Source organism: Rhinopithecus roxellana, chromosome 9 (genome assembly GCF_007565055.1).
Source record: "Rhinopithecus roxellana isolate Shanxi Qingling chromosome 9, ASM756505v1, whole genome shotgun sequence".
NCBI classification, from domain to species: domain Eukaryota; kingdom Metazoa; phylum Chordata; class Mammalia; order Primates; family Cercopithecidae; genus Rhinopithecus; species Rhinopithecus roxellana.
The window spans coordinates 72775595-72847683 of NC_044557.1; the positions used below are offsets into that span (position 1 = coordinate 72775595).

General features: G+C 37.8%; 1 pseudogene; it reads left to right on the forward strand.

The window, feature by feature from the left end:
- The first annotated feature begins 11939 nt into the window (after positions 1–11939).
- LOC104668172 lies at positions 11940–54773 on the forward strand (annotated as a pseudogene).
- Positions 54774–72089: the final 17316 nt, after the last annotated feature.

The window sequence follows — 72089 nt, forward strand, 5'->3', positions numbered from 1 at the left end:
TTCCCTCTTTGATCACTGGAGACAAAGAGTTATACAGATAAATACTTCTGAGAATGCACATAAGCGAGGCTGAAGTTTCTCAATAGATTTCAAAGGATTGAATGAGGTAAGATGTATTGGTAAGATTTATTTGATTGCTGAATATAACTGGAAATTTCATCTAAAATAAGTTCTTTTAGGAGAGAAGCAGCTGAACCTGTGTCCAACTGTTTAACTTGTTTAAGTTTAACATGTTTAAGTTAAACTTTTCTTAAAATATTCAGGGCCAGGTGTGGTGGCTCACACCTGTAATCCCAGCAATTTGGAGGCCCAGGGGGGTGGGATCACTTGAGGTCAGGAGTTGGAGACCAGCCTGGGCAACATGGTGAAACCCCATGTCTACTAAAAATACAAAAATTAGCTGGGCTTGGTGGCGGGTGACTGTAATCTCAGCTATTGGGGAGGCTGAGGCATGAGAATAGCTTGAACCCAGGAGGAGGAGGTTGGAGCAAGCCGAGATCACGCCACTGCACTCCAGCCTGGGTGACAGAGCAAGACAGAAAAAATTCAGAAGTTGGACATGATAGATGTTTATGAAAAGCAGGAAAAATGCCTTTATCATTGCAACAACAAACAGACTTGAAAGTAATTTAGTTCCCAAACCCTATTTAGTAAAAAGGAAGAATGTGAGGGTCAAAATAAACCTTATTGCAATGATTATTGTCATTCTGCTCATCCCTTCCATTAAAACCCCTCAAACAATTGCTTAAGCCTGTATGTCCTTGTACTCAGCATAATTTAAGAAGAACCATGTGGATGTGGTCCCTACTACATAGACTGACATTGGCTAGGGTATACCCTAACACAGAGCTCAGAACAGAAGAAGAAAGATGGTAAGAAAATAAATGGACCAAAAAATATTTCTGTCAGTGGCTGTCTCACTTTAGTGTGCATTAAATATCACCTGAAAAGATCATTAAAAATATAGGTTACAGATGTCCCATCCCCTGCCCAAAGATTTTGACCTGAACTAGGACCTAGGAATCTACATTTTCAACAAAGATTCAAGTTGATTCTGATGAAGATTATCCAAGGAGCACAAATGTGGATTTAGAAGGTAAAAGAGAAAACACTGAAATTGATATTGAGAAGGACTGAGTTAATCCTTCCCTGAGATGGGGGGAGACAAGGGTGCTGACTCTACCTATTTATTGCCAGTTTGTGTAGATGCTCTTTTTAAATTATAATTATGGACCTCCAGAAATGCATCTGCTCATTCAATAAATATTTATTAAGTGCTAAACATGTTGTGAAAAAATAGAAACATGAATCTATGCCCTCATGAATCTTACATTCTAGTTGCAGGATACAGTCAGTAGAAAGAAATAAATAAAATAGCTTGTACAATAGATCAAGTGGTGATTAAGTATCAAAAAGAGAATGTGGGAAAATGGATAAAATTCTTGAAAAACTGGAGAGAAAAGGCCTAGTTGAGAATGTGACGTTTGGGTAGAACTTAAAGGAGTCAAGGAAACAGAACAGCCACAGGAATGCCTTAGGGAAAAAGGCTGGGGAACCAGCAGTTGGAGAGGACTTGAAGTAGAAGCGTGTCTGAGATAGCAGTGGAGTGGGCCATGAAAGAGCAGAGGACCGCAGGTAGGGGAGAAAGGCTAAACAGGAGGGGACTTAAAGGATCACAGGCTTTGGCTTCTCCTGTGAGTAAGTGGTATGAGAGGCCACTAGAGGGTTTTGAGCAATGACAAAACTCACATAAACGTTTCCACCAGATATGAAGTGGAAATTAAAATACCAATTCTATTATTCACTCTGCCTCATTTACGGAGTTCAAGGTATGCAATATTTGTGTTGGGGAAATTTTGGATGAATGGTGTTCAGAGAGTGGAAAGGACTCGATAAAATGTGAAAAACCTGATCTTATCCTCAAAATATACTATAAACTATGTGAGATTATATGAATCATTTAGTCTCTGAACAATTATTATCCAGAGCAGTCAATATTTGCCTCAATTTCTGGAGTTTTAAAGCATGTAAATATGGAGTATTTTCATTTAAGCATGAAGTAAATGAGAATTTGGTCATGTTAGAAAGGTGTCTGAGATCCATGGATTAAAGTATAGGATATATATCTGTAGTAGGTGAAATTTCTTATTTCCATTTCCAAAGATTTAGGAGCTTAAGTAAACTTAGATAAAGACTTTATAGGAGACATTAAGAACAATAAATCTGAATCAGTAACTTTACTAAGCTAGGGTACAAGAAGATACAAACAAGTCATGTAATATATCTGGGAATAAAGTGTTTCCAATCTCTCCAACATACTAATTATTCATCACAAGTAAATTACAGTTAGTATTTCATATTATAGAAACTTGGGGTATTTTTTAGTTTTCTAGGATACAGTTGTGTTCATAGAAAACATAATGGTGTTTCAAATTAATAGATAGTGCTCTTGCTGGAATGAGATTCAATACACAAATATGAGCTGGTGACAGGGTTTGGCTAAGTGAGGACTTTTATATGTGTTGTTGCCTGATTTTTAATTCTTCCTCAGCAACATCTTTGATTTCATCTCCTTTCCAATTAATTAACAATGCCAGGTAAACTGTGTGACTAAATTCTTCTGTCAATTAACTGATATGTCATCTATCACCAGAAGGTATATCTTCAAATACTTGTTAATGACTTACATGTATTTTTAAAGGCACTGTATTAGTCTGTTCTTACACTGCTATGAAGAAATACCCAAGATTGGGTAATTTATAAAGAAAAGAGGTTGAATTGACTCACAGATCTGCATGGCTTGGAAAACCTCAGGAAACATACAATCACAGCTGAAGGGGAAGCAAATACATCCTTCTTCACATGGCAATAGAAGAGAAAAGTGCTGAGCCAAAGGAAGAGAACCCCTTATAAAACCATCAGGTCTCCTGAGAACTCATTCACTAACACGAGAACAGCATGGGGGTAACCACCCCCATGATTCAATCACCTCACACTGGGTCCCTTCCATGACATTTGGGGATTATGAGAGCTACAATTCAAGATGAGATTTAGGTGGGGACACAGCCAAACTATGTAAGGCACTGATTCTTGGATTCCTTAATCTCACATTATTTCTGTGTTAAAGAAAATGGTATTAAGGATGCTGCCTATATTTCATAGGTTCCTTGATGTTAAAGATATTAAAACCTACTTAACATTATTCTACCTCAAGAAATATTAAAATAATTAAAACAATATTTAACGTAATTTTATGAAGGGTCATAAGAATAACAAATGGTGATTATTTGATAACCAAATATTAGAAGTGAAAGGATTAGTTTCATTTTCCAGATTAAGAAATGAAACTAGTTGCTTGCCAATTGCATGTAGCTAACCAATGTCAGATCTGGGTCAAGTCTAGTTTATCTCACTTTCAGCGTTGGGGTCTGGAACGTTCTACAAGATCAGAGCTTTAACAGGAGTCATCTAAGAACTGGTGGACTCTATGATGCATTATCAAAAGCCTTTAGACTAAAGATAAAGTGACCTATCCAGCTCCACACACACATTAGTATAAAATAGGGTCATGGAATGTTAGAATGGGAAAGAGCCTTGGAGAAGGTGGTTCAGCTCTCTCATTTTTAAGATAAGAAATGTGTTTTGTGAGGTTTTTATGTTCCAGCTGCATCCTGGCTCTAGTTTCTTCTTCAAGTTGAAGAAGAACTATTTTCTAACTCAGTGTTCTGTAAGTCATTAAAGCCTAAATTTGCTTGACATGATTATTTGAATTATGCCTCATTGGCATTAAAATAATAAAAAATTCAGTCTCCTGCTTTCTAAGTCAGGTTTTCTAGTAGCAATCTCAAAATCTTGCCACTTCTGCCACTTTGCTACCCAGCCATTGAAAACATAAACTTCTGAATTATAAAAATAAAGAATTGAAAGAAAAAAAGCAATATTTGATTGAGTTGGCTGGGCTTTCTTTACTTTTTTCATATTCAAGTGGACAATTTGTACAATTTCCTTTACTTTGATCCTAGCTGCACACACTACCAAGTTGCAAGCACAAATTACTTGCCCATTTCTTCATCCATAGACTTTGAAAGACTGGGGGAAAAAAAATCACCCATTGTGAAATTTCCAGACTGAAAGTGCCTACTTTCAGTTGGTGCTGCTGACTTGGACCATATGAGAGGAGGCAGCTCCAGCCAGGGCTGCTCCCAAGCCACTCACCCTGCCAAACCTCTGGGTCCCGCCAACATCATTTCCTGAATGATGAAGCTCCCCATGTGTGCCCACTGGCATGCCTTTGGAAGATCAGGAATACCCAGTCGGGAATCAATTAATGGGAGAGAAGAATACAACACAGAGCTTTCTATTTAACTTGGAACTATGACAATCACGAAATGGCTCTGGGTATTTTGTGAATCAGATTGCTGTCAAATCCATGTATTTTTTTATTTGGATACACTTCAGTGATTGTACTGTTCTTTGGTAAAAACTGTTTGATGTTCAAAAACCTTGAAGCCATTTAGACCATGTTCTTTCCCTTTTTTCAAATAGAAGTTTGCATTTTGTCCACCACAAAGAGAATGCAAATGCCAAGAGGTCTGAATTCTCTTTCAAATTCCAAACCCACAAACTCTGATTGGCTTTTCATCTTGGCTAGACACATTCCCCAGGGCTCTAGACCTTCCATCAGATGGGACAGTATCATGTCCTAATGAGGAGGGTTTTAAACTGCAAGGTAGACTACCTGAATTCAAATCCCTTGACTGAAACTTTGAGCAAATTTCCTAATTTTTCTTAGTCTCAGTTTACTTCATCTTCCAGTTGGCTAATAAAAGTAAAAATTTCCTGTTTTATTGTATGTGGAACATTTAGGAACCTGACACATAATATTCAATTTTTGAGAATATTGGGAGAAGTACCATTTTCATAAGTTTTTTTTTTTTTTTGCAAGGGGTATTTTTAAAAATATAAATGAACTGAAATAATCTTTAATAAGACAATTTTTAATAAAAAAGATTAAATAAGCTATTATGCAATGTTACACACTGTCAGTTTAAAAATCATTAAAAATTGTGAATGAATAATATTTATGCAACAATTTCAGTTCAACATATTGCAATACTGCTACCCTTTCTTTCCCTTTTCTTCTTTTTTGTGCTTTAGCCCAAACTAAAGTCATTCCCATTGTTTTTCATCTTAAATCAGTATTTTCTCCTTATTTCCCTTGGTACGCATACCCCTGAGTGCATATCAAAGGGATCTGATATTTTTTAGCTTAATTTTAAGAATAATTTTCTCAAGGAAATGTTCTAATAGTGGCAAGAGACTGAAAGGGAATAGAAACAAACAAAACACAATAATCAAACAGGTGTTAGTAGTATAATGTAATTCAATTTATATTTTTATTTCAAGTATAGAATTGTATGAATAGAATGTTCTGACACCTGCACCATACTAATAAAAACTGCATTATTAAAATAACATGAGACCAAAGCATACAATATTGAAAGGTCAATATTCTGGACTCTCTTGAATGAGAGGTGAAATAAACTAAAAGTGTCATTCTTTTCCATTCTCAGTTTGTTAGAGGGGATACGTAGAAAAGTAAACTGGCTTAATAAATCATCAATTCCTACCCTTTCTATCCCAGGAGATGCTGAACAGCCCAGAGGGACAGAAGCTACAGAGAGGGCAAAGAACAGTTCCAAGGATGGCTTGGAGGGGACAACCGTAGGCTCAAAGGCCTAGAGGTCACATATCTCCTGGTAGCAAAGCCTTCACCTAGGGAGTGGTTAGCACTCAGATCATTATTAAACAAGACACATTTGTATACTAGAAAGTGGTCTCCTAGGAAATTTCCCTCATAGAAATTCACTCACCTCAACCTTCCAACCACACAAACCAAAGCCCTTGGACAGGAAGAAGCAGCTGAGGTTCCAGTTAACAGGCCCTTAATTTTCAGCCACTTCTCTATTGACAGCTACTCAACTGTAACTGTTGAGGGCTTTCACTTCCAGGCTGTTGTAGGTGGCATTCCCCAGTAGGAGATTTTAAGATGGAGATTAATGTGCAAGACATTTATTAGGAAGCACCCTGGGGATCAATACCAGTGGAAGGGAGAAGAAGAAAACAGAATTCTGTAGAGAAAGAAGTTGAAATGTGATTTTCATACCAACATAGGAAGATTTATCATGCTGAAGACCTCAGCATGTCCCGTGGGGAGCTCTGGATCTGGGATGACACTTTAGAGTTGGGGTAAGTTGTCTAGGCTTTTATATCCCTGCAATGATTGGGATTGCATAGGACCTTATTTATTTATTTATTTATTTATTTATTTATTTATTTATTTTTTTGGCGTGATCTCACTGCTCACTGCAACCTCTGCCTCCTAGGTTCAAGTGATTCCCCTACCTCAGCCTCCTGAATAGCTGGGACTACAGGAATGTGCCACCACACCCAGCTAATTTTTGTATTTTTAGTAGAGATGGGGTTTCACCATGTTGGCCAGGATGGTCTCAATCTCTTGACCTCGTGATCTGTGTGCCTTGGCCTCCCAAAGTGCTGAGATTACAGGCCTGAGCCACTGCACCTGGCCTGGATAGGAGCTTCTTTTGAAAGTAGACATGATCTTAGGCAAAGCGTGTTTCTTTCAGCTGAGACAATCTTCCAAGAGTGCTCACGGCAGAGGGTCATGCTCTGGCAGTACTGCTAGAAGCTGGGGAAATAAATTCCTCATTTCTGAAGGGCAATCTGAGCAGCACACCATACCATTCCACACAGGTACTTCCTACGTATTTGTTGCAATTTTCTTTTGATGTCAAAGTAAACAAAGAACAGTAAAAGTAACTTTATTCCGTAAGATGACATTAAATCAGGCAGAATACAATGCTTAGCTAAAATCCGCATTGTAGAATCCCAGTTGAACATTTCACTGACATCATGTACTTATTTTATTTTATTAGATGATTTTTGTCCAAAATTTTTATAAGTATTTAGTGGAAAGGTTGGGAGAGCTTTTTTAAATAGGCAATTCTGATATATAAAATAGGGCAAGAATTATTTTATTATTTGATCTGGCATTGTGGCAGATATATGTTCTTGGAAAACACTTCCATTTCTGTTTCCACTTAACAAGATCTTTACAGTACAATGATTTTCATACCAACGTAAGAAGACATGCCAACATATACTGCCTTAGAAGTGAACTAGCTTCCAAGTTTGTTGCTAAGCTGATGCTTGGAACTTTGAGTTGTTATGTAGATTTGTGCTTCAAATGATTTAAGTTTCACATAGTTGTTGCTCTATGATGTAGCACTATTGTTGCCAACAGATGGTATTGTTCTTGTAAAATTCTGAGTGAATGATCCCCCTTAGATGATTATTATAAGTAAAGATACGTGGAGTTGGTTAATGTCATCTGACTATATATATATTTATATATAGTGGTAGAGCAAAGCAATTTAGAGTGGGAAGAGAAGATGATCTATTCTCAGCATCTTGGAACTCTTCCATGACGCCACATGTCACCTGAACACTGAAAGATAAGTAGGCATTAGTGAGGCAAAAGTAGGAACTGAGGAGTATCCTTGGGAAAAGAATTAATACAAGCAGGTGCAAAGGCCCTGAATTAGAAGGAGCCGATGAGGGTGAGGTTTACTCTTTTCCTTAGTTTAGTTATTTGGTCTCATGAACCTTAATTAATTTGGAGCATAAGTAGTACTATGGCCTATGGGTTGTTCTTCAGGATCTCCTCTAGTTTTGATGAAGTCAGTGCTAATGCTACTGATGGACTTTTTGTTTTAAAGTAAATCCTACAAATTTGGAACCCAACAAAGAAGCAGCTGCTATTGCAGATGCTGTTGGTTCTGGGGTGCAGGAAATCCCACTGCCCCACACTGTCTAAAGGGGACCTCCTATCCATTTATCAGCCTGTCTAAGATTCCTCCATTCAAACCTCATTTGGTTGGCTTTTGAAGGCTTCTTGGTTTTATAGGGAGTCATCATTTACAAAGAAGATATAGCTGAGGGGTATTATAATTTGGCAGAAATTTAATCTTCCTACGGCTGATCTAACAGAAAGAACCCTGACCCCATAAAAATGGAATGAATGGAATATAAGGAGCCCTAGGGGGAGGTGGGGGAGAGAAAGTGGAGGAACGAAGTCCTCAGAGAAGGTCTTGGAAAGAGGAGAAAAAGATATAAAATAAAATTTTTACCTACTTGAGAATTCAGCCTTGGGACTCCCCTAATTGCAAGAAAAGTTTACCAGTGTTGAACCCCATATGTCTCAAGCAGTTTTCCTGAGACATTTCTTTTCCCCATCCTCGTTCTCCCAGTTTGTGTTCTGGGAGCACTATCATGGGTCATGATGCTAAGATTTATAGTGCAGGTAAAGGAATGAATGATTCATCCCTATCTTTACTGTCGTGAAGAAGGATATAGAGGAAACTGCATCCCACAACAAACTTTTGTCCTCTGTATTTTAGAATTGACAGAAGTAGCTGATTCAGGCACCTCATTCTCCCTCACTGCCTCTCTCACAGCAACTTAAAGCTTTGATATACTCCATGATTCTTCTATCAGCTCCAGAGGCTATATTTTGAAAGTAAGCCCTACATTTTAAATGATAAATGGAATGAATTCTAGTGCTGAAATATTTTGGAGCAGTACCAATGGGTAAAAAAGGTTTTTGTTGGTGGGGATCCTGACCAGTTCCTAGGTTGTATATATTTTGATGAGTATAATTTCCTTTTTAGGTCTTTGCTTGAGGCTGGTTTTGGAACTCAAACTTCACTGTAAATGGAAAATCAGTTTTGCTACTATCTTGTTTCTCTGGTCCTCAGTTTCATCATCTGTGACCTAAGGAACCACATGATAGACAATCCCAAAGGTTCTTCTGTTCCAGCTTGAATATATTGGTTTGTGAACTATACGAAGGTAGCTCTGTGGCTGGTTATCAGTACTTATTGGAGTACTTCCATAAAGGTCTGATTCTGTGCTGTTTGATGTTGCTTGGTAAATCTTTCCCACCACTGTCCAGTCTGTAGGGACTGATGCACTGAAAATGCTACATATTAGTTGGAGAAGATGACACAGAAAATGAATTGAAATGTAATTTACTTTCTCAGTTCTGAGAGGAGTTACTTATGTTTAGTATTTTTTTATTAAACTGGAGAAGGGTCAGTGACCTTGTGTATTGCTTTGATTTTTAAATGGCTTAATGGGACAAAACAGACACAGCGTTTCACCTAGTTAGCAAAATGTGACCCACAAGAATGAACCATCATTGTCAGCATCATTGCCCAGTTCTTGTCAGGGTGATAATGCATGAGAAACCCCAGGCCCCATCCAAGAACCTGGTAAACTGTAGTCTTCTTTCTAAAAGTGTTGATCTCTAAGAAGGAACATTATTATTCTATATTTGTATGAGACATAGCAGTTTATAGCACAGTTTTATACCTTTATTTAATCTTGAGAACAATTTTATTGTATAAATGTCATCAAGCCGATGGGTGAGGAATTTGAGATACAGAGAGCTTATATAGTTATTAAGTGGTAGGGTAAGTATTCAAATTCAGATATTTATGTTTTTATATCCAAATGGCAAAATAAATATTAGAAAATAAAATACTGCTTTCCAGGAATAGAAACTAGAAACGGCAACTAGGAGTTTTGAGTAATAATTTCTAAAAGTCCAAGAATAAGCAGAGTAAGAAGTTCAGTTACTGAAAGTTGGAAGGCATGAAAATGTCCTGCAGAAGGTTCTAAATCTTCTGTGAATCCCACATGCAAATGCAGGTGTTGCTTCTGTTGTGTGACTCCGTGAGAGGGTTGAGGCCTGTCCACTCTCCACAATTTCAAGTCACCAAAGACGTACATGGGCCACTGTGACATATGTGATAGGCTGTGCAGCAAGCCAGGTGCTGGGAGACCCCTGGCCACAGCTCCTTGTGCTTTATTCTGTCTGTATGGGATGGATATAACTGTGGGTGAGCAGTGGTGGAACAAATAGTACATTTTTCATCCTATCTCCAGCTTTCCAGGAGGATCTTAAGCATAGCTCCTACTCTGAACGAGTTGAAGCCCAGAGTAAAGAGGCCTCAGAGTCTAGCCCTCATGTCCCAGGAAAGCAGTTATTTACATATGTGGATGCTTCTGTAATTTGAAGCTACACTACTTTGCTAAGTTGTTCAAAACGTTAAAAAGTCTTTTATGTATAAGATCTTCAGCTCAATCTTTAAAATGTCTGTGTATTTAGAAGATTCATATAATATATGAACCACATAACTCTTTGTGGGAGAAATGCAAAAGGAGGAGAGTCTATGTTGGAATCAGAGACAAAAGATGGCCTATGCTTTTTGCTGCTGCCTCCTCTTTCTTTTCCTCCTTTCCACCTCCTCTTCCTCTTCTTCCTCCTCCTTCTCTTGCATTAGTTTGCTGAAAAATAGTCTATTTGTCATAGAGGTAGGGATAATTATTTATTTACCTTACTATTATCATTGGTACAGCTATCACTGTTTATCTTAAATTGACTTTCCACATATCTGGCTATGTTAATGCATGTAAGTTACACAATAGTTTCAAAATCCGATGTTTATTTTCATCTACATTTTCTGAGTTCTTTAGTTTACCTTTGTTAACTGGAAGAATCTGGCAGATAATGGGCAAAAAAGAAATAATCATTGAGTAAAATTTTTTGACCATAAATGTGTAGAATTTCCAGGAGGTTAATACAACAGATCAGCAGATATCCCTGCATGTGTCAGACTGAGTAGAGTTAGGAAAATTGCCCATGGCTATTTCTCTGTGGGGTGGTGGTTTGTAATGGGATATGGGTAGGGATAGAAAGATATTTATTAAACACCTGTCAGCAACTTTCAGATGCATGATCTCATTTAAGCCTTTAACAATTTTGGAAGGTGGATATTCCCACATCATTATACATGTATGAAAAATCAGGCCCCAAGAAGTTAATTTGCTCCAGGTCATATTCTTTGTGGGGAAGCTGGCATTTAAACTCAGGTCTGTATGTTTCCATGTTTATGTATATTCTTTCTAGTAAATCGCAAGTCTCAGAAAGATATCACTTAGTAAGGACATTTGGCTTCCTAATGACAGCGCATTCATGATATGATTATTAACCCTTTTTCAATTTTTGGAATTCTTGTCTGAGGGGACAGTGTTTATTTCTCTTCCTGTCCCTTCCACACTTCTACTTTGCCTCCTTCATAGGTCCTTAGTGAGAGTAAAGAGAAAGAACCTTTCATCATGACACATCGAATTGGTATTATGAGAATGGTCAATGTCAATAAGAGGAAATGTTTATCTTTCAGTTTGAGGAATCCAGAGGATTTAAAGTCTCCTGAAGCTCTTTTCGTGACACTCCTGCTGCTCTCATGATGCCTTGTCCTTGGTAATCAGATGTAGGTAGAGCTGGGGTCAAGGAAGCTATGAGATTTGAGAGAGCAGGAAATTTCCAGATGCCCAGCTGAATTTGTTTTGATTTGAGTTGCCTCAAAGTAGACCCCAAGACTAAGCCTTGGATACAGGTAGTCTATTTAAGAGGTGATCGCAGAAAACACAGGGAGGAACTTGGGAAGTGAGACAGGGAAGTGTGAAGAGCCAATATAAGCTGCTTAAATGAACAAGTTTTGCTGTGGGCTCACTAGACTCAATTCCACCGAGCACTGTTTGAGAAAGTGAATGGGATGAGGAGGCTGAGTATTTCTTTATCAATTCCTGTGTTGTATAAATTAAAGTTTGCCCTGAGAGCCTTTAAGTCTCCTGCAGTTCTAGGTTGTGCGGGTCTTTGGTAGGTCCTGCTTCCAGGTTCCCCTCCCTGAAAATTTCCTCAGGCAAGGTCTAGAGAGGCCCAGGTGGGAAGTTGTCCATTTTTTGTGTGTGAATTTTATTGTAGCTGTAAGTGAACTGGACAGCCAGGGAGTATGGAGCAGGGTATCAGCTGTGTCTGTTACACAGGGTTCTGTGATGGGAGACTTGATGGGAAAAGTACAGAAGTGCTTTGCCGTATCCATGTTTATGTGTGGGTGATTAGCAACATGACATCTCTGGTGAGAGGTGTAGCTTGTACCGTAGTTACAAGCATGGATTCTGGAGGTAGCTCTGCGTTCAAATCATCTGCGTTACTAGCTGGGTGAACTTGGTCAAGTTATTTAATTTCTTAGTGCTTATCACCCCATCTGTGTAAAATGAGGATGGCAATAATAGAGAACCTACCTCAAGTGTGTTGGTGTCAGTTTTGAAAGAGAATATGCACAAAGCATTTACAACAGAGCCAGGCACAAAATAAGCACTCAAGCACTCCTTATTTCTGGTCATGAAGGAGATGCATATTGCCTTTTAAAATTTACATATGTAGAAAAATCTTCCTAGTGAATTTTTTCAGTAGAATGCTTTCTCTTACATTCCACAATCAAATTCTACTCTCCCAAACCCAGGACTTCACATATATCTTAACATGTAATCTACTCAAATTTTGAATTCAAATTTTAAGGGGTGAGAGTTTATAAAAGGGCAAAACAAGAAGAGGTTTCCAAAACCCAGAAGTGCTAGTGTTGCCATAAACAGTCTAGGTACCCTCAGAACTCCATATCACAGCACCCATAGATTCCATCACACTGACAATGGTGCATGACAATGACCACCACTGATGGTACATGGGTGAAATTCCATTTATATTATCTTATCAAGGCTATAGGGTAGATGTTGTCAGCTCAGTTCCTCAGATGAAGAGACAGATTCAAAGAGTTGAAATAACTTGCTGAAGATCCCGCAACTGGTAATTTGTGGAGATGGGAGGCTGACACCAATGCATGTTTTCTTAACCACTATGTGCAATTAAAACACTGCAACAAACTAAATGTTATCCTCCACTGACATCACTTGAGATACTGTATACTCAGGGTGGTTTTAGAATTGAAGCTTGTGTTGAGTTCCTGCTCCACTATTTGTGGCTTTGGGCATCACTTAACCTTTCTGAACTCATTATGTTATATGCTTTCTGTAAAAGGAATAATGGCCTCTACCCCACAGACTTATTTTGGGAATTCTGTGACATTACCTTAGTATTTTATAGTTTGGTATAAATTAAATTTGATCATCTTAAAAGATAAAATTTTGAAATGAGAGGATGGGAATCTATTTGAATAAAAACAGTAGTAAGAGACTTCAATTTCTTTCATAATCAACTTTATGCTACATATTTCTGAGTGTCAAATTAAACATTTTCCCTTTCCTTTCCTCATTGATTCACTTCACAAACAGGTATTAAATATTTACTGTACACCAGGCATGTTTTATGTGCTAAGAATACAAAGATTAAAGTAACATGGTATGTATATTGAAATTGCTTAAAAGTTTAGAATCAGAAATCAGAAATTTTCTCAAAATAGTGGCAGAAAAACTCTGGTGGTGTGGTTTTATTTTGCCAACCTCTCCTTTTACAAATGTTCTGCTTTCTACCTTCACAGAGAGAAAAAAACTAACCAACTCATAATTGTATTGGTCCTCTACTCCTTGTTTAGAAATAGTTAAATGTAAATGCTTTTAAATTAGTTTTGACTATATGTCAAGACCCTGTGAGAATATGTGCTCATTTATAGATAGACACTTCTGTCTACAAACTAGGTCCTTCCTAAATGCTGTGAAACATTCAGATCTTCAAAACTATTAAGATTGTTGTCTTTGGCTCCAGATAAGCAGAATAAACAAACCCCTTTCCAAGTGGGCACTAGTTCTGCTGGCTTTTGTTGGCTTTTGAAGTTCAAGGAAGCTAGTAGTCCTAAAACGGTTTCTCCTAGAAACTGAGAACTTTCTAACAGGCTTCATTGCTTGGTTTCCAGTATTTCTCCTAGGTACAGATAACAATGTTTCTATGTTGGCTGTGAATAGCCTTTAATGGTTTCCTGATTTGTGTTAATCTTTACACTTGTATATAATTAGTTATTTATCTACTCATCTTAGCCCAACACTAGCCTTAATATATTAATATATATTTTAAGTATTATCTTTCACTCCTAAGTAATCAATCAGTTGCAAGTGCAAATAGAGTTTGAAAATGTATTTCTAATTTTCAGGGGAAAGTTGATGGACTTTCCTATTAATTTACTAATTTTGATGCTTTCCTCTAACCCAGTGGTTCTCAAAGAGCCAGAATGTCCCCTGGATTTTTCTCTCAGGGGACTTTTGGCCATGTCTGGAGACATTTTTAGTTGTTACAACTGCTATTGCTGTCCAGTAGGTAAAGGCCAGGGATACTGCTCAATACCCTACACAGGGCAACCCCCTAAAACAAAGAATTATCAAATTCAAAATACCTATAGTGGTGACTTTGAGAAATTGTGTCTAATCTTTCTTATCTGAAAACTTTGGGAGACATAATAAGATTCTTCAAAGTTAATTCTTCCAGCCATAGTCAGATTTCCCAATGTCAGGATATGCATAGTCTTGACAATTTACTTTAGTTCATCAGCAAAGTAGGAGAACCAACAGCACCCCACCCAATGAATTTTATTATTCCAAAATAAAACAAATCAGAATTTTGACTTCCTTTTATAGATTCTCTTGCCTTTATTTTAAATATTGTCTGTGTATGGATGGGAAAAATATCATAATCTATTCATTAAGATCTTTAAAGGCTTAACTTGGCCTTAGCCAGTCAGATAGAAAGCTAGCAGAATAATGAATGCAATAACTTACTGTTAAAGAATTTGGGTGACCCTTGTGAACTATTCACACTTCTTCCAGAAGCTTTTAAATGTTTTCTCACATTAATACCTTTGCTTATACTATTCCTCTCTTCCTTAAGTATAAAAATTATATCCGTAACTGAAGGCCTAGTTGTCTGTAGATCACCTCAAGAAAAAGTGATCACTTCTTCCTTAAAGAAAATTTATGGATTCCAGAACTCTGTCTTCTGACATGTCAAAATAGATATGCAAATATATTCCTAACTATACATATCTTATTTAAAGTATACATAGTCTCTTCAGCTAAATTTTAAACATTTCAACGGTAGGACACTCTATTTTATATCTTTCATTTTTCTCATAACACCTATCTACTGAACATGTAATTAATAGGCATTGAGTATATTTGGATTGGTCAGCCATATCTACATGTTTCTATGTCATACTATCTCCCACATCACTATAGATCATAGATCATTCCATGGATGGCACAATATTTATACATTTTGAATTATTTTTATACACTCAAAGGAAAAATGATTATTAACAAAAGAGAACAAGAGAATTTGCATATTAAAGATTTTTTTAAGTCTCCACAAAATGACTTCTAGCCAATCCAAAATCACCTAATCTTGTTTAGTAATGACCATTAAGAAATCATTTATGGATTTCTTGTGAGTGTTCAGAGATACTAATGGGCTTTAGAATGACTTGGGAATCTTCCTGAGGTCAAAGGAAGAAAATGAAGTATGAAGTGTTGATAAAATGTATGAGGTGACTAATGGGCAGGTTGTATATATAGATAGATAGATAGGCTCTAGCAAAAAAACATTGAATTTTTATAGCATACATTTCAACAAATGGAAATCTCACTGCCATAGTCTCTTATCTTCACTTAAGAGCCAGGAAGAATGATAACGTTGTGTGTAACCATCTTCCATATCAGATTGTCAATGATTTTCCAGTCCTCAGGTCACTGGCCCAGCCCACCTCCACAGCCATCACACCCTCAGCTGCTGAAATCTTATGAAAAGCAGTGGGAAAATAATGCACACTTGATGAGGCACCAATAAATGACTTGCTCTTACACAGCACAAACAGCTAATTTAAACATGATTGTTACATGGCAAACATTAATACTACAACCAGCCCATCTAGGAATCAGGTATCTCTCTAGGCTTTTGCTACATATGTAAGCCAATAAAATGATATTTAATCTAATGAAATTAAGAGGTTCATAATATCATAAAATTCTGAATTGTAAGAGGGACATTCATAGCAGATTTCTATGATTTTATTTTGAATCACACAATAGCATTCTGGAGTTTTTCCAATATAGGGACAAACAGAATCATGTTTTATAGAAAATAAAAGTATTAGAAATAATGCAATAATGTAAATAATGTAGAAAATAGTTGTAATACAAACAACAGGATAGTGGACAAGTTATCATTTTAAAAGAAATTTGTCTTGAGTCATCAGTGAATCTAATTAAGAAGCCTGAATGAGATGCTGAATTGTTGTTTAATAGAAATAATCCCAATTCTGGCTCAGTAAACCAGGACGTAAGGTCAAGTCAATTATCTACATTACTGAGTGATTCAGTTATACACTGATTATGTATTTGGAGTATACATAAAGTTTATATGAAGTATGCTTGACTTACGATGTACCCCTTACATACTGTTCCTGTATTTAAGAAATGTATTTGTTTGAGAAAAGACATAATTGGTATTTTCTAAATATAATTTTTTTAGGCATATCCGATTCCATCCCTATAGTAACATTAAGCTTGCTCGTAGGTTAATATTGGGTAGAGAGTCTTGAAAATAGATTTTCTCAAGAGCAAGACAACAACAAGAATTATTTTGCATAGTAGGCAACAGGGTAGGCACATTGGGGATATTAAATGATATATATTTGATAAAGTATACTCTGCAAACATTTTGACTGCTATACCTTATCTTTAAACCTTAAACTATGATCCTATGTTTAATCTAAAGAATTCACATCTGCAATACATAATTTTGTGTTTTGTTTGGAAAAGAAAATCTAGAATGGTCCAAGATAATTTTTAGTACCAAGAAGGGAAGAGCAAAGCTACTTGTGAACTGGAAAGCAATAGATGCAAACACTTTCAAGGGAATACTGGAAAGAAATATGTTAGTATTTAACTGTGATCTCATCGGATGACTATATAGAATGTTTACCTCATCACATTTTCATTTGTTCTTTATGGTATGAACACAGGAAAAGTTTTAAAAAAAGCAAATGCAGAATTGAAAAACTTGGAGCCTTGCTTTCATGTTCCATTCCTACCCTTTCACGTGTATGGTTTGTATTGTGGTTAACAGTTTAAAATCTGTATGTTCCCTCTTCCACATGATTAACAAATACGCAAGATAAGCTTTAGGGGTCTAGGTCAAAGTCTCCCACCACTGGCTGCCCTGTGAGAAAAACACATCCAAATTCTTATCTTTCCTCACCTCTCACCCTCCACCTCTCTCCCCCAGAGTTTTCATTAACAAGACAGAACGTTCTGTGGGAAAACTATGTAGAAAATCTAAATGTTTTAAAATATACTAGATAGGTTAATTTAAGTAAGTATGGCTCTCTCTCTGTCTTCCTACATTTAGCTAATACATTATCTCTATCTTTTTCTAGTACTTTAAAATATAATAAAATAATCTAAAACATGGCATTTGAGGGATAATGAAATAAGAAGGAACAATGAATAATTTCATTCAGCACATTATAGACACACAGTTCCTATACAGTTAAGGAATAATAAAGGTTTACATACCTTTATCTTTACTATGGTCTTTAATTCCATAGAAAAGGAAAACATGTAGATATGGCTGACCAATCCAAATATACTCAATGCCTATTAATTACATGTTCAGTAGATAGGTGTTATGAGAAAAATGAAAGATATAAAATAGAGTGTCCTACCGTTGAAATGTTTAAAATTTAGCTGAAGAGACTATGTATACTTTAAATAAGATATGTATAGTTAGGAATATATTTGCATATCTATTTTGACATGTCAGAAGACAGAGTTCTGGAATCCATAAATTTTCTTTAAGGAAGAAGTGATCACTTTTTCTTGAGGTGATCTACAGACAACTAGGCCTTCAGTTACGGATATAATTTTTATACTTAAGGAAGAGAGGAATAGTATAAGCAAAGGTATTAATGTGAGAAAACATTTAAAAGCTTCTGGAAGAAGTGTGAATAGTTCACAAGGGTCACCCAAATTCTTTAACAGTAAGTTATTGCATTCATTATTCTGCTAGCTTTCTATCTGACTGGCTAAGGCCAAGTTAAGCCTTTAAAGATCTTAATGAATAGATTAAGTTGTGTGCTTTAAGTAAGTCACATGTAAAGTAGGGATAATGCTAATCATGATCTCCTATGGTTGTTGTAAAGAAAAAAATGAGTATATACAATGTGCAAATTCCATTTTCATTCTCCATTATTACTTGGGTTTTTAGAGAGGAGGAGGTTGCAAAACTGCTATAGTTTACAACCAGAGTGAGGAATCTTTCAGATTGACCTCCCTCCTCCCACACTTCCAGATGGTCCCTTGAATAAAGCAAGCTGTAGACAAAGGACTCCGTCATATGGTATCTAGCTCCTGTGGGCACCTGTGCCATCTGGGGAATGATCTATAGCGATGTGCGAGATAGTATGACATAGAAACATAGGATTTAGAACAATACAGAAGGAATCCAAATTCTTGCTTCACCATATTTGAGTTGTACCCTTTAAGTAAGTCAGTCACCTGTAGGGATAATGCTAATCATTATCTCCTATGGTTGTTGTAAAGAAAAAAAATGAGATAACAAATTAAAATTTCTAGCACAGTACCTGTTACACAGTAAGCACTCAATAAAATTTAACCATTACTCTTATGTCTGCTTCTGTACTCAAGAAAGCATATTGAGAAGACTTCTCACACTCAAAGGGGAGGAACCTTTTGCAATGTGGTCACTAAAGGAATACAGAAAGAGGGTTAAGAAAAAATACCCTAAATGAGAGATCAGAATTTTCACTGAGACCCATAGTGAGGGGAATTATGCTGATTATTGGGGCTTATTAAGAGTCAAATTGTCCATGCATGATGGCTCACGCCTTTAATCCCAGCAGTTTAGGAAGCTGAGGCAGGCGGTTGGCTTGAGGTCAGGAGTTTGAGACCAGCCTGGGCAATATGGTGAGACCTTGTCTCTACCAAAAATACAAAAAAATTATCTGGATATGGTGGTGCATGCCTGTAATCTCAGCTACTCATGAGGCTGATGAGGCAGGAGGCTCACTTGAGTCCAGGTGGCAAAGGTTGGGCAATTAGCTGACGTGGCGCCACTGCATTCCAGCCTGGGTAAGAGAACAAGACTCTGTCTCAAAAATAAAAAAATAAATTAAATAAAATAAAATAGTCAAAAGCAACTTTACAAATAAAGACTCAGAAATGGCTTGCAGTTTGGCTCTCTGAGTTATGCTCAGTATCATCACTTGGTACATTAGTTGATAGTCTGGTCTATAGTGGAAGTTGACCTAAGTTGCAGTACTCCTGGTTAGAAGCTGTAGAGTTATCTCACACCAATTTATCACCTTTTTGAATGTATATAAAACACTTTTGTCTGTATTCACACTCAACCTAGAACACTTCAGGGACCAAATGTGTAGGTTCTTGTCCTGTAAAAATTCAGTTCTCTGCAGACACCAACTAAGTGTCCTGTAATTGAATTTGATTTTGATACTATCTACCTGGAGTTAGTGCAGCATCATCTGTGTCCCTGCAAAGGACATGTACTCATCCTTTTTTATGGCTGCATAGTGGTGGATGCATGGTATCCATGGTGTATATATGCCACATTTTCTTTATCCAGTCTATCATTGATGAGCATTTGGCTTGGTTCCAAGCCTTTGCTATTGTAAATAGTGCTGCAATAAACATATGTGTGCATGTGTCTTTATAGTAGAATGATTTATAATCCTTTGGATATATACCTAGAAATGGGATTGCTGGGTCAAATGGTATTTCTGGTATTTCTGGTTCTAGATCCTCGAGAAATTGCCATACTGTCTTCCACAATTGTTGAACTAATTTGCATTCCCACCGACAGTGTAAAAATGTTTTTAGTTCTCCACATCCTCACCAGCATCTGTTGTTTCCTGACTTTTTAATGATCGCCATTTTAACTAGCATGAGGTGGTATCTCATTGTGGTTTTGATCTGCATTTCTCTAATGACCAGTGATGATGAGATTTTTTTTTCATGTTTGTTGGCCACATAAATGCCTTCTTTTGAAAAGTGTCTGTTAATATCCCTTGCCCACTTTTTAATGTGTGTTTTTTTTTCTTGTAAGTTTGTTTAAGTTTCTTGTAGACTCTGGATATTAGACCTTTGTCAGATGGATAGATTGCAAAAATGTTCTCCCATTCTCTAGATTACCTGTCCATTTTGATGTGCTAACTAGAATAGCTAGTTTAGAGAAGAACATAAATGACCTGATGGAGCTGAAAAACACAGCATGAGAACTTCATGAAGCATACACAAGTATCAATAGCCAAATCAATCAAGTGGAAGAAAGGATATCAGAGATTTAAGATCAACTTACTGAAATAAGGTGTGAAGACAAGATTAGAGAAAAAAGAATGAAAAGGAAAAAGCAAAGCCTTCAAGAATATGGGACTATGTTGAAAGACTAAACCTACGATTGATTGGTATACCTGAAAGTGACAGGGAAAATGGAACCAAGTTGGAAAACACACTTCAGGATATTATCCAGGAGAAATTCTCCAATCTAGCAAGATAGGCCAACATTCAACTTCAAGAAATACAGAGAACACTACTAAGATACTCCTAGAGAAGAGCAACCCCAAGACACATAATCGTCAATTCTCCAAGGTTGAAATGAGGGAAAAAATATTAAGGGCAGCCAGCGAGAAAGGTCTGGTTACCTACAAAAGGAACCCCATCAGACTAAGAGTGGATATCTCTCCAGAAACCCTGTAAGCCAGAAGACAATGGGGGCCAATAATCAACATTCTTAAAGAAAACAAGTTTCAACCCAGAATTTTGTATCTGGTCAAACTAAGCTTTATAAGCAAAGGAGAAATAAAATCCTTTCCAGACAAGAAAATGCTGAGGGATTTTGTCACCACCAGGCCTGCCTTACAAGAGCTCCTAAAAGAAGTATTAAATAGGGAAATAAATAACTGGTATCAGACACTGCAAAAACACACCAAAATGTAAAGACCAATGACCCTATGAAGAAATTGCTTCAACTAATGTGCAAAATAACCAGCGAGCATCATGATTACAGGATCAAATGCACACGTAACAATATTAACCTTAAATGTAAATGGGCTAAATGCTCCAATCAAAATACACAGACTGGCAAATTGGATAAAGAGTCAAGACCCATCGATGTGCTGTATTCAGGAGATGCATCTCACATGCAAAGACACACATAGGCTCAAAATAAAGGGATGGGGAATATTTACCAAGCAAATAGAAAGCAAAATTAGCAGGGGTTACAATCCTAGTCTCTGAGAAAATAAACTTTAAACCAACAAAGATCAAAAAGACAAAGAAAGGCATTACATAATGGTAAAGGGATCAATGCAACTAGAAGAGCTAACTATCCTAAATATATATGCACCCAATACAGGAACACCCAGATTCATAAAACAAGTTATTAGAGACCTACAAAGAGACTTAGACTCCCACACAATAATAGTAGGAGATTTTAACACCCCATTGTCAATATTAGACAGATCAATGAGAAAGAAAATTAACAAGGATATTCAGAACTTGAACTCAGCTCCGGACCAAGTGGACCTAACAGACATGTACAGAACTCTCCACCCCAAATCAACGGAATATACATTGCTCTCAGCACCACATAGCACTTATTCTAAAATCGACCACATACTTGGAAGTAAAACACACCTCAACAAATGCAAGGAAATCATAACAAACAGTTTCTCAGACCACAGTGTAATCAAATTAGAACTCAGGATTAAGAAACTCACTCATAATGGTTGAACTAGTTTACAATCCCACCAACAGTGTAAAAACATTCCTATTTCTCCACATCCAGTTCAACCATTATGGAAAACATTATGGCGATTGCTCAAGGATCTAGAACTAGAAGTACCATATGACCCAGCCATCCCATTACTGGGTATATACCCAAAGGATTATAAATTATGCTGCTATAAAGACACATGCACATGTATGTTCATTGTGGCACTATTCACGATAGCAAAGACTTGGAATCAACCCAAATGTCCATCAGTGACAGACTGGATTAAGAAAATGTGGCACATATATACCTTGGAATACTATGCAGCCATAAAAAAGGATGAGTCTGTGTCCTTTGTAGGGACATGGATGCAGCTGGAAACCATCATTCTCAGCAAACTATCGCAAGAACAGAAAACCAAACACCGCATGTTCTCACTCATAGGTGGGAACTGAACAATGAGATCACTTGGACTCGGGAAGGGGAACATCACACACCGGGGCCTATCATGGGGCGGGGAGGGATTGCATTGGGAGTTATACCTGATGTAAATGACGAGTTGATGGGTGCTGACGAGTTGATGGGTGCAGCACACCAACATGGCACAAGTATACATATGTAACAAACCTGCACGTTATGCACATGTACCCTAGAACTTAAAGTATAATACTAAGAAAGAAAGAAAGAAAGAAAGAAAGAAAGAAAGAAAGAAAGAAAGAAAGAAAGAAAGAAAGAAACTCACTCAAAACTGGACAACTATGTGGAAATAGTGGGTATTTACTAATAATGGGTTATTTACTGGGTAAATAACGAAATTAAGGCAGAAATATAGAAGTTCTTTGAAACTAACGAGAAAAAAGAGACAATGTACCAGAATCTATAGGACACAGCTAAAGCAGTGTTAAGAGGAAAATTTATAGCACTAAATGCCCACATCAGAAAGCTGGAAAGATCCAAAATTGGCACCCAAACGTCACAATTAAAAGAACTAGACAAGCAAGAGCTAGACAAATTCAAAAGCTAGCAGAAGACAAGATATAACTAAGATCAGAGCAGAACTGAAGGAGCTAGAGACATGAAAAATCCTTCAAAAAATTAATGAATCCTGGAGATGGTTTTTAGAAAGATTAACAAAATAGATAGACCGCTAGCTAGACTAATGAAGAATAAGAGGGAAGAACCAAACAGACAAAATAAAAAATGATAAAGGAGATATCATTTCTGATCCCACAGAAATACAAACTACCATCAGAGAATACTATAAACACCTCTATGCAAATGAACTAGAAAATCTAGAAGAAATGGAAAAATTCCTGGACACATACACCCTCCCAAAACTAAACCAGGAAGAAATTGAATCCCTGAATAGATCAACAAGTAGTTAAATTGAGGCAGTAATTAATAGCCTACCAATCAAAAAAAGTCCAAGACCAAACGAACTTGCAGCCAGAGGTACAAAGGGGAGCTGGTACCATTCCTTCTGAAATGATTCCAAACAATAGAAAAAGAGGGACTCCTCCCTAGCACATTTTATAAGACATTTCTAATTTAAAACGTTGAAATAAATGTGAGCTGTATATACATTTAAGAAAGATTAATAAAAACAGATTTCGTTATTTAAATAAAAATTATTCAATCTTAATTATTAAATAATTAAGAATCATTAACTCAATTATTCCAGTTCCATGTCACAGGAGTCATGAGTCTATCCTAGCAGCTCAGGACACAAGCAGGAACCAGCCCTGGACAAGACCCCATTTCATTGCGGGGCACACTCACTCACTCACTCACATACACCCACACTCACTCATATCGGGACCAAGTAGACATGGAAATTCACTTCATGTGCACATTTTTAGAATGTGGGAAGAAATTGAAGTCCTGAAGAAAACCCAATTTGACATGGGAAGAACAAACACTACATGGACAGTGGCATGGGCTGGGAATAGATTCTTTTTTTTCCATCGGTGTTATCATGAATGGTATTGAACAAGACCACCAGGTTATTCCAGGACCTGAGGTACTTTGTTATGGCAGCTCTAGCAATCTAACACAGATGCTTAATAGAAAGTGTCCTGAAGTGGTGTTGGTGAGGACATGGGTGCTGCAGGTAGTGTAGTGTGAAGGAATGTAAGACCCCTAGGTTACTCAGCCTTGGGCACAGCCTCCAAGCCCGAAAGGACATTGCCAGTTTGAATGTGGTTTGATTCTGTTAGGTCACCTGGGAAAAACAGGATTGTAGAACTTTACCCTCCTTTAGATTTCCAAGAATTTTTGAAGCATGGTGAGAATAACTCTCCCATTTGCTTTCTACTTGGTGTCAAAAGCACACTCAAAACACCCAACATATTTAGGTAGAGACTCGTATTTGGTTTGAGGCTAATGGGAAGAAGAAGCTATGAAATTTACTTCTGATTTATCTTCTTTTCCTTGTAAATTGGTTTAAGTTCCTTAAAGATGCCAGATACTAGACTTTGTCAGATGCATAGTTTGCAAACACTTTTGCCCATTCTGTAGGTTGTCTGTTTACTCTGTGAATAGTTTCTTTTGCTGTACAGAAGCTCTTAAGTTCCCATTTGTCAACTTTTGCTTTTGTTGCAGTGGCTTTTGGTCCCCCTTCTTTTCCTTATTCCTCTATTTTTGTAAATCAATCTCAGATGTTAGAAAACATCAAAGAGAAATGTTTCTACTTTTGTTTTGACCAATACAAGTCACTGGGGGTGTAGATAGTTAGATGAAATTAATTAATACCATATTCATTCCAAACTGTTATTTATCAGACATTTATTGAGCCCTTACTATAAGTCAGACATTGTGCCCAATTGACATTAGAGCTTCAACGCAGGTAAGATTTTGTTCCTACTCTCATGGAAGTCTTACCATTTCAACTGGGAGGCAGGTGAGTAAACAGAAGGACACGGTAGAGATTAATAGTTACAGAATAACTCAGTGATGCTGTAAGAATGCACAGGAAGTATGCTATCCCAGCTGAGAGGGTATTAGAGAGGCTGTGACAGGCTTCAAACTGTAGATGATGCAGGACATGTGAATGAATTTTTTCAGGAAGATTAAGTATAGAGGAAAGGAAAAAGGATGGACGGTAACTAGAGAGTATGATAGGACAGAAAAAAATGCTATTTTTAAGAAAGAAGAGGTAACAACACTGTGTTGCATACTAAAAATTTGCTAAGTGGATTGCTCTTATGTTGTTTTCTTGTCACAAATAACAATAACAAAAACAATTTGTACTCTATTTTCTTGAATTGTTCCATGTTTACCAATCACAATGTATATATTTATCATTAGAAAATGCAATGTTATAAATTTTAAAAGATGAGAAATTTATAGAAAATTAATTTATTTAAATAAACCTCTAACCACCATTTCAAGGACCATGATTAAATAAAAATTACCTAAGAAAAAAAGAAATAAGTGAATAGTCACATGAAGTAGAAAATGAACAAATTTGGGAGTTAGGATTCATTCACTCATTCAATGAACATTTATTGGTCATTGTTAGATTAATATGTTAATATGTTAGATTAGTCATTTTGGATTTAATGGAAAAGGCCTAGGTTTGCCTCTTGGCTGTGTCATTTTCTTGCTGTGTGGTTTCTGAGTAAGTCAGTAACCTAATGTGAGAGTCTCTGACCTTAATTCCCTTATTGACAAAATGAGAATTGGACCAGGATCACTCTCAGTTCTAAAATGATTCTCTGATGAACATTAAGAAGAATGTGTTCTTCTAGTTTGCATGAGTAAAATTTAAGGTTGGTTCATTCTAATTCAGAATGCCTCGGGCATTCTGTACAGAGTGTACAAAGTTAATGATTCCATACTGGAAAGAAGAGTGTTCAAATAATGGTCCCATTAGGCAGTAATCCTCTTATTTCAGAGTAATAAAAAAACACACATTTATGACTTGCATGAAATAAAAACCTCAAGCCTTGGTTGTTTCTGTGAAAAATCTGTCATCTCTGTGCAAAGTGGTTTGCACTCAGAGGATTACTGTAATAATTGCTGACTTTTTTTTCCCATCACTTCATACTCGTTCTTTCCCCAAGAAACAATGGGTTTTTTTACATTTCTTTGTGAGCCATCATTACTCAATTGTGAAAATAGTAAGTTTTGAAGGGCAAGAACCATCACTGGCTCAGGAGAAATTTATCAAGCAAATAAAAAATTTGTGCTGCTATCTCTTCCCTGTCTGATTAGGCTAAGCATCTCCTTTCTTTTTCTACCTGAATCTCAGTTGCCTTTTCATTTAGGTTGGCCGGTAATGAATAACTGATACTTATACACTAGTAATTATGAACTTAAGATTTGATCTCATGTATTCCTTATGAGAATCCACGATGGGTATACCATTATCCCTTTTCACAGATAAGGAAATTGAGACTCTGAGATATTGGATACCGTTCCCAAGACCATATAACTAGTGAGTGCCCGAGCTGGGATTGGAACCAAGTCTTGTTTATCCTCCAGTCCTTGTTTTTATCCATCTTACTATGTTCTCTCTCTCTGGAAGATTTAGCTGGCTCCCCAGTGAGCATGCTTATGGAATTGTTAGCATCAATACTGATTTCCGAAGCTCATGCTCTCTAATGGATCTTAGTCATGCTCCTTGCCTTGTTTCAGTGGTGATCACACTCGTGTAAAGATTTGGGGCAACTAAACCTCTTCTGCTTGCCATGACATGAGGCATAAATTTTCTCATATATGCATTTTTAAGCAGTCAAGCATTATTTGGATAGGGCAAATATTTGGTATTTTATTTTATGTTTTTTCAATGGGAAAATTACTTTGCAGAAATCTTGAAGAAAAGTATCTTTCTCTAAAGGAAGTGAATATAAGCCAAAGACAGAAAAGCAATTTACCAAGTAGAAGATGACAAAAATTACTGGCAAACTGAGGCTACTCACTGACATTTCCCATGGGCATCGAGAGAAGAGGCAGAGTGTGGGCACAGAACACAAAGCAGTCACCTGGAGTGTTTTTATGGCCATATGACTTAACACTCTGGTGGGAAAATTGCAACTGAAACAGAATAACTGGAGAATTCACAGTAAAATCTCTCCTCCCCACCTCCATCCCAACAAAATGGCATTTATAGAATACCAGATGATGAAACAAGCTTAAAAGCAAGAAGAGAAAATCATATTTTGGCACTTGTAGAGTGAGTTGCTGGGCATGCTTTAACATTATTTAGTTTAAACGATCAACCAAATGCTACTCCTATTCCTCCTATAAATTACTCCTCCTCTCTCCCAACACTGTATATTAGCCTAAAATCCATGAATCATTTTGGAAAGACAGCTGTCCTGTGGGCCTGTTGTAACTTTCTGAGATGTCCTGCAGAATAAGGCTACCCACACCAGCTGGAAAGATATTCCGCTCTTTCCAAACCTTTCCCTTTGTTCATGGATGGCCTCTCCGTTTCCCTCCTTTACTCTGGCAATGTGGCTGATTTTCAGGGGACTCTTCACGCTAAGAAAACCAAGACCACTGCTCCTCTTTAGGCATGCGGGGAGTTTCCTCAACTTAACATTTAGGCATGTGGGGAAAGAGTTTCCTCAACTTAACATTGCACGTGGCCTAGATTCAGGCCCCAGAATCTGGGTAGTGCCAATGAATCTGCACAATAATGTATTCACAGCATCAAGGAGCCTCCAGATTCTGCACTTCAGAGTGAAGAAGTCAGCATCACAGTCTGAGCAGTAGAGGTGATCTGAGAGGTTTCTGTCCTTCCCAAAGTAAGTCTTACACCCTGGCATGGAGGGCTATCAAGAAGATTCCCTTCCTTCTTATTGTCACCTCACATTATAGCTGGCCTTGAATATGCATTCCTCTTCACCTCCAGTCCCGATTCTACAGCTTTCCAGTCCCAGGCTGCCACAATTTCAAATGTGTCTTGGCCAAATCAAGTTCTCTGCCTTCACTACTCAAGTGGCCTCTCCCTAAATCTCTTCTGTGTCTGTTAAAAAAGTAACCAACCCTTGACTCCTCCCTCAAATTTCTCTCCTCATCTTTTCAATATTAACTCAATTTAAACAACAACAAAACTCCAAAACAATTGCTTCTTCATCAATAGTATGGCTGGTCTTAGCTCATTTTTTTTTTTTCCTGTTACTGATATTCTCCCAGGCTTTCCACCAGAGAGACTGAAATCATGTCCTAGCTGAGGCTGCTGCCTCCGGTCTTTTTTTCCTCCAATCCTTTCTGCATACCATAGAGTTATGTACTTCTTAAGACAATGTTTTCCTTGGATTTCTTCTCTGTTCAGAAGCCTGAAGTAGGATCCAGCATCTCTCAAATCAGCTCAAAATGCTTTGCTAATTTTTTAGATGTTATAGAAAACATATTCAAATTTACTGAATTTAATTTCTTGCTATTCTTTAAACACATCTTTAGAACAGACAAGACAATTCTCATTCACCTCACCAGCACTGGGTTACTTTTTAATATCATATCTCTCCTCACTTAGAAGGTTTGCAAATAGACTTTCTGTTTAGCTGAAATCTATTCATTAAAACCAGAAATCTCAGCTTATATCCCTTTTCATGAAGCTTTCTGTGACTATTCCAGTCTGCAACCTTGACTAATTTTTTTTACTACTTTGAATTTCTGTTGGTCTCTCTCTTCTGATTGAATGTTGTATTGCATTTTTCTTGAATACTTTAAGGACACTTAACCTCATCTTTGCAATTAGACTGTAAGCCCATTGAGGATCAGAGACTACTCTAAGTTCTTCTTCAAATAGACAGATTGGCTAATTTTTGTGATGTCCTTTCCTTGATTCCCCCATAAAAGATAAAATTTACTAAAATTTTTAAACAGCCCTTTAAAGTCTATAGAGCCCTTTCATATACATTATCTTTAAACCAGAAAGTCCCACTGGAATTTAATTACTTTATGTTCTTAATCAGGAAAAGTAGCTGCTCACCACTCTGCAGAGTTGCAAGGTCTCCTTGGAAAAGGCTTTAGTACCTATCTGAGTAAGTGAATATATGCTGAATAGAATGCTAAAGTAACAAAAAGTTGCAAGGAGATCTTCTGTCTTATTCTTTAAGCCTTCCTTCAGTATAAGGAACTTTTAAGAGGCAGTTGGCTAGGCTGTATGAGGACCCCAGAGAGTTGGCAGAGAAAGAAGCAATTCCGTTCCCTTAGTTCGTTCTCCCTCAGATTCAGAACTGGGGAGCTCTGCTAGTATTAAAGTGGTTCCGACCAACCATCAATGACAAGTCTTTAAGTAAAGTTAACATTAAGATCAGACAACGATGGCACCTAGCAGCAGGAAAAGAGTGAGCATTATACTCTATATCTGAAGCAGCAGCTATGTCTATGTTTTCCATTTGGAATCAGCTTTAAATCGACTCTCCTTGGGAATGACTTGCCCTGAGGAATAAAAGACCCCAAAGATCTGAAAACTAAGGCTGTAGCATTTTGGAAGATCAGGTCTACATGAGGTTCAGTATGTCAGTCTGTGAAGAACCCAACAGCCAGTGATGGGCAGCATAAAAGGGATCTGATTCCCCATCAAATCTCTGGGCACAACCATTGGAGATCACTTTGCCCAGGAACAACATTGCCTGAGTATACTCAGGAATCACGCCTTATATGGCACACTCTGCTCTCTATCCTGAGGAAGTGGCTGAGTAAAAGAAGTGAAAGTGTGTTGATTCTGGGAATCCAGCTCTCTTTACTGGCCATAACACCAGGGAATGGGTTCACCCCTCCTCAAGGAATAAAAATGAAAGGAAAGGAAAGTTTGTCTCAGCTACTGTGCATTGGCCATGATCAGTCAAGTCAAACCCAGCTTCCAGTAGCTCTCTACCATAGTAAGTACTCTTTTCTCTCTTGGATACTATTAAGCAAGAGGTTACTTGGAATTAAAATGTGGATAGGATTAGGGCTTTGATAAAATGCAGATCAAATTTCTCACTACTCCTGCTATTCTTGACAAGCAAAAGTTCAAGCATTATATTCTCATATTTGAGGGTTAGTCTATATCTACATGCATGCAGAATGCAAAAATTGTTCCATATTATTTTAATCTTTACAATAAACTTATAAATCAGAAAGGTCAAATATCACTTTTCCCATTTGAAATGTCAGCTCTTTGTAGCTGACAGTTAAGAAATACATATTAATTATATAATCTTTTAAAATATCTAATCTCCTTTTTGACCAGGTATGGTAGGCAGAATAATGGGTCCACAAAAATGCCCACTTCCTAATCTCTGGAACCTGTAAGTATGTTATTTCACATTGAAAAAGGACTTTGTTGATGGGATTAAATATCTTGAGATGGGGAGATTATCCTGGATTATCTGAGTGGGACCAATATAATCACATGGATCTTTATAAGGCAGGCAGAAAGGTCAGAATCAAAGGAGATGTGATCTCAGAAGCAGAGAGAGACAGAGACAATTAAAGAGATTTGGAGATACCATGTTGCTGACTTTGAAAAGGGCTGCAAGCTAAGGAATACAGATTGTTTTGAAAAGCTGAGAGTCAAGGAAATAAATTCTCTTCTAGAGCCTACAGAAAGAAAGAGGAGGGCAGGCCTACTGATACCTTTACTTAAATTTGTGTTGTCGTAAGCCACTAAATTTGTGGTAATTTGCCATAGCAGCAGTAAGGATCTAATATTCCAGGAGAAAAAATTAGTGACAAGTCTTTAGCCAAAACACTGAAAATGTGATCTATTTTACAGCTTGTATATTTGTGGGTGGAAAGCAAAGTTGGTAAAATAATTGGTGGGAAGAAAATTTTTTGGTGGTCCCCTAACAGATAGGCTCATTGTGTGTTTCTACTTTCCTGGCATTACCAAGCTCTCTTTGCAGACACATTCAGCTAACACAGCCAAGTGCTAACTGCACTTCTACGTGCATGTCTTCACATTTCATACTTGGGTGTGAAAGTAGAACTGTGGGAAGGGCCAGGGCAGATTCTAAAGGGTCGGTGAAAATTTTTGTTTGCCTAAAGCTTTTCCAAGCTAAATTCAAAGTCCATTAATATAATATTATTTCACAATATTAATTAAAAATGAGAATTTGCTTTTGTAATCCTGTGAAGAACCCTGCTTAGAAATTTGCACGTACTTTTCCACCTGTAGGGGTTCAAGTTCAAAGTTTTTAAGGTTGTCTATTCAACTTTATTGTAGAGAAATAAGCTTCATGCTTAAAAAATGTTCTTTTGTTATTTCAATTTTTACTAATTTACTCTATTTTGTTGTTAATAAGATTCTAGGACCATATTCTCATAATCTTCATGTTGTTTTTATTACTTGTTTTGCAGCTTTTCTTTTTTCTCTCTCTCTTTTTAATTATACTTTAAGTTCTAGGATACATGTGCACAACGTGCAAGTTTGCCCACTAACTCGTCATTTACATTAGGTATATCTCCTAATGCTATCCCTCCCCCGTCCCACCACCCCATGACAGGCCCCGGGTTTTGCAGTTCTTCAATAGATTCAAACTAAGTCAACCCAGATCTAAGTAACAAATTTTCAGTAACTTGGTGAAATTTCCAAAGTCTCTAGCATTAAAAAAAAAAAAAAAAAATGTTTATCTGGAGATAAGTAGTCTTGAATTCAGACACAGCTATAATTCCGTAACATATTCAGCTACAGTAGGTAGAAAGCTTGAAATATTATGTGTAGCCTCTTACTCCTGATAATTACTAACAATTATTGAGCACTTACTGTGTGCTAGGCACTGTACTATGTATTTTACACTTATTGGCATGTGTAATTTTCACACAGCTGTGTGATGCAGGGTGGTGGGCTGATTGTATTAATAGTTGCATTTTTTCACACACTCTTGCATCCACACCCTTTAGTAATTTCTTTTAACATTGGCTGAGGCATGACCATGGGACTTGCATGGCGAATGGAACAATAGCAAACTGAATGCAAGCAGAGACTTGAAAAAGTGCTTGCACATTTCCCTTCTGTCGCTGGGATCTCTGCCACCACCAGCAAACAGGCCATCAGTCTCCTGGAGAGACATGAGACATATGCGGAAAGGAGCCAAGATATCCCAAGCAAGGTCATCCTAAACTATCAAGCCCCAGCTTCTCTTCTGGGTAATCGCAGAAGCCTGAGTGAGCCCTGGCTGAGACCAGCCAAGCCCAGCCCAGCCCAGATTGTAAGGAATAATAAATGGTTTTGGGTTTAAACTCTAAGTTCTAAGGTAGTTGGTTACTTAGCAATAGCTACATGGTACATGTAGCTAATACTATTATTTTCAGTTTATATATGAGTAAACTGAATTTTAGAAGGATTATGTATCTTGCTCAAGGTTTTGCTTCCAGGCTGTTTGACTCTAAAGCTCATGAGCTTAACCACATGCAATCAACTACAATTTGGTAAACTGTGAAATGAATTGGTCAACCTAGAAATTGATAGACTAGTTCTTTATACACACACACACACACACATACACATATTATATATATGCATGTATATGTATGTGTGTTCATATACATGTGTACACATGATGTTTCCCTTCTGAAAGGGCAGAAATGAGTATAATGAAATAAATAAATGTGGCATCATGGACTTTAGGTGATCATAATTGAGTAGTTAATTTCACATGGGTCACACTTCACCTTTTGGGTGGGATAATTTTCCTATTATATAGAGCTCTTCTTATGCTATAGGATGCTTACAAATCTGACCCTGTATGTTACTAATGCCCCTCCAGTCATAATGACAATGAAAAATGCACCCACAGTGCTTTTGATGACTCATTTTGGTCCCTATGTATTACAGGAAATTTCCGAACTTTCCTACATGGGGAATAGGGAAGGGAGAGAGAGATTGTCTCCAGCGGAGAACCACTCTTAGAATTTTAAATGTATTGGCTTTAATACCAAACACATGTGGATTTTTTGTGGATATGTATGCACTAATTTAAAATAATTTTAATTTAACTTTTAAGGCTTAATAAAGTATTATCAGGCAAACACCTTTGACATCACCACTCAAGGAAAGAAGTAGTACTTTGTCAGTTAGCCTAGATACTTCTCCTATGTCCCCTATCTCAGCTGTAACCCCCCCATACTCTCAAAAGTAACTGCTCTTCTTTTACTCTTTTATAGTAATCACTATTTTTTTTTGTGTGTGTGTGTGTGAGACAGAGTCCGGAGTCTTGCTCTGTTGCCCAGGCTGGAGTGCAGTGGTGTGATCTCGGCTGTCTCTAACCTCCACCTCCAGAGTTCAAGTGATTCTTCTGCCTCAGCCTCCTGAGTAGCTGGGATTACAGGCAAATTTTTGTGTTTTTAGTAGAGACAGTGTTTAACCATGTTGGCCAGGCTAGTCTTGAACTCCTGACCTCAAGGGACCTGCCCGCCTCGGCTTCCCAAAGTGCTGGAATTAAAGGCATGAGCCACTGCACCTGGCCTATAGTAATCACTTCTTAAATTTTTATTTTAGCTTCATCATTTAAATGTATGTCTCTAGTCACTATATTTATTTCATTATACTTTTAGAATCTTCTATATCAGCCTTTTCAATCTATAGTTATTCTCTTCATTTCTTTTTCTCAAAATTAATCTGTGGAAGAATCTTGGATGTTTACTTATTTCAGGCTTAGGGCATTAAATATATGAGATTAGCACATTTTTTGTTTGGAAAGAAAAACACAGTAATATATTTTATATAGTCAACCTATGTTTAGTCAGTCTGTCACAACTATGCATTGGTTCAGAAAAATATTGTCATTTTGGCAATATTTGTATCTGGGGATAATGACTCCTGACTTTCATCAGTTAGCATTAGGGCCAATAAACACTTATGTAAACAGTGAGATTAATAATTATTTCAAAAACAACAAGCTTTGATTGGCTTCCAGGGATGCTATTAACAACTCTTAGCCCATACTTATTCAAGAATGATGTCATCACTTGAGCCATATATAAATCACTTTTTAGATGATATAAAGTGATATAGAAAATAGCTTTTGCTTTCAACATTTTCTCTGTGCCCAGTTGTTACTTCATGACTTTTTCCTTCCAAATTAGAAAACAATCAAAGCCTGGTCACTTTGTGGGATCATGATGCTATAGTTTGGGCTGCTTTTTTATTTTCGTAGTTCTCTACTTTAAGTCAGAATGATTTTAGAATATCAGCTTACAGAATAATAGAGAAGGTAAGTAGCTATTTGTCCTTTCGAAGTTGGCAGGTAGATTGATTGCCTGGAAATCTGAGTGCTGTTCAAAACCAGCATATTGTGTTTTCTGGTTGTAATCACAGTACATATTCATTACAGAAATCTTTTAGGAAAAATACAAAGAAAAATAACAAAAAATACAAAACACATGCCTTACTGACAGAGTTCATTCTCATTTTTCCTGTAAGCGTGTATGTTTAATGATCACTTTCAGGGACAGCATGCCACTGCCACTGCCCAAATCCTGTCCTGTTAGCACTGTGACAATGCTGCTTCTCATTTTGCACTGTGTGCATTCCTCTCTCCTGCTATGCAGTATATGTGCTACTATACTGTTGAGGTCGCCACTGTAAAGGCTCCCACCATGTTAACTCACCCACAATATAGCTTTGCCCACAATTCTGCATGGGACTGTCTTCTGTTGCACTCTTCAAAAGAAGTGTGTCTCATCCCAAGACCTTTGGACTACAGCGAGCAGACTTGTGGGACAGGTAGGTTCTCAGGCTACATTGGTCTGGACAGTTAATTAGAAAGTCAAGTAACAACTAAATCTATTAATCTATAGCCCAGGCCAATAACCTTCCTTGCTAGCTGTCACAGAAGCCCTCTCCTTCATCTTAAGTTGGAAAAGAGCTCATCATTAAGGGGCTTCATAAACTTTATTCCATCTTTATTTTTCATGTGATCTCTTAGCTTCACTAAATATTTATTGAAGAGCTACCTATTTTTAGGTCTTCTGCTAGTGGTTTTGGGACCCAGATTGATAAGTAAAGTGCATTTGTGGCTCTCAAAAGAGTATTCATTTCAGTAGTTAATTAATTCTAAACCTATTACACAAATTTATATTTGACACTGCCTGGCACAGTGAAGGATCAGTAAGTGTTAGTAAATGCAATGATTAGTAATCATCATTAGCTGAAGGATCCATGTAGCATTCAAATGAATATGATCTGTAAGTAGTCAGAAATGCAAAAACAGATTTAAGAAAATACATGTGTTCAGGCCGGGCGCCGTGATTTACGCCTGTAATCCTAGCACTTTGGGAGGCTGAGGCAGGTGGATTGTCTTTGCTCAGGAGTTTGAGAACAGCCTGTGCAACACGCCCTGTCTCTACAAAAATACAAAAAATTAACTGGGCATGGTGGTGTGTGCCTGTAATCCCAGCTACTCAGGAGGATGAGACAGGAGAAGCGCTTGAACTTGGGAGATGGAGGTTGCAGTCAGCTGAGACCACATCACTGCACTCCAGCCTGGCAGCCTGGGCCACAGAGCAATACTCCATCTCCAAAAAAAAAAAAAAAAAAAAGAAAGAAAGAAAAGAAAATATACGTGTTCAATTATTTGTGTGATACATTGCCCATCCATCTGTAATAGCTTGAATGGTCCTAGAAAACAATCGACAAAGCTGGTAAACTGCAATTGTGCAATTGTTTGCACACTTTCAACTTTATTCAGAAGACACATATGGCTTTATCGGTTCATTCTCCAATAATGCATAGTGCTCAACAAATTTGTATAACAGGTTTAGAATTAATTAACTACTGAGATGAATACTCTTTTGAGAGCCACAAATACACTTTACTTATCAATCTAGCTCCCAAAACTACTAGCAGAAGACCTAAAAATAGGTAGCTATTCAATAAATATTTAGTGAATGAATGAACTCATGGATTTAAACAACCATACTCAGGAATATTGCGAGGCACATCTGTTTTCAGTTCTTCTAAGAAAAGTAGGCTCAAAGGCCTATTATATCATCAAAAGTTATTAAATTCATTGTAGGAATTGTTCCAAGTTCATGACTGCACTCTGAATGATAATCTGGTAAAACTAGAATGATAATCTCATAGACAAATAAAATATCTCTTAACTCATTCATTTATTGGTGTACTCAACAAACATTTATGAGCACTCACTATATACCCCTTACCCCTACCGTCAATATTAAGCAATGGGAATATAACAATGTCAAAGACTGGCATAGTTCCTACTCTTATTAAATTTGCAGTCTAATAGAGGAGACAAATAAATAGCTGATTTCAAGAGTATACAGTCCATGCTAGAGAAATACATCGCCTAACCCAGTGGTCTTCAAACTTGGTGGGCATCGAAATCATTTGGAAAACTTTTTAAAAACACAATTTGCTGGACCCAACCCAAGAACTTCTGATTCATTGCATCTGGGATGTGTCCCAAGAAGTTGTATTTGAAGTTCTCAGGTGATGCTGATGCCGCTGGTCCAAGGATAACACTTTGAGAACCACTGACTTAGACTAAAGGAGTGTTAGGCTGAGCTAAACTCTGCAATCTCATTATTTCAATTATAATTGAGGCCAGGGTAATTCACTGAAATACTAATTTGTATAGATATATTTATTGCTTTCTGGTTTTCAAGGAGAGAGCTGATCTGTAGCCATTTTTTGCCACATATGTTTTTGGAAAGTGTAAGGCAGAAGCTTTTTAAACTAAGCGGCCTTTTGTAAACATCTACACTCCATTTAAAAGAGTTTATGAGGCAGTTGCAGTGACTCATGCCTGTAATTCCAGCACTTTGGGAGGCTGAGGTGGGACAATCGCTTGAGGCCAGGAGTTGGAGACCAGCAACATGGCAAGACCACATCTCTAAAAGAAAAAGAAAACCAAAGCAAGAATGCATATCCCATTCACAACAGACAAAAGAAAAAAACAAACCTAGGAATACCTCCAACCAATGAGTTGAAAGATCTCTGCAAGGAGAACAACAAAACACTCCTGAAAGAAATCAGAGATGACACAAACAACTGGAAAAATATGCCATGCTCATGGATTAGAAGAATCAATGTTGTTAAAATGGCCATATTGCCCCAAGCAATCTACAGATTCAGTGCTATTCCTATCAAACTACCAATGTCATTTTTCACAGAATAAGAAAAAACTATTCTAAAATTCAGATAGAACCAAAAAGGAGCCCAAATAGACAAAGCAATCTCAAGCAAACAGAACAAAGCCGAAGGCATCACATTTTCTGACTTCGAACTGTAACATAAGACTATAGTAACCAAAACAGTACCATACTGGTACAAAAACAGACACATAAACTAACGGAACAGAATAGAGAAGCCAGAAGTAAAACTGCAAACCTACAGCCTTGTCCATCTTTGAAAAGGTCTACAAAAACAAGCAATAGGAAAATGATTCTCTGTTCAATAAATGCTGTTAGGATAACTGGTCAGCCATATGCAGAGGAATGAAATAAGACTTCTACTTTTCACCATATACAAAAATTAACTCAAGATGGATTAAATATTTAAATATTTAAATGTAAGACTTCAAACTATACATTCTTAGAAGAAAACTCCATTCTGGACATTGGTCTTGGCACAGAATTGATGGCTACGACCTCAAAAGCAATTCCACCAAAACCAAAAATTGACACATGGGACCTAATTAAACAAAAGAACTTCTGCACAGCAAAAGAAACTGTCAACAAAGAAAACAGACACACTGCAGAATGAGAGAAAACATTTGCAAACTATGCATCTGACAAAGGTCAAATATCTGGACTTTATAAGGAACTTAAACAAATCAACAAACAAAAAACAACCCCATTAAAAAGTGGGTAGAGAACATGAACAGACACTTTTCAAAAGAAGACATACAAGTGGCCAACAGACATGAAAAAAGTGCTGTAAATCACTAATCATTAGAGAAATATAAATCAAAACCACCATGAGGTATAACCTCACACCAGTCAGAATGACTACTATTAAATAGTCAATAAATAATAGATGCTGGTGAGGCTGCAGAAAAAAGGGAATGCTTATACCTTATTGGTGAGAGTGTAAACTAGTTCAGCCATTGTGGAAAGCAGTTTGGATATTTCTCAAAGAATTTAAAACGGGACTACCATTTGACCCAACAATCTGATTATTGGGTATATATCCAAAGGAAAATAAACCATTCTACCAAAGAGACATATGCACTCATTCATTCATCAGAGTACTATTCACAATAGCAAATACTTGGAATCAAGCTAGGTACCCATCGATGGTGGACTGGATAAAAAAATGTGGTGCATATACACCATGGAATACTACACAGCCATAAAAATGAATGAAATCATGACCTTTGCAGCAATATAGATTCAGCTGGAGGTCATTATCCTAATCAAATTAGTATAGGAACAGAAAACCAAATACTAAATGTTCTCACTTATAAGTGGGAGCTAAGCTTTGGGTACACATGGACACAAAGATGGGCAACATTGACAGTGGAGACTCCACAATATGGGAAGGAAGGAGTGGGGCAAGTGCTGAAAAAGTAACTTTTGGATACTATGCTCAGTACCTGGGTGATGGGATCAGTCACACCCTAAACCTCAGCATCATGAAATATACCAATTGCGTGTATTGGTATTGAGATCCAGCAGAAAGAAGAAATTTCGGTTGTGCTAGAGAAATCTGGGGTCAGTGATCAGAAATCTGTGATCAGAAGAGAAGCTTGCCCCATTTCATGATCATATACTAGAGACATGACAAGATCATGTCCAAGAAACATGGCAAAAATGGGGCATCAAAGGAAAATGGTCCTGGGTCTGAGGGCTCCCAGCCTTGCCTGTGATTCCCTTACCCAAAACACGGAGCACAGTCACAACAGAGGAATCAGACTTACAGGAGCCACACAAGTTGTGGAAATGGACATTCAGAGATTCTAAGAGATAACAAAGGGACTAATTTATCCCCATCCCCAAGAATCTGGTATGACATAAGACTGAGTCCCTGACAATGCTGGAAGAGAAGAGCAACACAGCAGAAAGGGTTTCTTGCTAGGTGAACACAGGGAAGCTGTGGCAATGATTTAAATAGGTTGAATTGTAATGAATAAGTATTATTTCCGACATTTCTAAATTTGTGGGCTCAGATTTATACTTGTCTCTATTAGTTCATGAGGCAATTGTAAAATCAGTTTAAGAGAAATTATAAAACCAGTAAACCATCACTTGATATATATTTTTCATGAAGTTTTTTCTTGAGGGGGAAAGTCTAACAAAGAACTTCATACTTAACATGGGCTCAAGAAATATTTGTTAAATTGAAATGACCGTATTAGGATGTTTCCAAATTCTCCATGTATATCCATGCTAAATATACACTTTAGGACAAGTGACATGGTATATTTTAAGAGAGGCAGTGTAGTGCTTGGGTTGAGGGAATAGGTTTAGGAATCACCTGCTTAAAGTATATTATACGATAATTTTGTAACCTTAGACAATTAGCTAAATGTTTTGTGCCAAGTTTGCATTTGAAAAACGAGTGTAATAATAATGCCCACCTCTCAGTGTTGTCACCAAGATTAAATGAATTATATCTTTGAGGTTTTAAATGCAAGATTTCAAAATTAATGACAATGTATAGGCTGTAGCCAATTTGCGTGGGTGAGCTCATGAATAAGTTCCAAATAGATAAGAATGTGCCCTTTATTGTATATTCTCCTTGCAGACTTGGAATTCAGAACCTTTCTCAAAAAGCGTAGAATTTGTTGTTATTGTTGTTAAACTGTGATCTGTTTTAAGGTTTGATGAACTGAGATCCTGCAAAATATTCAGTGCATTAACAGTGACAGTTTTAACACTGGCATAGAAACACTCTCAAGATATTTAAACATTAGCTAACTTGATTGTCTTTGGACTTCAATGCTGTCTTTATATATTTTTGTCCTTCATAACTCAGGTTATAAAAATATCATTACCTGAGCTAAAAAATGTGCAGGGCAACCACCCATCTTCCAAGTGTGGTCTGTAGAACATGACATATTACATAGGAGAATAACACAGGGGTGGGTTTCTCCTTGGTTATTTCGTTATACTAAACATCTGTACATTTCATTTTAGCTTGTATTATAGTTGGCTTTCTTGGTTACAGGCACACAGAGTATCCATTCCCCAAACAAGCTCTGTTTCTTGTAACTCACCATCTCCTTTTTAATTCCTTAATTCCACTGGCAATTTGGAGTGGTCTGCTTACTCATGTTGTGTCTGCAGTTCTGGAGTCTTAGCCCTTGAGTCATGTAATTTTGGAAATCTTTGCCTTCTGCCTTATGTATTAACAGCAATCAGGCAGCCTCTTAAGACCTTCCTGGAAACATCCCAAAATACCTCAACTTTTATTTTGGTTTTAGTTTGAAGAAATATCAGTCAAGTTATCCCTGAGCTCCTAATTTTGACTGGCCACCCAGCTGAAGACAGCCTTAGAGATGTCTAGTTTGGCAAATCAACATCCTTGGCAGCAATTTGTGGATTTACTAAATGTCACACAACCAATTTGTATTATTGAGGTACCAAAATCACAATTTAGCTTTTTATTCCAAGGAAAACTTTTTCTATGACTGATGGTTAGTACTAGAAATTCCTTCCTTTCTTATTTAGCTGATCAATGAAAGATTAGGTTCCAAAGTAGGAAAAAAACCATGGAATTAAAGATTCCCTAAGTAAAGAAACCTATTTAAAAAAAAATTAGTAGCAATTGAGGGATAAAAGGGTAGATGAAACTCTATAATCAGAGTTTATAGAATATGTGTTAATACACATATTCAATAAAACCTTTTTAACCTACTATATACAGGATACATTGCTAAGTCACAGAGAAGGTGTGAAAAACTAAGACCCATTTTCTTGTCCACAAGAAGCTTATGTTCTAGATTGAAAGGCAAGAAGATAAACAGGTGATTTCAATACAGAGTGCTAAGTGCTATATTAGGAGGAAGTACTTAGTATGACAGCACTAAGATAAAGCACCAGGAACAATATGGGGTTTGGGGTTAGAAGAATTTTCCTGGAGGTGTTCATACCTAAGCTATAATAAGAAAGGGGTAAATAATTTGGCCAGGAAAAGATAATGCATTTTGAGCATTCTAGGCAAAGGAAATAGCCGTGCAAAACCTCAATTATTGCAATCAAAGAGGGAAGGTCTTAGAAGTTCTCACTCACATATTATGTTAATTTTGGTAAATTGTAAAAGTAGCCACAGATTCTTCCCGTTTGTTGCATCCAGGTTCTTACAATGTGATGTCACAACTCCTCCCATAAAGAGGTGGGGTATATATTTCCACCTCTTGAGTCTGGGGTGGCCATGTGACTTGTTTTAGTCAAAAGGACATAAGCAAATGTGAAAAGCTGCTTGTGCTTTGGAGCCTGGCCTCTTGCTGAGCTAAAGGCCTGAGACCACCACATTTTATGAGCATGAACAAGCCTGCAGGGGGAAAGAGAGATCCCACAGAAAAACTGAGGCATCTGGGCTGACAATCTGCCAATTGCCAGGTAGGTAAGAGAAGCTGTCTGTGCGAGGCAAAATTAGCTTCACTACCCTGCAAAGATGTCCATATCCTAATCCTCAGGACCTGTGAATATGTTATTTTACATGGCAAAGGAGACTTTGAAGATGTGGCTAAGCATTTTAAGATGGGAGGATTATCCTGGATCATCTTGGTGAGTTTATTATAATCACAAGGGAGACAGGAGACTCAGAGTCAGAGAAGATGGGGTAATGGAAGCCAGGGTAGATATCATAGAGAGATTTGAAAATGGTATATGGCTGGCTTTCAAGATGGAGGGAGGAGTCATGAGATAAAGAATGTAAGTGGCCTCTAGAATCTAAAGAAGACAAGGAAACAGATTCCTCTCTAAAGCCACGAGAAGGAACACAGGCCTGTGGATATCTTAATTTTAGTCCAGCTAGACTTCTGATCTTTATTTAGAACCCTCAGGAAATACAAACTATAACAAACAGTTGTTTTAAGTTACTACATTTTGGGGTGATTTCTTACACAGGAACTGCTAAAAAATACACTGATCTATAAGTTCAAAATAAAAAGCAAAAGAGTATTTATATAAAGCTACTTAGAGATAGTCATTTTCTAACTCTCCTGTGGACTTTTATGTGGGTTCTTTACATCTTCTGAGATTCCAAATGAAGATTTCACCCATTCTTTCATCCAATACAACCTGGTTGTCTATTGTCTGAATAGTAATGAACTAGACCCTGCAGTAGAAATTGGAACTTGTTTCTGCTTTCAAAGAGCAATTCTGTTCCTAGAAGTCTCATCCTGAATATGTTGCTTAAGTCTCTAAACTTCAGTATCTGCATCTTCAAAAATGGGATAGTAATAGTACTTAGCTTAGAGAATTGCTTTGAGACTCAGATGCGAAAATGCTTATAAAGCACTCAGCTTTACATGACATTCAGTAAGTATTCAATAAATGCCAGCAGAATTGAAAAGAGATGAGGGAAAACTAGATGGCAAATAAAAAGTCAGAAAGATAGTAATATGAGAAGTAACTCTTATTTATTGTTTATGATGCTCTGGAAAACTTATGCTTATGTTTAGTAATAGTGACAACAACTCTGCAAGGTAGATTTTGTTATTTTTACTTTACAAATGCCAAAATTGAGATTTCAAAGGTTAAGTATCTTATTGGGTTGGTGCAAAAATAATTGCAGTTTTGCCATTACTTTTGATGGCGAAAACTGCAATTACTTTTGCACCAACATAATACTTGACACCACACAAGCAGCCAGTAGCACCAGGCATCTAACCCTGCACTGTCTAATCCTAATGTCCTTCATCTTCCTGTATCAGGTGGCCTACAGGTGACTGTGGCTAAATCAGCTGCAGCCAGGGTGGTCTTTTAAAAAGACATATCTGATTCTGTCAGCCATGCTTTTAGAGCTCCCCATTGCCTGTAGAATCAATTTCAAAATCCTAACATTGTCTCTAAGGCTTTTCACCATCTAAATTTCCTTCTCCATATTGCTTCCCTGTTCTCTGGCTATACTGACTTCTACCAGCATGGCGAACATGACATGCTCTCCCCTACTTCAGGATTCTTCACACTGACTGATCTCTCTCCTGGAATGCGTACTTTCTTACATCTTGGACCAGCTAACTCTGGCACGTCCTTCCCACCTCTGTTTCCATATAAGTTTCTTCTCTGATACTTAGATTCCTTGGCTATGTCTTTTCTTCAATCTTTTTTCTTTTTCTTTTTCTTTCTTTTTTTTTTTTTTTTTTTGAGACGGAGTCTCGCTCTGTCGCCCGGGCTGGAGTGCAGTGGCCGGATCTCAGCTCACTGCAAGCTCCGCCTCCCGGGTTTACGCCATTCTCCTGCCTCAGCCTCCCGAGTAGCTGGGACTACAGGCGCCCGCCACCTCACCCGGCTAGTTTTTTGTATTTTTTAGTAGAGACGGGGTTTCACCATGTTAGCCAGGATGGTCTCGATCTTCTGACCTCGTGATCCGCCCGTCTCGGCCTCCCAAAGCGCTGGGATTACAGGCTTGAGCCACCGCGCCCGGCCTCTTTTTTCTTTTTCTTTCTTATTCTTTACCTTTGAAGTTCCTTGTCTTATCGCCAGTCTTTCCCTGTAGTAGAAACCACCTGTGGCTGTTTGATCCAATAGTTTATCTTTTCTGGACACTGTCTACTGTACAAAGGAATGATCTCTCAGAATCTCCATTTCTAAACTTCATTACCATTCCCCCCCTTCCTGTTCTCATCCTGTCCATTCACGCAGAGTTGAGCATCTAATTTAGGTGACCATTTTCTTCATTCTACCAAGACTTTGGAGTTTTGAACAAAGAGATGTAGAGTCTAAAGGGGGCAGAAGCTGAATTGTGTTAACAGCTCTCTAAAGCTAAGTCCCATCAGCTCCTACCTCTCAGTCTACAATTAGCCCTGGTTCCTATTCTTCCCAAGCTTGGTTGTTCACCTCATCTTTGGATTTCTAGTTGTTTTCAGTATCCTTCCAATACAGTCCTCTTTATCCTTAAACTAGCCAGATATGGTTTCTCTTACTGCCAGGCTGTGAACTCTATGAATGTAATTTGAGAATTCCTTCTCATTTTCCACCTGTTATAAACCTGTTCAACACCCTGATATTTTTGGAAGCATAATGGAAAAGACACTCATTAGTCTCTATATTTATCTTTCAAAAATTTTGATGTTTGGTAGACTCTTTCAAAAAAGCTTCCATATTGATAATTATTTCATTAAAACAAGTCAACGTAAGCCTAGAGCCTCCATGTCTGTGACCATTGCTTCTCTTGCACTCTACTCAGCTTAGACAAACTCATCTCTTTGGAATGCTATGAGAGGACATTCTGTCCTTTGTTAAGGGACTCGACCAACCGCAATTATATTATTATGCCTACGTCTGTTGAAAAATTCCGGGGCGGAGCAAGATGGCCGAATAGGAACAACTCCAGTCTCCAACTCCCAGCGCGAGCGACACAGAAGACCGGTGATTTCTGCATTTTCAACTGAGGTACTGGGGTCATCTCACTAGGGAGTGCCGGACAATCGGTGCTGGTCAGCTGCTGCAGCCTAACCAGCGAGAGCTGAAGCAGGGCGAGGCATCGCCTCACCTGGAAGCGCAAGGGGGAAGGGGATCCGTTTTCCTAGCCAGGGGAACTGAGACACACAACACCTGGAAAATCGGGTAACTCCCACCCCAATACTGCGCTGTAAGCATACAGGCATTCCAGGAGAATATATCCCACACCTGGCCGGGAGGGTCCCACGCCCACGAAGCCTCCCTCACTGCTAACACAGCAGTCTGCCGCGATCTATCCGCAAGGCAGCAGCGAGGCTGGGGGAGGGGCGCCCGCCATTGCTGAGGCTTAAGTAGGTAAACAAAGCCGCTGGGAAGCTCGAACTGGGTGGAGCTCACAGCAGCTCAAGGAAGCCTGCCTGTCTCTGTAGTCTCCACCTCTGGGGACAGCGCACAGCTGAAGACCAACAGGGGAAGTAGCGGGAGCCGGTGCAGACGCGAACGACTCTGTCTGACAGCTTTGGGGAGAGCCGCGGATCTCCCAACGCGGAGGTTGAGATCTGAGAACGGACAGACTGCCTGCTCAGGTGTGTCCCTGACCCCTGAGTAGCCTAGCTGGGAGAAATCCCCCACTAGGGGCAGTCTGACACCCCACACCTCACAGGGTGGAGTACACCCCTGAGAGGACACTTCCAAAGGAAGAATCAGACAGGTACACTCGCTGTTCAGCAATATTCTATCTTCGGCAACCTCTGCTGCTGATACCCAGGCAAACAGGGTCTGGAGTGGACCTCAAGCAATCTCCAACAGACCAACAGAGAGTCCTTCTGACTGTCAGAAGGAAAACTATCAAACAGGAAGGACACCTATACCAAAACCCCATCAGTTCGTCACCACCATCAAAGACCAGAGACAGATAAAACCACAAAGATGGGGAAGAAGCAGGGCAGAAAAGCTGGAAATTCAAAAAATAAGAGCGCATCTCCCCCTGCAAAGGAGCGTAGCCCATCACCAGCAACGGATCAAAGCTGGTCAGAGAATGACTTGGACGAGAGGAGAGAAGAAGGCTTCAGTCCATCAAACTTATCAGAGCTAAAGGAGGAATTACGTACCCAGCGCAAAGAAACTAAAAATCTTGAAAAAAGAGTGGAAGAATTGACAGCTAGACTAATTAATGCAGAGAAGATCATAAACGAAATGACAGAGATGAAAACCATGACACGAGAAATACGTGACAAATGCACAAGCTTCAGTAACCGACTCGATCAACTGGAAGAAAGAGTATCAGCGATTGAAGATCAAATGAATGAAATGAAGCGAGAAGAGAAACCAAAAGAAAAAAGAAGAAAAAGAAATGAGCAAAGCCTGCAAGAAGTATGGGATTACGTAAAAAGACCAAATCTACGTCTGATTGGGGTGCCTGAAAGTGAGGGGGAAAATGGAACCAAGTTGGAAAACACTCTTCAGGATATCATCCAGGAGAACTTCCCCAACCTAGTAGGGCAGGCCAACATTCAAATTCAGGAAATACAGAGAACGCCACAAAGATACTCCTCCAGAAGAGCAACTCCAAGACACATCATTGCCAGATTCACCAAAGTTGAAATGAAGGAAAAAATCTTAAGGGCAGCCAGAGAGAAAGGTCGGGTCACCCACAAAGGGAAGCCCATCAGACTAACAGCAGATCTCTCGGCAGAAACTCTACAAGCCAGAAGAGAGTGGGGGCCAATATTCAACGTTCTTAAAGAAAAGAATTTTAAACCCAGAATTTCATATCCAGCCAAACTAAGTTTCATAAGTGAAGGAGAAATAAAATCCTTTACAGATAAGCAAATGCTTAGAGATTTTGTCACCACCAGGCCTGCCTTACAAGAGACCCTGAAGGAAGCCCTAAACATGGAAAGGAACAACCGGTACCAGCCATCGCAAAAACTTGGCAAAATGTAAAGACCATCGAGGCTAGGAAGAAACTGCATCAACTAACGAGCAAAATAACCAGTTAATATCATAATGGCAGGATCAAGTTCACACATAACAATATTAACCTTAAATGTTAATGGACTAAATGCTCCAATTAAAAGACACAGACTGGCAAACTGGATAAAGAGTCAAGACCCATCAGTCTGCTGTATTCAGGAGACCCATCTCACATGCAGAGACATACATAGGCTCAAAATAAAGGGATGGAGGAAGATCTACCAAGCAAATGGAGAACAAAAAAAAGCAGGGGTTGCAATCCTAGTCTCTGATAAAACAGACTTTAAACCATCAAAGATCAAAAGAGACAAAGAAGGCCATTACATAATGGTAAAGGGATCAATTCAACAGGAAGAGCTAACTCTCCTAAATATATATGCACCCAATACAGGAGCACCCAGATTCATAAAGCAAGTCCTTAGAGACTTACAAAGAGACTTAGACTCCCATACAATAATAATGGGGGACTTCAACACTCCGCTGTCAACATTAGACAGATCAACGAGACAGAAAGTTAACAAGGATATCCAGGAATTGAACTCATCTCTGCACCAAGCGGACCTAATAGACATCTATAGAACTCTCCACCCCAAATCAACAGAATATACATTCTTCTCAGCACCACATCACACTTATTCCAAAATTGACCACATAATTGGAAGTAAAGTACTCCTCAGCAAATGTAAAAGAACAGAAATTATAACAAACTGTCTCTCAGACCACAGTGCAATCAAACTAGAACTCAGGACTAAGAAACTCAATCAAAACCGCTCAACTACATGGAAACTGAACAACCTGCTCCTGAATGACTACTGGGTACATAACGAAATGAAAGCGGAAATAAAGATGTTCTTTGAAACCAATGAGAACAAAGATACAACATACCAGAATCTCTGGGACACATTTAAAGCAGTGTGTAGAGGGAAATTTATAGCACTAAATGCCCACAAGAGAAAGCAGGAAAGATCTAAAATTGACACTCTAACATCACAATTAAAAGAACTAGAGAGGCAAGAGCAATCACATTCAAAAGCTAGCAGAAGGCAAGAAATAACTAAGATCAGAGCAGAACTGAAGGAGATAGAGACACAAAAAACCCTCCAAAAAATCAATGAATCCAGGAGTTGGTTTTTTGAAAAGATCAACAAAATTGACAGACCGCTAGCAAGGCTAATAAAGAAAAAAAGAGAGAGGAATCAAATAGATGCAATAAAAAATGATAAAGGGGATATCACCACTGACCCCACAGAAATACAAACTACCATCAGAGAATACTATAAACGCCTCTACGCAAATCAACTAGAAAATCTAGAAGAAATGGATAATTTCCTGGACACTTACACTCTCCCAAGGCTAAACCAGGAAGAAGTTGAATCCCTGAATAGACCAATAGCAGGCTCTGAAATTGAGGCAACAATTAATAGCCTACCCACCAAAAAAAGTCCAGGACCAGATGGATTCACAGCTGAATTCTACCAGAGGTACAAGGAGGAGCTGGTACCATTCCTTCTGAAACTATTCCAATCAATAGAAAAAGAGGGAATCCTCCCTAACTCATTTTATGAGGCCAACATCATCCTGATACCAAAGCCTGGCAGAGACACAACAAAAAAAGAGAATTTTAGACCAATATCCCTGATGAACATTGATGCAAAAATCCTCAATAAAATACTGGCAAACCGGATTCAGCAGCACATCAAAAAGCTTATCCACCATGATCAAGTGGGCTTCATCCCTGGGATGCAAGGCTGGTTCAACATTCGCAAATCAATAAACGTAATCCAGCATATAAACAGAACCAAAGACAAGAACCACATGATTGTCTCAATAGATGCAGAAAAGGCTTTTGACAAAATTCAACAGCCCTTCATGCTAAAAACGCTCAATAAATTCGGTATTGATGGAACGTACCTCAAAATAATAAGAGCTATTTATGACAAACCCACAGCTAATATCATACTGAATGGGCAAAAACTGGAAAAATTCCCTTTGAAAACTGGCACAAGACAGGGATGCCCTCTCTCACCACTCCTATTCAACATAGTGTTGGAAGTTCTGGCTAGGGCAATCAGGCAAGAGAAAGAAATCAAGGGTATCCAGTTAGGAAAAGAAGAAGTCAAATTGTCCCTGTTTGCAGATGACATGATTGTATATTTAGAAAACCCCATCGTCTCAGCCCAAAATCTCCTTAAGCTGATAAGCAACTTCAGCAAAGTCTCAGGATACAAAATTAATGTGCAAAAATCACAAGCATTCTTATACACCAGTAACAGACAAGCAGAGAGCCAAATCAGGAATGAACTTCCATTCACAATTGCTTCAAAGAGAATCAAATACCTAGGAATCCAGCTTACAAGGGATGTAAAGGACCTCTTCAAGGAGAACTACAAACCACTGCTCAGTGAAATAAAAGAGGACACAAACAAATGGAAGAACATACCATGCTCATGGATAGGAAGAATCAATATCGTGAAAATGGCCATACTCCCCAAGGTTATTTATAGATTCAATGCCATCCCCATCAAGCTACCAATGACTTTCTTCACAGAATTGGAAAAAACTGCTTTAAAGTTCATATGGAACCAAAAAAGAGCCCGCATTGCCAAGACAATCCTAAGTCAAAAGGACAAAGCTGGAGGCGTCACGCTACCTGACTTCAAACTATACTACAAGGCTACAGTAACCAAAACAGCATGGTACTGGTACCAAAACAGAGATATAGACCAATGGAACAGAACAGAGTCCTCAGAAATAATACCGCACATCTACAGCCATCTGATCTTTGACAAACCTGAGAGAAACAAGAAATGGGGAAAGGATTCCCTATTTAATAAATGGTGCTGGGAAAATTGGCTAGCCATAAGTAGAAAGCTGAAACTGGATCCTTTCCTTACTCCTTATACGAAGATTAATTCAAGATGGATTAGAGACTTAAATGTTAGACCTAATACCATAAAAACCCTAGAAGAAAATCTAGGTAGTACCATTCAGGACATAGGCATGGGCAAGGACTTCATGTCTAAAACACCAAAAGCAACGGCAGCAAAAGCCATAATTGACAAATGGGATCTAATTAAACTAAAGAGCTTTTGCACAGCAAAAGAAACTACCATCAGAGTGAACAGGCAACCTACAGAATGGGAGAAAATTTTTGCAACCTACTCATCTGACAAAGGGCTAATATCCAGAATCTACAAAGAACTCAAACAAATATACGAGAAAAAAACAAACAACCCCATCAAAAAGTGGGGAAAGGATATGAACAGACATTTCTCAAAAGAAGATATTCATACAGCCAACAGACACATGAAAAAATGCTCATCATCACTGGCCATCAGAGAAATGCAAATCAAAACCACAATGAGATACCATCTCACACCAGTTAGAATGGCAATCATTAAGAAGTCAGGAAACAACAGGTGTTGGAGAGGATGTGGAGAAATAGGAACACTTTTACACTGTTGGTGGGATTGTAAACTAGTTCAACCATTATGGAAAAGAGTATGGCAATTCCTCAAGGATCTAGAACTAGATGTACCATATGACCCAGCCATCCCACTACTGGGTATATACCCAAAGGATTATAAATTAGTCTACTACAAAGACACATGTACACGTATGTTTATTGCGGCACTATTCACAATAGCAAAGACTTGGAATCAACCCAAATGTCCATCTGTGACAGACTGGATTAAGAAAATGTGGCACATATACACCATGGAATACTATGCAGCCATAAAAAAGGATGAGTTTGCGTCCTTTGTAGGGACATGGATGCAGCTGGAAACCATCATTCTTAGCAAACTATCACAAGAAGAGAAAACCAAACACCGCATGTTCTCACTCATAGGTGGGAACTGAACAATGAGATCACTTGGACTCGGGAAGGGGAACATCACACACTGGGGTCTATCATGGGGAGGGGGGAGGGGGGAGGAGGGAGGGATTGCATTGGGGAGTTATACATGATATAAATGATGAATTGATGGGTGCTGACGAGTTGATGGGTGCAGCACACCAACATGGCATAAGTATACATATGTAACAAACCTGCACGTTATGCACATGTACCCTAGAACTTAAAGTATAATAAAAAAAAAAAAAAAAAAAAAAAAAAAAAAAGAAAAATTCCAGAGAAGGTTAGAAAGAAGCATATGGGATTTTGGCTTGAATCAGATTAAATCAGTTTGGAATGAAAAAGCAAAGATAGTTTGAGCAGTGAACTAAATGTTACAACTATGAAAAGTATCGATTTTACTACAAACTTTTTTTCTTCTTTGAATGTCCTATATATCGTGCATTCAGTGGTGTTCTTGTTAGTGTGAATGAAGCTATTGGTACTGTAAACATAACTTCTGTTACGTGATGTCTAGCTCATTTGAGTTATACTAGTATACTACATCAATTTCTTATCTATTGTCTTGCATTTTTATTGGTACATCATAGTTGTGCATATTTTGGGGTGCTTGTGATATTTTGAGACATATATACAATGTATAATAATCAAGTCAGGGTAATTGGAATATCCATCACCTCAAATATTTATCTTTTATTTGTGTTGAGAATATTAAAATCTTCTAGCTATTTTGAAATATATATAATATACTTATATATTATATGTAAATAAGGTATATATATCATATAGAAGATACATATTGAAATATGTAGTATATCTTATGTATGTCTTATATATGATATATATTGAAATATATAGTAATTACAATTATAGTTAATGATAATTTATTATCATTCATTATTGTATTATCAAATATTAGAATCTATTTCTTCTCTCTAACTGTATTTTTATGCCCATTAACCAACTTTTCTTCATCCTCCTATTTTTTAACTATCCTTATTATGCATGTTTCTCACTCAGTTTGGGTTCTATGGTCATCAACTCTATGATACCCTCACCAGAATTATTAATTTTCTGCTACTCTTTTCTTTTTCCACATTACTGCAATAAATCCTCAAGACTGAATTCAAGAACTCTCTTCCCTGTTTGAACATATAGGCTACTGAACAGTGCAGAAGTAAGACTGTATAACTACCAACTAAAACTACTGTTTTCAAGTCCAGTGGTGCCCTCAGTATTGCTTGGTAATTTTTTTCACTAAATGTGGGTTAACAGCCTCAACCTTTTCTCTTTTAGTAGATTACTTTGCCTCAGTTTTCATAGACAAAATAGAGGCCATCAGATATTCACAATTTCTCTTCCCCACATTATAAAACTTCCCATGGTAGTATCCATCGTTCTTTTCTGTATAAGGGAAAATGAGTCAATATTTATCAGCTGCATGCTTTTTGTATCTCCAGCCTAACCCGAACTCTTGAACTACACTCATATTTCTTATTACTTATTAAACATCTCTACTGGGTATCCAATACACTTTTCAAACTTCACTGATTGAAGTTGTCCCATCATCTTCCCCATGCCAGGTAATGGCAACTCGCATCCTTGCAGCTCTTTAGGCTACACACTTCGGAGTTATCCTTGCCAGCCAAGTCATTATCATATCTTGTTTGGACTATTTCAATAACCTCCTAATTTATCCTCTTTCTCCCACAACATTGTGCACCTGCAATCTATTCTCAACATAGTATCTGGAGTTATTCTGCTAAAAATGTAAATCAGATTACATTTTCTGCCCCAAACTATCTATTGTGTTCTCATTTCATGCCAAGCAAAAGCCGAAGTATTTGCAATGGCCTTTAAAGCTTCATACCATTGGGTTCATCATTGCCTCTTTGACCTCGTGGCCCACTATTCTCCTCAATCGTTCATCTCCTTGTTGTCTCTTGACTATGGTGGCCTTGTTTGGCCTTGGGCCTTTGCATTTGTTGTTCCCTTTGCCTGGAACGGTCTTCTCCATGATATTTGCCTGGCTTTCCCTTTACTTACTTTGGATTGTTGCTTGAATGTTTTCTTCTCATTGAGGCATTCTTTTTTATTTTTATTTTTATTATTTTTTAGATGAAGTCTCACTCTTGTCCCCCAGGCTGGAGTGCAATGGCATGATCTCAGTTCACTGCAACCTCCGCCTCCTGGGTTCAAGCAATTCTCCTGCCTCAGCCTCCCAAGCAGCTGGGATTATAGGCGCCTGCCACCACACCCAGCTAATTTTTGTATTTTTAGTAGAGACGGGGTTTCACCATATTAGGCAGGCTGGTCTCAAACTCCTGACCTCAGGTGATCCACCCACCTCGGTCACCCAAAGTGTTGGGATTACAGGTGTGAGCCACCACGCCTGTCCTCATTGAGGCATTCTAATCACTTTATTTAAAATTGCTTGATACTCTACACTGTTCTCTATCTCACTTTTATGTCTTAATCTTCTCCATAGTGCTTACTACCATCTAACATTCTGTATATTCATTTTGTTTGCCTCCTCTGACTAGAATGCAAGATCCATAAAAATGGGATTTAAAAAAATGTACCACTATACTTTCCAGTGGCTATGACATTGCTGGAATATAGTAGAACTTCAGTAACGAATTTTGAAATGAATGAATCTTTTTTTCCTTGCTAAAGAACTTTGTTTATACACTGAATCCAACTTTACTGCCCTCTTTAGGAACTGATTCACCAGTTATTCTCAGAATTTCCTGTGTTTTTCCTCTCTTTCATCTTAATATAGTCTTTAGGCTATAACTGTAATTAACAATCACTAATCTCTTTAAAAATATCTTCCCTGTGGTTTCCAGTTTAGGCTAATTTTCTATGAAAATTACAGTAAAGAAACACAAGATGGAATGAATGCCTAGGAAATATAGGAGACTGGAAGACAAAATTAGATTTTGAAAAATATCTGGAAATTGGAAAGAAGATGGGAGCAAGATGAAGGAGGAGACAGAGTAGAGGCAGCTATAGCTCAGAATATATGGAAGGGAGCTTTGAGGGGTGTGTGTGTGTGTGTGTGTGTGTGTGTGTGTGTGGTTGGTTGGGGCCACTGTCAGCTCATCTTCCTGGTGGTGCCTAGAGCATATTTGGACCCCCCATTGACAGGGAGAAAGAGCAGTAATGAGAAGTAAAGTTAAAAGGAGGGGAGTTATTTTTTTGATATATGTGTATGTATTGCATCAGTCTGTTCGCCCATTTCCTCTCCCCATTGTTACACACAGAGTTGTTCACAGGTGAGTTAGAATGCTGAGATTACAAGGACTTCTTTATACATCCAGTGTTATAGCCATGTGTTGCTAAAAAAATCCTAGTGCAAAAGTCAATATATTTGCTGACACTGTACTAACTACTTAAAATCATGCCACATTTCATTCTTCATATTTAGGTCTTGACTTTTATGTACAGTTGTTTTTGTTAGATTTTTATAATTAGATTTCTGCTAGAGAGAAAAAACACACTTTTTACTCGCATTAACTCTTTCAATTTCACAACAAATCTAAGAAAAATGCAACAACTGGAAAATTAAAACAACTGGAAACATTAAAAGTATCCATCAATATATACAAATATTGATTAAGTAAATTATAGTGTAATTTTACTATATATCATGCAACTTTTAAAAGAAAGGGAAGTAGATGTGTGTGTCCTGAGGTGGAAAAATATTGAAGACACGTTTTCTATTGAAAAAAGCAAAGCGCATGACGGGATCTATGGACTAGGCACATGGACTGGGAATTAGAAGGGAGTGCTTAGAGCACAGTCACCTGAAATATCAGAAATATCTGAATACCTGAAATATCTGAAAGTTTGCAGTTTCTGCAGATTGATGCAGAATGCAAATGCCAGGAGGGAGAGACCTTGACCACCAGAGTGCAGGATGATGCTCATTCTCAAACAATTTGGTTTTTTGGATATCATAAGAAAAATGTCCAGGGAAAACAGAGACACTGGGGAAAGATAGTTGCAGTAAAGAAGAGCAAAAGAAAACAAGAAAAAGAAAGAAGAAAAGCCAATTGTGCAGAAAATCCAGGAATCTGCCCCCAACACAGCAAATATTTTCTGAGATCTCTAAGCAAAGAGATTCTTTTGGAAGACAAACACTCAGGACAAAGGCTGTGTATCAATTTGAGTATGACCTACCACATGACAAAGAAGGAATTGAGTAGACTGGCTGGACAGATATGAAGGTTGTATGGTTCAAACGAAATCTAATAGGCCATTTTGGATCTGCCTCACTGGATTCACGGTAGACAGTGTCCTGTGTGAAGAGTGAAGATGAATTTTCTAGCGACTTCATAGACATAAAAGAAGACTTCTTTTAGTTTATTTCCTCTGGAAACCCTTGTGTTTCCGACTCCTAACTCAGAATACACTCTTGAAGATGTTGATATAAACAAAGTTTGGATCTTTGATGGACTTGTAGATGAAAGCATTCGGAAGAAGGTGACATTTTGAAAGGCCCAGGAATACTCTTTCAAGACAGCCCACTTGTCTGTCATTCCAGGGATACATGATCAGACACCAACGTGGAAATAACTATCATTTAGGGATGGTGGCCATCAATCAGGTATTTGATATTCTATCCACTTATTTTGAGACTCCTAACTGGCCTGAAGCATTGAAGAAGGGAATTTTTTCCAGAAAAGTTATATTCTTCAGAGCACAGTGGGAGGATGGGCCTAAGATTGCAGCTGCAGAACAAAGCACTGGAGGCCCTGACCAAAGAACAGGGCAGAGGGTGGCAGTGACGCACACTTGCCTTTACTTGACATCTTGGACCTTCACAATAAGCTACTAATGACAGGGACCGCATTTTGTACTCTTTTGTACTCTCCCATACTTCCTGGCTCCCAGGACATACCCATATTTATATTAAGTAAAAACATTTACATAACAAGGAATTAGCCCCAAACCACATGGCTTTGGATGTGTTTTAATTCATCTTTTGTACATATATCATTATCTGTGAAACACCTACTCTTTAGAGATTGTTCAAATAATAAATATTGTTGTATAAAAATTAAATAATTATCATTATAGAAGAAAAAAAGCAAAGCACAGCACAGTGCATAAAGATGATTCATTTACTCTGTGTGCTTTTTAAAAGAAGTATATCAATAGATACATCTATTTTGGTTATGTGCAAATATTCTTTTTCTTAAGTTGAATTACACAAATTGGGATTGACAATTACCTTTGGGATAGGTGAGAAGCAGGGAGGCTTCTGCTATTTATTTGTCAATTTTCTAAAATGTCTGTAACCTTGGGTAGGTGGGAATTATGTCGTGTTTGTATTTACCTTTCAGGATATGTGTATTTATAATATAAAGATGTATTACTTATAAAATTTACATTAAAACATACTTATATAAATATAAAAATATTAAAAAGCAGTGGTTGAAGGTAGAGGTGGGGTTTGGGACGATTGTTTTCATTATAAGACAGCATACTTTTGATTTTATTTATTTATTTATTTTTTGAGATCTTGAGCTTGTATTACTTTTACTTTGTGGAAAATAACAAGAAATATAGAAAAAAGGATAAAGGCAGCAGAGGAAAAGCATTTGAGAGCCTAGCCCCAGGCACCAGACTGCTTAGGTTTAAATCTTAGGTCTGGGCCAGGCGCGGTGGCTCAAGCCTGTAATCCCAGCACTTTGGGAGGCCGAGACGGGCAGATCACGAGGTCAGGAGATCGAGACCATCCTGGCTAACACGGTGAAACCCTGTCTCTACTAAAAAATATGAAAAACTAGCCAGGCAAGGTGGCGGGCACCTGTAGTCCCAGCTACTTGGGAGGCTGAGGCAGGAGAATGGCATAAACCCGGGAGGCGGAGCTTGCAGTGAGCTGAGATCCAGCCACTGCACTCCAGCCTGGGCAACAGAGCAAGACTCCGTCTCAAAAAAAAAAAAAAAAAAAAAAAAAAAAAATCTTAGGTTTGCTACTTACCAGCTGGATAACCTTGGGTAATTTACTTACCTTGTCTATGTCTTAGTTTTCCCATTTGTAAAATGCAAAATAGAAATACTTTCCTTATAGGGTTATAGTGAGGATTAAATTATAAAAGTTAGTTAATATGGAAAAAGTGCTTGATTTAGTGTCTTGTACATAGTAATCACTACCTGTGATATGTTATAAATATGTTCTTAGGTAAAGAAAAAGAAAAACACATAAACCACCTCAATCTGTTTTATTTTCCCCACCCTGACCCATGTCTAGTTTGACTAATAATTCCAGGGTTGGGAGTCTTTTCAAGAAGAAGAAGGTTGAGGCTGAGCAATTGTTTGGGGCCTCTGAAGGAGGAACAGGCAATGGGAAGAATTTTCATTTAATTTCATATTTCAAAAACAAAAATTGCATTCTAATTGTTATGCCTTGACCAATACCTTTTTTCCTTCTATTGCCATCCTGAAAAATCTTTGTCCTTTTTACCAAGTTTTTTTTTTAATATTTCACCTAATTTTAATGAAAGGCCAAGCCCTATTCCCTCAAGGAAGCCTTTGATAAGGTTCCTGGTGCATTTAGAACTCTCTTGTATGTATTGTTTTTCATCACATTTAGTTCCATCATATACTGTACGGTCTAATTACAGGGACCACAGAAATTAGTTGTAATTTATTGTATGATACCATTATGTAGAAATACATCAGCAATGCACTAATTACTATAGGTTTTCAGGATGTTTATTAGATTGGTAGTAATTTTTTATGAAAGAACATTGATTTTCCTTTGACCTAACATATCTTGTAAAATCTTGTACTTTCTTTTTACTTCTATTCATAAGTAAATCTTTAGAAGTGGAAATCTACATTTCATAATAGCAATTTCCATTTCCACAGATGATTTACTCTTGAACCCATTATAAATGGCTTTCAGTCTACCATTTGACTAAAACTACTTTCATTGAGGTATGCAGCAACCTCTTACTTGCCAGAGGCAAATATGTATTTCAGTTCTTATTTTACTTGACTGTTTAACATCAATATCTTGATCACTTCTGGAATCTTCTTGAATCTTCTCTGCTGGATTCCCAGGACTTTGGGAGGCCAGGTTTGGAGAATAGCTTGAGCCCAGGAGTTCATGATTAACCTGGGCAACATAGTGAGACCCTGTCTCTATAAAATAAAAAATAAATAAATAAAAAGAAGAAAGTTAAAAGACAAATTTCTAATGATCTGTGGTACAATTAAAAATAAACACTTAGAAAGTGACCTTGCAAAGCCAAAATCACTGATGGGAAAAAATTTTTAATATAGTTCTTAGAAAATGCACCTCCATGGAAACTTTCTTTTACTCCCCCACACTGCTGGATTTCAGGAGAATTTCTTCTTGTCTCGCTTCCCACCTTTGGCCATTCTTTCTCAGTCTTCTTCATAGGCATCAACATCTAAGAAAATCTTCTGCAGGTCTTTCATGCCACAGCTGGTTAGTATAAGTATCAGAAATATAAATTATGATAAATTGGATAGTAAACAAGGTTACCATCATATTTAACAGAAAGGTTCTTAAGAACTGAACCACTGTAGAACAATATAGCACATCAAACAATATATTCTAGGGAAAGTATCATTACTGAGATAATATCATCATTTTGAGCATCCAGAATTTTTGAAAAGATATTTCTATAAGAAAATTTAAAAAGGCTGGGCACAATGGCTCTCGCCTATAATGCCCCACTCAGGAGTGTGCCAAGTACACATCATTTGGTGGCGCTGATAGGGGCCAGAAGTGCTGTTATTCCTCAATCCTCTTTTCCTTCAAAAGGAATTTTCTCCTCTCAGGCTCTTTACTCTGTTTTTACTTTACTCTGCTGGATTCCAAAGAGAGGCAGACTAATTTCAAGATTGGTGAGTTTCAGAGGAGAACCGGGCAAGTGTAGCTCCTTCTTCTCCCCTTGGTCTTTGGGATTTGCCTGCCTGCAGAGAATCTGCTCTAGTGGACCATATGGAAAGCTTAGTGGTAAAGGTTGTAAGCTTGCTTTTCTTCCCCCAGAGTGAGTGGGTGAATATGTTTGCTTAGTTCCAGGGCTCATAATCGGGAAGCTCATTGTTGTCACATGTTCCCTGGGAGTCCTACTTTTATGTTCATCTGGCTCATTCCTTTGCCCATCTCAATTGATTTAGAATTCAAGAGGGAAAACCAGGAGGTTATTTAATAGTCGCTTCAAACTTCAATATCATCTTCCACATAGTTACTCTTCAATATATGTATGCTTATACACTGAAGAAAACTATCATTTCAACGAATATATTGTTCTACCTGTGGTAGTTTCAAATAGAAATCTTTCCATGATTTCATTAACGCAAGACATAACCACTCTTAGTATAACTTCATTGTCCCGAAGAGACAAACGTATATCCCTCTGTGATGCCTAAACATGTCTGTCTCACAATCATAAATTCAGCTTAGAATTCCTGTGGTCACACATTTTGTTCTCTATTTTTGCCATGCAGGTAACAAAATAAAGAAGATACTAACACCTAAAACAGTAGAAAAAGACTAGAAATGTGCAAAAGAAATTCTGCTTCCTTCTTTGGAAAATTGGATCTTGTCCAATATCATATGATTCTCCACTGTTCTAGGATTTTCTCATATTGAACTTGAATGAAAACTTCCAAACCCTAAAATTTTTTTCCAGAAGACATTTTTATTAAAAAGATAAAATTTGAAATTAAGCTTAGAAATCATAACAAATGAAAACCTCTTTTCTTTGTGGTTTTCTCTATTATGTAATAGTCATAAAGGACATTTTATAATATTCAGTTTTGGATATTAAAATATTACAGTCTTTTGTAGACAATTCCAATCAGCATCCCTAATTTATATGTAAGGGAAGTATTGAGTCATTCCAGGTTGCAGGGAGAATTCTTGTCACAGTTAAAAACTGAAATTCTAAGATTCTAATCCTAAGCCATATGGGGTCCAACCAGTTTAATTTAGCAAGGATTTTCTCAATAACTACCATGGTGCTGTTCAGGGACTGTAAGAACCAAAAGTTAACCAGACCTGGTCCTCATCTCTGAGATTCTTGCTTATAAGCAGGAGAGATAAACATGAATTCAAAAAATTGTCTGATCCTCCTTTTCTGAAAAACCAGCATAACAAGTTTGGGTATTGGCCAAATGGATTAGTACTATGTTTGGGTTCCAGGATGCTGGATCTTGGGTTTGTAAGTGTTCTGAAGCAACCAGAAATTGGCAGAATTACTTGGTAAGTAAAAATATGAAAACAACCCCAAACCCCAACTAAACCAAGAAATAGACAATAAAAAATATTTTTGGGTCGGGTGTGGTGGCTCAACCCTGTAATCCCAGCACTTTGGGAGCAAAGGAGGTCAGAAGTTGGAGACCAGTCTGGTCAACATGGTGAAACCCTGTCTCTACTAAAAATACAAAAATTAGCTGTACATGTTGGTGTGTGCCTGTAATCCCAGGTACTCGGAGGCTGAGGCAGGAGAATCGCTTGAATCAGCGAGGTGGAGGTTGCAGTGAGCTGAGATCGTGTCACTGCACTCCAGCCTGGGTGACAGAGTGAGACTCCATCTCAAAAAAATTATATATATATGATATATATACACTTATTTATTTATTTATTTATTTATGGAGAAGTCCAAGTTCTATCACTTTTGGAAGTGGAAGTCAGCATAAATTAAAATTTGAAAGAACAAGAGTCTGGTAGACACTAAGACCACGTAGAGAATGAGAACAAGGCAGAAGGAAAATGAGAAGACCCCAAATCGTTGCAGAGAACAAGCTGGCCAGCTTGTGACTCATTCCTGGTGGCTGCTGGCCGTACAAATTATGAGCTTAAGGCCTGAATTGGGACGACACCAGCCAAACACTGGATCATCATGGTACAGTGGAAAGAGGATAGGGATTTCAGCAAATCATACAAGTAGTTGTTATTTTCAGCAAGTCCATGTTTCAAACTGGGACATCAGTACTGCCCCCTAGAAGTAGAAGGGTTATGTAGGAATGGAGTACCTAAAATAATCAGGAACATTGGTATGTGTGCAGGATTTTTGGCCTTATTATATTTGCTTTCTTTTATGTCATGTGCTTACCTCTAGATCTGGGAGTGAGTGAGACCAGCCCTAATGTGCTGAGATAGACATATTAGAAATGAGAGAAATGGGTGCGTCTCTAAAGAGAAAACTGGGATACTGTTACCCAATTTAGAAGAAAATAATTCCGGACTGGCAAAAACAGATGTCTTCCACAAAGAGGAAAGCCAAAATATCAAATGCAGCTGATGACAAGGATTATGAGGAAAAAAGATCTCTGAATTTATCAATAGTCCTGAATGTGAGAAAGGCAGTGGGCTGTTCTAGGAAAGCTTTGCAGCCAAGCAAATGCCAGTCTGAATCCTGGTTGAGCCACTTCATAATGTTGTAATCTCTGGCAAATCAAATAATCTCTCTGAGCCTCAAAGGTAAAGCCAAAATTATGATTACTACCTAATAACTTGAATACAAAGATTAGAAAAACATAAGTAGGTATTATTAACAGTCTTCAAGAGAATAATCATTTCAGTGGTGAGGAATGAATGAAGAGGAGATAAAAATAATAGAAATATACCCCTGATACAAGAAAAGTAATCAATGAAAGAAAATAGAGAAATCTGATGATAGCTAGAAGATGGCATCAAGCTAACCTTACTTTTACCACCCCTTCCACCTGCCATTATAGGGTAGATCTGTCGCAATAAGGCAGAAAATAAGGGTACTTGGTAGAAATAGTCAACTGAAGAGAAATATATAAAGAAAGGAGTTAAATGTGATAAACCAACAAGTAATTTAACATTTAATATAGAGAAAAGACCATTTCTCCTTCAAAACTAAAGATAAGGACAAGATGGCAGATGGAGATAGAGATGCTGAGGTAAGATGTGGTTTGATCCTGAGTTCTGGACTTTATAGATAGCTCACACACACACACACACACACACACACACACACACACGCACTTGACACTTGGGTCCTTATCTTACTGAAGTTTTCTAAGGCAAGTGTTGACTCCTGTCCAATTTCTCCTCCTAGAAGAATTTTCCTTCTTTGTTTACTATGAAATGATCCTTCTTGGATTCTCATTCTCTCTTAAACCTTGTCAATATCCTCTCTTTCTGGCTGCTTCAGAAAAGCTGGTGCTCTCCTGGCTTCCAGTCTTGGTCCTCTTCTGCCATTTTTACATGCCTGGGTGAGCTTGCCTAGCTTCCCATTGCTTCAATTTAGTCTCAAATATTGATAATTCCAATATCTATGTCTCTGGACCAAACTCTTCTCCAGCACTCAAAGACTTCTTATACAACTAATTGGCTACAGGCTGGCTCTGGCTAAATGTCTTTCAGTCTCAGTATGTCCAAGATAGAACTCTATATTCACTCAAACCACTTCCTGCCCCAACCTGTGTTGCCCAGATACCCCTCAAGGAAGACTTGTATTCAGTAGCTGGGAAGGTTGTCAGCAAGCAGCCTCATTTGTCAGCTCCCACAGGTTTCTCCACAGCTTTAGAGAGCCATCTTACCTAAGACCATGCTGTTCCTGGACTGGTCTACATCCAATTACTGAGTACAGTGAGAGTACAAAGCCCTAGTCATTTCAGCTCCCTTCAGGACAACTTTGATGAGCCATATGCTACCCAGAGCTCTTGAGAGATTGACCAAGGCATCAGGCCTGCATTGTGATTCATCTTCTCCTCCCACCTAACCCTGCTTCCTCCGCCTTCCTTCTACAGGATTTGATCTCTAATAAATACTTGTCATGCCAGTCTTTGTTTTGGCATCTGCTTCCAAAGAACACAACTCGCAGCACACAAGGACTTACTTGTTTTCCAAAGCAGAAATCTAGGTGTTATCTCTCTCCTGCCCCCCTCATTCACCAGTCATCAAAGACTGGCAATTCTTTCTCCTAAATCTTACCATTCTAGCTAGTTTCTCTACTATTCCCTACTCACTTCCAATACTCTAGCTCAGCTTTTGCATCCTTGGCAGGTCTATCTTAAACTTGATGGTTAAGATTCCTTCCACTGAATGGACCCAGAAGGGTCATTGATTTCCCCTTTGCTGAATTGCAAGTTTACAAGTCTCTCTTCTTTATTTAACTGTCTGCTTCTCTGGGATAGATGCCAAGTATTATTTTTCTTCCTGGTATTCAACCTTCCCAAAACTTCACTCACACCCTCAACTCCATAGCAGAAACCTTACCCAGTCCCCAACACTTAGAGAAACCCTGTATGCATTTGGCTAATTAACACATCAATAATATTGTCCAGGTAAATAAGATTTAAACAATACCTAATGTGGTATTGCTTAAACCTACAGTTAAATAGTTGTGCCTTATAGAGAGCTTGTCTATAAAATGACTTAAACACATCATTCACACATCATAAACCTGCCCCTTTTTCATATTTTTGTTATACTTCATTGTGAAACAGTTAGCTGTAATATCCCCACAGAGAGTATTTCGCGCAGGTAACTCAGTTCATTGGGAGAAGAGAACAGATTTTAACCATTGCTTATTTTGTACATTTGTAGCTCCAGTTTGCTAAGTCTGAAAAAGCTACCATCATGCTATGTATATGCTGTATATATAATATGGAAAATTATCTGTGGTCAAGGGAAATAGCTAAATAAGGGAGGTTAGGATCCATCCATGTGATGAAATGTGGTTTAGTATTAAAAAGCAAATCCATTCCCAGAGATAGACTAGGATGATACTTGGAAAATAGTCTCATATGGTTAAATGTAGGGCCCTGAAAAAAAATTCAACCTAACCATCTCCTCTGCAACATTTTCATTTGATTATAATTTGAATATATTTTCATTTACTTTAAGCCTTTTCCTTGGAATTACCTATTCCAAGATTCTTAAATCAGTGGTAAGAGAACTGTTGGCCAAAGTTATGGCATCCCTTATACAAATGATCTTTTTTAATTATACGACTCTGCTTTAAAAGCAGCTTTATGCAGCCAAGATGTTTTAGTTTATGATTTGCAAGAATTGCTTTGTGATTTTTGCCACTGAACCTGGTCTTTTTCCTTTCTCCTTTGCAACTCTTGTTTTGTTTGTTTGTTTGTTTGTTTTTCTCTCTTTGCTGAGGTCATCTGAGAAAGATGGAGAGGCTTATCAGTAATTGCACATTGCTCTTTTTGTTTGCAATTTAAGATCGAAATCTTTCAAAGAAAATGGAAATTGGCATGGATCACTTTTATCCCTTAGAATTTCAATTTTCATTAAATAGGTGTTAATGGAGCACCAACCTGAACCATGCACTGAAAGTACATGTGTTCTTATGTCTAAGAAGCCATTCTTATGGATAAGACATTAAACCCTACTAACAATTCCTAATCAGTGTGATGAATGCTGTAAGGGTAAGCACAGAAGGCTTTGGAAGCACTAAATGAACATCTGATTCCGCATTGAACGGGGCAGCCTCCTTTCCGGGTAGGTGACACTTAGTGTTTAAAAGAAGAATGGGAGTTATCCAGGGAACAGGAGGAAGTCATACGTTAGACAAGCTGGAAAGGGCCTTCTAAGGAGGAAGGAGTTTGTGAAATTGCAGGAAATTCTCTATTCCTTATAAGGAGAGTGAAAAGAAGGGAATAATAACAGATGAGACTGGCGAGAAAGGATGATAGAACTATAAGCATTTACAATTTTCCATCTCTGATATTCTAGGAAATGTGGACTTCAGAGATAACAGTCCTTATTTCCTGAGTGGCGTGAAAGATTGAAATGGAAAATGAAAGAAGCTGAAAATTGCCTCACATACTAAAAATGATGATAGACCCATTGGGAGAACAAAGGATTTGGGAGATAGAGCCTTCCACAGTCAGGATGGAGACATAAGCATGTGGAAAAGTTGAGGAGGTGGTGGAGATAGAGGGAAAGAGAGAGACAAAGAGAGACAGAAAAACACACACACACACATACAAACACACACATAAGACAGTAATAATGAAAGACACATGATAGAGAGGTAGGGACACCTAGAGAGAACACAGACAGACAGGCAATGAGGGAACAGAGACAGAGATCGAGACATTCATTGAAAGACAGACATTAAAGAAGGAGACAGAGAACAGGAAAGACAGCAACAACCACAGACATGAGAACCTTAAAGAAAGGGAGCTGCTGTTATTGAGGTTTTTAAGAAGATTTCTTGTGTATTGTGTTATGTAATGCCCTTTGTTTTTCCACAAAGAGTTTAATAGAACTACCCTGCTTATCGATGTTTTTGGACTTAGAGTTTTTCTTCTGGATGTATTATCATGGTCAGTCTGGCTCCATAGATGCCCAGTTATGTACTATAGTGGTAAGCAGTGATGAGATTAGGGAAGACCTGTGTGCCCCATTAGGGTTTGAGGTTCCTTAGAGACCAGCTCATTGTAGTTAGAGGGTGACATTTCTCTGTTTTGACCCCAGAATTTATGCATAAAAAGTTCTGGGGAATCTGGTTGCATCTCAAGAAAAGCAGCTTGGGCATCACCTGGCCTGGGAAGTCTTTCCAATCCTTGCAGACCTGGTTAGTGCCCTACTTCTGTGTTCCCACAGCACTCTGACTCACCCTGTTCACCACAGGTAGAACATGGGGGAACTTTATTCACATGGGGTATAGCCTTGTAACATAGTTTGAAGTTGGGTAATGTGATACCTCCAGGTTTGTTCTCTTTGCTTAGGATTGTCTTGGCTATTCAAGCTCTTTTTCAGTTCCATATGAATTTTAAAATAGGGTTTTCTGCCAAAAGCAATAGCAACAAAAGCAAAAATTGACAAATGGGATCTAATTAAACCAAAGAGCTTCTGCACAGCAAAGAAAACTGTCATCAGAGTGAACAGACAGCCTGCAAAGTAAGAGAAATTGTTTTCCATCTATCTATCTGACAAAGGTCTAATACCCAGAGGTCTGGATATAAGACTCTAATATCCAGAGTCTACAAGGAACTTAAACAAATTTATGAGAAAAAAAAGAAAAAACCATTAAGAAGTGGGCAAAGGACATGAAGAGACACTTCTCAAAAGAAGACATTCATGTGGTCAAGAAATATATGGACATGAAGAGACACTTCTCAAAAGAAGACATTCATGTGGTCAAGCATGGAAAAAAGCTCAACATCACCGATCATTAGAGAAATGCAAATCAAAACCACAATGAAACACCATAGCATGCCAGTCAGAATGGCAATTACTAAAATGTCGAGAAACAACAGATGCTGGCTAGGTTGTGGAGAAAAATGAACGCTTTTGTACTGTTGATGGGAATGTGAATTAATTCAACCATTGTGGAAGACTATGGTGATTCCTCAAAGACCTATGGGCAGAAATAACATTTGATCCAGGATTCCCATTACTTGGTATATACCCTCAGGAATATAAATCATTCTATTATAAAGATACATGCATGCACGCGTATGTTCATTGCAGCACTATTCACAATAGCAAAGACAGGAAATCAACCCAGATGCCCAACAGTGATAGGCTGGATAAATAAAATGTGGTACATATACAACATGGAATACTTCAGCCATAAAAAGGACTGAGATCATGTCTTTTGCAGGGAGATGGATGTAGTTGGAAGCCATTTTCTTCAGCAAACTCACAAAGGAACAGAAAACCAAACACTGCATATTCTCACTTATAAGTAGGAGCTGAACAATGAGAACACATGGACACATCAGGGGACACAACACACACTGGGGCCTGTTAGGTTGAGGAGAGGGAGGGAAAGCATTGGGAAGAATAGCTAATGGATGCTGGGCGTCATATCTGGGTGATGGGTTCGTCTGTGCAGCAAACCACCATGGCACACATTTAACTATGTAACAAACCTGCACATTGTGCACATGTACCCTAGAACTTAAAATAAAAGTTGAAGAAAAGATAAAAACAAATAGGTTTTTTAAATTATGTGAAGAATGTCATTGGTAGTTTTGTAGGAATAGCACTGAAGCTGTAAATTCCTTTGGGCAGTATGGCCATTTCAACAATATTGATTCTTCCTATCCATGAACGTGGAATGTTTTTCCATTTGTTTGTGTCATCTCTGATTTCTTTGAGCAATGTTTTGTAATTCTCTTTGTAAGGCTATTTCACCTCCCTGGTCAGTTGTATTTCTCAATATTTTATTCTATTTTTGTGGCTATTGTGCGTGGTATTGAGTTCTTAATTTGGCTCTCAGCTTGAATGTTGTTGGTGTATAGGAATGTTACTGATTTTTGTACATTGATTTGGTACCCCAAGACTTTGCTAAAGTTGTTTTTCAGATCAAAGAGTCTTTGGGAAGAGAACATGGGTTTTTCTGGGTATAGAGTCATATTATCTGCAAACAGGGAACGTTTAACTTTATCTCTTTCTACTTGGATGACTTTTATTTCTCTCTTTTGCCTGATTGCTCTGGCCAGGAATTTCTTCCTTGCTTTTCTAATTCACCATAGCCAAGTCTTGAATATTCAGTGGTTTATAGGTATCTGCTAATGAACATTACTGTCCCCACACAACCTAGAAGAAACAAGTAGAGGATGTTAAGAGACCTGCTCAATGTGAGGGTAATAGTAAATGGCAAACCCAGGTCTAGATCATAGATCCTCTAATGTTTGTGTCTCTGCTATTTTGACTCTACAATATTGCTCCTCACTTGAATAGAGTTCAATTAGAAAAAGGATATAGATACCTCACCAAACACAGTCCACAAACTTAAGCTGTCTCTAGATTACAAGGAGATCAAGTGGAAATTGTTTATGGTTTGATCCAACTTAAAGCTTTTTTTTCAATAAACTATACTGATTATCTCTCTTGCCAATGGTCACATATCTTGATATCCTTGTTTTCTCCTGCATGTTATACATGACTTACTATGGATAGTGAATTACAGTGGAACAGGCCAGGTTGAGAGGTTACAGGACTTGAAATTGGCCTCTTCCACTGTAATGAGCATGTTCTGTGCCAGAAACAGACTCATTTACAGGAGAGAGGAATAACTTCAACCTGAACTATTATATAACAGATAGTAGCTGGTCCAGCAGTCTGGGGTGTGTGAGGAACTTGTCTAATGAGGGAATTGTTATTTCAATTGGGAAAATATCCTTGTAATAGGGAGTGTGAGAGCAAGTGATAATCTGGAATCCTGGATAAGAGAAATGGGCATCGGGGAGAAAGAGTAGCAGGAAGCAGAGGCCCTGCCCCTTTGTCTTTAACAAGAAGAGCACAGTAGAGAACTGAAAAATGCAAGGAATATTTTATTTTCAAAGATTTCTGAGTACATAAATAACCTAAGAACTCAGACACTAAATATGCATGAAGAAAGTAATGGTTCGACTAACAAAAACAGTAAAGATATCAAGTCAAAGAATATGGAGATGCTTAAAGTCAGTATGCCTAAAGTCAAGATTGGTCCTTGTAAATGTGGTTGTCTAAGTGTGCAGACTGGAGTCAAGATGGAAAGAGAGAAGAGGGTTGCAGAGTCTAAAGAACAGCAAAGGCTTAATGCTTCTTTATTGAATAGATAACAGTACTATTTTGGAGCAGCAAACTTAACTGTTGATACAGACATGTACAAAGAGATGGAGAAGTTTTTCTAAAGGGTACTTGAATCAAAACAATATGCTTGCAGCACAAAACCAATAATGCAAAATGTCTGTTAATATATGAAATATCAGGGGTAATGCTAAGAATATATCATTCAATTAGACTACGCATGAGGAATAAGCAAATATTTTTATTTACTTACATTGCCAAAACAATGTTTTAAAAGTTCGTTTTTATTGCCTTGATGTTGAATAGAAGACTGTGGAGGGAGACAAAATCACCACAGGATGAAACATTTAAATAATAAAAATAACTGAACTTTTAGGCACAGGTCTCATTTATTTGGACTGAATGAATCGGAACTCTCCAATTGAAAGCTATTTTAAGAGAGAGCCTGGTGATATAGTCTTCCAAAAAGCCACCACCTTCAGAAATAGATTCTGTGTGTTATCCAATAATCAGCTGGCAACATAGGTGTTTATGTAAGATTAATCTAATAGACTTTGTTTGCTTAAAAACTAATCATCGCTTAGGAGCCACAGTAACTACAAGTTGGGTGATTACAGTGCATGTGTTGGCAATAATCTCTGAAAGAATTTAAAAGTATCAAAGTCATGGATAAGAACTGAAAGAACTGGTAATGATTCTCTGGAGTATAGTTTAAATATTAGTTCTAGTCCCCCACCAGGGGGCATCCTGGACCCCTTTAAGGGCAACAGTCAAATCAAATGCTTTGTCCCGGCTTATGGACAAAGGAGTGGATGTAACGGACTTTCTTTTACTCATCTAATCTACTACATAAACTCATGCTAATGTACCCCTGCATAGCCTTATACTATGACTACCTAGTCTACTCTTCATCATCTTAGTATTGAGAGATGGGAGATTAGACCACAGAAAAAGGAGATTAATACAGATTTTACAAGATATAATGTGGTCACATCCCATCTCTTGGCCCAGATTTAAGAGTATTGGGGTTTTAAAGGCCCAGTGGCTTAAAAGCAACTAACCAACTAAATAGAATCCTCCCAAATACTGTATTATATTTACCACATGAGGGAATCTAGCATTATAAATAATTCAACCCAAGTGGCACTTCTCAGTGCAAATGAACTCAGGCCATTTTGCAGCATTAACTCTGATGATTTTTGTTCATACTTATTTTCTAGCACAATCTTGGTTCATCTCTAATGGGCTACTGACGTCATCCATTTAAAATAATTAGGTTCATCCTGCACTCCCACAGAAACAATGCTTATTTCTCAAAATGATAGTTGCAAGGAGAGGTCTAATTTCCCAACATAGATTGATTTGTGTGTGTGTGCAATGAAAAGAATCTATGTGCTTTTTGAAGTGGCCAGGGTCACAGTGGCTGTAATCTAGTTGGTCTAAATTAAAAACAGACTCTTGTCCCAGTATGTTGAGTATGAGTCCTAGTTGTGTAACAAGTGGTTATTCCACTTTTATGAGTAGGCACCTAAGACTGACCAACATCTCAGGGAAGTAGAAAAAATGAAGATTGTTAAGTGTTTCTGGTCAAGATAGAATATTATAGTAAAATGATGTATTTTCCTGTCATGATATGTGATAATGCATGTGAATTAAATAATACAAACGCTACCTTTAGATTTTAATTAGAATGATCATCAGTTACTGAGTAATTTTTGAGGAGTCACTCTTTTTCACTAATAGGAAATAAAAACTCCAAAGATAATGGAAGAATTTCACTGCTACATTTAAATATAGATTTCTAGATTATTGTTGTAATAGGTAACTTATTAGTGGGTAGTAGGAACTACTTACTGACTTCAGGATTTTCCATGATAATATAGTTATGCTAAAGGGAATATCAAGGTTTTGCAAATTATAGACTGGTTAAAATTCAGATCCCTTAGATATTTTTTAATGGTCTCATTCATCATTTCTCCTTTGTCTGCATAGTTTATAAAAGTAGAATTCCTAGCTCTAATTCATCTTTGGAATGTTATGTAGATTCCACACCTCTCCTCACTGCCTACCCCCACCCTCCCAGCTCCATTCCCTACCAGATTTCAGCATTCTGCTCTCTGTTCTTTCCTCTCTTTAAGTGAAAGAAATTGAACGCCTAGTACCTCCTCCCACAATACTAAGAAGCAGAACAACGCTGTCATCTGCTTCATTTTATGGACACCAGTGATTTTCCTGTATTGGAATAACTGTTGATTAAATATTTTCCATGCTCCTCCACATTTCCTGGTTCTGCAGCTCTTGTTTCCCTGACTTAAAGCAAAAATACTGCTTGGTTAAGATACCATGCTCTATTTCAAATCACTTTGCCACCAAAATTTGGTTATTGGAATGTCCTTTAAAAGGCAAACTACCCATGTTTGAATATTACTCACATGAGCAAAATCAAGCAACCATCTCCTCAGTTGGTTCATAAATTTAATAAGTGATTTTTCAAAGAGCTTTTTATAATTATCCCTCTTTTAGAAATATAACCTCAAAGCTGATTTCTAGTTATGGCTTAATACATTTATCAAAACATAAGTTAATATATAAAAGCACATTTATATTATCTGCAACATTTACCTTTTCCAGCTAGAGAAAGTATGATGTTTATCAGTTACTGTATTAATAATAGTCATTGGAAGATGTTATTAGGGAAGTTATACCATTTTCAAGATGTGTCATAACAAAATAAGCCACAACAGCAACAATAGCACCAACTCTAACTCTGGTACTACTACTATTCTTGGTAGTTCTGTGTCTACTGGCCCTGTGAGATAAGCCTGACAGCTACACTTATTTCCAAGTTAAGGATAAGGCACCTGAGCATACTTCAGTGACTTACTTTAAGGTCAAAGCACATACCCAAGGTAGAAGCAAGGAAAGAAACCAGTTTTTCTGACTTTCAAGAATACATAGTTGGGTACTGGGTTTTTGTTATGTTAACAGCACCTGATATATCAGGGAAGTTTGCCTCTTATCAGAACAAAATAAACATATTTATATGAAAAATACCACATTAAAAACTTTATCAATCGTGAGACCCCAAATTCCATCATCAGTATGACTGATTTTTCCCATCCTCCAAAACGTTGTGTTTCTGCTTGGTCCTAAAGCATTGGAGAAGTTTATTCAGATGTTGGTCAGTAGTCTGCCACAGTTGAATTGCAGTTACAACATTAATCCAGTTACATTGTAATTTAGTCTGAAGTTTTGCTGTTTCTGTGCTGCACTTGGGCACAGAAGATTTTTATGATCAGGGAATCTTGGTGCCTGAGATGTTTGCTCCTTACGCACCCTATTCAACCATTCCCCCTTTGAAGTCTTGCCACTTTCTTAGGTTGCTGTTAGAGCATATGCAGGCAATACTTAGGGGACTTATAGATCTCTCTCATTTTTCAGGTTACGTTTCAGCTTATCAAATACATAACTTCTCCTTTCTGCCTGACTTCCTGACCCTGAAAGTATTATTTTCTTTCTTTCTGCCTGAGACTTTGCCAAAGTCACTGAGGCTGGGGTTGCAGCCTGGTCAAAAAAGAGTGGATATCAGGAGGACACCCACAAGTTATCCTGCCAAGCACATTACAATGAAAAGGTCATCATTAGTGGCCCTTTTAGTTATTTGAAACATTTACTGAGCCCAAAGCTTTCACCTTCTATTCTGGGCTGAAATGCAGAGAAAATTTGGGCTGGTGATATTTGCATATATGCTATAAGGAGTAGAAGAAAATCATATCCTTCAATTCTTGGTAATAAGTGGAAATAACTGGTGACTCTGAGCAGATTCTGATTAGAACAATAAGGTATTAGCCTTGTTTTTCAAATTTTAATAAGTTTTTAAGTAAGATTTTTGAAAGCAGAGGAAAGTATATATACTTGACTGCTATTTCCATTGTCAGTTTATCATTGACAGTCACAAATCAGAGGGAAGTGCCAATCATTTCCAGAATGCAAGAATACAGCATTCTTCACAAGTAGTGCATGGGGCCAGGCACGGTGGTTCATGCCAGTAATCCCAGCACTTTGGGAGGCTGAGATGGGTGGATCACCTGTAGCACTTTGGGAGGCTGAGATGGGTGGATCACCTGTAGCGGAATAACTGAGGTCAGGAGTTCGAGACCAGCCTGGTCAAGATGGCGAAACCCCATCTCTACTAAAACTACAAAACTTAGCCAGGCATGGTGGTGCATGCCTGTAATCCTAGGTATGGGGGAGGCTGCAGCAGGAGAATCACTTGAACTCGGGAGGCAGATGTTGCAGTGAGCCGAGATTGCGCCACTGCACTCCAGCCTGGATGACAGAGTGAGACTCTGTCAAAAAAAGAGAGCAATGAATGGCTTATTTCCTTTTCTTTATATTCATTTTTTTCTGTACTCAGGAAAATTATTCATAGTAGAAGTATAAATAAAATGTTCACTCTGAATCTGGATAAATTATTTGATCTGCTGTCAAAAGTCCTTTCTTTGTTTCATAATAAAAAGTGTACATAATTT